The sequence below is a fragment of the Clarias gariepinus genome, chromosome 12 (assembly GCF_024256425.1).
Source record: "Clarias gariepinus isolate MV-2021 ecotype Netherlands chromosome 12, CGAR_prim_01v2, whole genome shotgun sequence".
Taxonomy (NCBI): domain Eukaryota; kingdom Metazoa; phylum Chordata; class Actinopteri; order Siluriformes; family Clariidae; genus Clarias; species Clarias gariepinus.
This window is the reverse complement of record NC_071111.1, coordinates 11,273,208-11,345,296: the sequence shown is the minus strand read 5'-3', so window position 1 is coordinate 11,345,296 and position 72,089 is coordinate 11,273,208. Positions and strand designations below refer to the sequence as shown.

Sequence of the window (72,089 nt, the reverse complement as noted above, 5' to 3'; positions counted from 1 at the left end):
TTCGCAGCAGACCACTTTTACTGTCACAGACATCTGCTTTAATAACATGCACTCAAAGAGAGGGAAAAAGAAACAGAAAGGCAAATAGACATAGAGGGTGAGAGAGAGAGAGAGAGAGAGAGAGTAGTATGTAGTTAGACAGACAGGGAAGAAAGGTGTCAGGGGGGAAAAAACTCTTACTGATTGACCCATAGCTCTTACTGAGATGGGAGGCAGAGCGAAACAAAACAAAAACAGAACTGGGAAAGTTTTGAAGGCAATGGAGAGGCCACAGATGTGTTGAGAGCTAGTGAAGCATTTCCTAATTAGCCAAAAGCAGTTGATGAGTACTCACATGACTTTCTTTCTTTCTAACAGACTTTTGAAAAATTACTGAAGTGGCAAAAATAGGTTGAGAAGACAGCAATGTAATATCATGTAATAAAACCTGGAAAATTTCAAGTCGCTCATGTCACTTGTACTGGTGAACATGAAGCAAATGCTTGTAGCTGAGTAGCAACCTGTACTGTTGTCACTTGTAGACATCTAGTGTCCTTATTTTTACTCCAAAAAGAACTTGCTAAATTGTTCAATTAGATTTAAATGTGTGACATAAGTGTTAGGTTCCATGCTAGCTTCTTAACATGCTAGCAACACAAACATTTCCATTTGTAGCATTTAGCAGAGCAGCTAGAAGGCGAGAATCACACTACTCATGGGATTTCTTTTTCTTGAAAACAAGTTAAGGCTAGTTCTGACTACTAGCTCAAAAAGCAAATTAAAGCCTAAGTTTTCTTCCTAATGTTTATACCCAAATTTAGTGAGGTTGAGTGATAACTTTGAGGGGTGTTCACGTCAAACTGGGTCTTTTGTTTGTGCAGAATAGTGATGGGAAGTTTGAATCATTTTAGTGACTCGGTTCTTTAAATCTCGTTTATTAAAATGAACGAATTTTTTTTCGTTCATAAATTAAAAAAAAAATTTAAAATAAAATGTTACATTTTAAATAAACAAACCCCCAACACATCTACATACACAAATTTTGGCAATAGTTCCAGTAATGAAAATATTACAATGCAGCTAAGGACATATTATGATAAACAGAATGAGTAGCTCACCTCTCATATCTTCTGGTCCGAGTCATTCGTTCTTTTGAATCTATTGCACCACATAGCATCTATGGAACTCACATGACAAAACAAACGAACAACTAGAAGTAGAAGAGTCATTAAGAAGAACCGTTCAATTCTGTTTCCTGTGTATTGCACGGCATAGCGTCTATAGGAGTACATGATAAAAGAAAGAACAATTCGGACCAAAAGGTTCAAAGGTAACTACTTATTTCTGTTTCCTGTACATAAACTACTGAGGTTTTTCGATGATTTGCGCATGCACATGAATGAAAATTAATGAATCACTCTCCGAGACTACTCGTTCTTTTGAGTCACTTTAAAGACTCGTTCAAAAAGAAAAAATCATTCATGAACGACCCATCACTAGTGCAGAATAACAGAACACAGTTACACTAATGCACTTATCCAAACTTATCCAAACAAACTAGTGCTTGGACACTATCAATATAGAAAGTTTTCTCATTTCACCGTGGCCATGATCGGACTGCGTGTTTTATATATGGAAATGGCTTGGAGCGAGGTCAATACTATATGGTGGCTGTGAAAATAACTTTGAGAAGAGTTCCTGTAATGTGCAAGTGTTGTGCATGAATGATTGTGTGTGAGTTTTGACAAAGAGATGCGTGTTTTACACAAGTTGTAGACTTGTTATCCGTTGAATTTCTAGGATCAGGCATTTCACAAATGTAGTGGCCTCCGGACAAATGTATAATTCTCAGATGTACAGCCTTCCTTAAAAATGTTTGCACCATTTAAATGTTTTGCTGTGGCTAAGAGTCTCATCACCATACTGTGCTTGAGGTCTTCTCCAAATGTCAATTGGTTTTACTGATTTTCTAGAAACACCTATCGTAATTAGCATAGGATTAAGAAACCCTTTCTATTGCTCACTATTGTGACAGAATTTAACACTTGCATTATTTTAAACAGACAATGTATTAATAATAGCATGCCTAATATTAAAACTTGTGCTTATAGAAACGGGTAAACCTGCAATAGAAGAGAATTTGTTTTAAGGTTTGTGATTGAGTCTGTGCATCATGCTGTGCGACTACAGGAATCAATAAAGACTGGTTGTTACCCCACATGGTTTAACAGGAAAAGGGGATTTATTTAAGCCCTGAATGTTTCTGTTGCCATTTCATAAAGGAAAGGTCAAAGACTCAATAACTTCACTCTGAAAGTGATAAAAAGCTCCGTGAGCTTTTACACCCTGGCAAACAGCAACGTCGGCAAACATGTCTCTGATAAACATTTTGATGCACGCAAATCATGGGGGAAATGTCCATTGATCAAGCTGCTGATGAATGTGAGATAAAGCTGTGACAGAGGGACCAATAATCATCTGTGTTTGGATCTGTCTGAATATCGATCAGCATGAGATTCAGTGTTAAAACATGACTCAATTGATCCTGCATCAGAAATGAGCCTTTTGGGAATGCATGACCAAATGTGAATGTCGGAGAAGGTCAGCTATGCATTTTTCTCACTCTGGGTGTGTACTTTTATGCGCCATTGTATGGACCATATGTGCATGTGTGTGGCTGTGAGAACAAAATTTCAGCCTCATTTGCCTCTCATTAGGTTTGGTGGTCTCATATTTTTGCCCCAGTCCCACAGTAAATAAACTCTGGATGGTAGATTCTTACCACATACGGCTTGGCTCTGACCTCAGGGAAATAGCTCGCTGAGATGTTCCATCAAATGTTCTATTCACTACCATTAAAATGGAAGCAAACACGGAGAACTAAAACCATCATCAAGTAATGTTACTCTCTCCATAAGAATATAAACTGTCAAAGATGTGGTGAACCTCACACATTCCAAATAAACATTCCTGACATCTCATCTGCAAGATGGTGAACTCTATAAGTCTTGGAACAATAATGAGAGCAGGCAGAGACACAAACAGTTCAGGACAAAAAAGAGAGAGACTGAGACTGAAGGACCAGTGAGATAAAAAATATCACTATAAGAAAAAAATTAACATGACATGAACAAAGAATATTTTAAATTCTATGTGAGGACAGAATAACTACCTATATTACATTATAGCCTTCTACAACCTTTTAAAAAGCAAAATTCTCCAGTCTATAATTGTAAAGATCTTGACTCCAATATACTTTAATTTCTATTTTCTAGAACCTGGTCAAATTGCATCCCATTCTGAACAGGCTCTGGATCCACCATGACTCTGAGCAGAATAAAATAACCATCAGTGAATGAATGAATCACTTTGTCTCTTTGGGGTTTGAGGCCTCCTGAAGATCCCTGAACTCCAGTTTCTAAACCTCTCTCTTTCTCACACACAAACACACACACACACACACACACACACACACACACACACACACACACACACTACATTATATTTACAATATAGAATCATTGGACAACCTAGACTTTTTTTTCTGTACCTGGGACTCTATAACTATATTAGAGGATGTTAATAATATAAGAAGAAGCTAGAATATTATTAAGTTTTTACAATGTGTGTTTAGTCATTTAGTGTGTGAAATAATTTCAAGAAAGAGTATCAGAAGAAAAAAAATAGCGACTTCCTTTTAAAAGATTGCACTTTTAAAATATTCATTTCTAAGATTGAATTATGAATTTTACGTGTACGTATTATTGCATTATACTGTATTGTTCTGTTTTAAAATTATGAAAATAATGGCAGCATGAATTCAGGAAATAAACAAAGGATAAGTCTTATTTCTTTCTTTAGTTTCGTTAGTTTAGGGGACTTGGTGCACTAGGCAGGGTACCATGGACAGGGTGCCAGTCTATCGCAGGGCACAAGCATACACACACTAACACATTAGAGGCTATTTGGAAATGTCAATAAGCCTACTCTACATGTTTTTGTGCTGGTTGGAGGAAGCCAAACAATATGCAAACTCCGAAGACAGGACTCATACCCTCAACCCTGGAGGTGCAAGGCCACAGTGCTAACGCCACGATAGTCGTGGAAAATAACGGAACATATTTGTTGTAATGTTTTACCCATACTGTTAATATTTATTTAAGTAATTCTCATATGAAATAGACGTACTAAACATAAACGTATTTACAGTAACAATGCTAGCACTTTTTTACTTTCATCTAAGTCCCGGGAAGTAGGACATTTCCCCATAGAGGTCTCAGGTCATGGCTAATAGAATAATCCCCTTAGAAATGTTATTATTGCAGTGTTAAAGCTGATCTTCTCATCATCCTCCCAGTCCACATGAGTAAGGAGCCGATAACCATCACATGTCACTGACATACGTAATTCCACATTAGGAGTGATGAACTGGGCCTGGTGACAAGCAGATAAATACAGCATGTTTAAATACTTAGAGGTGTCTTGTGATTCCTAAAATATTGTGACAGTTGTTAGAAATTTGCTGACTGTTGCCCTCATGGGGTTCAAAGAAAAATATGGACATCAATTGAATTAGCACGGCAGTTTTTAAAGTCTGGTGATGAAAAACCACAATGGGAGCAGTTGACTTGTGTTTTCTCCCCCGTGCGCCTGATCCATGGCAGAGTTCATGTTGTATTTAAGCCATATTAATGTCCGGAGGCCTGACCTTTTGCACCTGTGTGTGAAAAAATGGTTAGTGTCACATTTTCCCTCTCTTACACCCCTCTCGCTCTCTTCTCTCACTCTCACACCTGCAGTCCAGGGGAATGGTGGGCGTCATAGTGGATCATATGACTCCTCATCTGAGCGGCAGTAAAATAAAATGAGGTGCAATTTCCGGAGCTTCAATTAGCAGAAAATTGGTCCTGTCTGTTGTTAGCTGCTCCCCCAAGCCCTGCTAAAGGCTGTGTGTGAGTGCATGTGCATGCGAGCGTGTATACACACCACTGAGTACATGTCGGTAAAGCAGGCTGAAAAATATTAGCTCAAATGGAAATCAAGCCTATTTTTTTTTTTATCTGACACTAGAAGGCTGTTTAAATAATCTAGACTAGAAAGAATCATCCCTGGGTCTGAGCACTGGTGGTGCTGTTTATTGTGTGTTGTTCCACAATAAGCCAAGATATTGCTATTTATTAACATGAAATGTTCGTTGAAAGACTAGCTCATACCAACTAATCCTCACTTAAAGTAGGAAGAGACTTGATCAGAATCACTAACTGCAGCCTCAGGAAGTTTCGACAGTGAGATTGATGTCCATGCCAGCTACTGCATTGCTTTGTGGGTAATCTTCTGTACGTGCAATGTTCAATTTACTCAATCTGAAGTGGAACAAACGGACATCGATAGCATTGATGGGTCGGCTTCAGCAGACCTTAAAGCTCAGGTCAATGTTGGGTCTGCACAAATACCTATCAATAGTCACTGACGGACACATGGCAGTAATACTCTGGTACAGCAACATCTGTCAGCAAAATTACACAGCTTCATTGATTGAAAAAAATGAAGTGTTTAAGCCACAATAAAGAGATTGAACTTCGGACCCTGGAGCTGTGCCATAGGTCAAATTGTCTAATAAAATGTATTTGAAGATACTGGTGAACAAATGAAAAAAAGCAACTTGCACATACTACACATCTACTGTAGTAACTTAATAACCTTGGGCTAATTCCTGATCTGTGATCTTCATGTGATCTTAGCCATTACTTTAAGTTACTCCACTACATATAACTGAAAGAATTCATATGTATGTCTTAAAGATGTCTTTCTCACACCACCTGCTCTACATCACACAACAACAATTCAATAGGAATGAGGTCAAAACTTGGCCATTGAAACATGATGATTTTTTTTTTTTACGTCTTTACCTTGCTGTTGAGTTATTTCTGCATATTGAAACACTGACATGTTGCATGAGCAAACCTCTTTTAAGTCTGACGGACAAAGCTCATGATTTACAGCTACAGAATTTCGATACAACGCTGAAATAATTTCTCCCTCGATGACTGCAAGCCTTCCAGACGCGCAAGTAGCAAAGCTTTCCCATAACAGTATATGTCCACCACCAAGGTTCAACTTTGGAATAAAATTTTGATGTATGTAGTGTCTCCTTTTCCCTAAACTTGTACTGTAAATCTTTTTTGTCTTATATTCTCCACATGAGGGCTGTTACACAGCTCTGTTTGCACCAAACCAAACCAAACCCAAATGTAGAATATACAAAGCAAAGATGAAAGTCATGTGTTCCTCTGCAGTACAGATAGTAGATCGAAGAAGCAAAATATTGTATTCTACCAAAAATGGATTTAGTTATTTTTACTCATTTCTGTCAATAACATATTGACATTTGTTTCATATTTTCTTACATTTTCCAACCCCGGAACATCCTTGAAGAATTCATTCTCATTTCACTGGTCTTGTAATGATTTGACAATGAACCATATAAGGTTCTTAAAACTTGCCCCTTTTTCTGACACATCATCAAACTACTCCATTTTGCTTTTATGCTATAGTTCTGGTTCACCTTGTTCATGTCAAAGCATGTCTCTGTCAAAGGCACATACCCATAAACATATTCTCTACAGCTTGACTGTTGGTCCAAATATGTGTACATAAACCTTTGCAAAATCAATCAGGCCCTTAAATCTTATTTATGATTTCAGTGCATTTTATGTACCGGGAATGGTCTTTGAATCATGCTGCAGTTTGAAAAAGACACTTTTTAAAATTGTCTAAAAAGCCAGCTTACATCATTAGCAGAGGTGGGCAGAGTAGCCAGAAATTGTACTCAAGTAAGAGTAGCTATACTTCAAAATAATATTACTCTCGTAGAAGTAAAAAGTAGCCATTCAAAATATTGTGATCATTATGACTACATGTGGTTATTGTTATTGCGGCTGATTGGTCAAGGGGAGTCATGTGATTATTGTTACTACATCTGATTACTGGAACACAGTCATGTGGTACAGTAGATCCACCAGCTGCATTTTTCTGGCAAAAATTAAGAATATCTAATGTGTAGAATAAATAGTTAGAAAAGTAACGAGTCAAGTGTAGCCAAATGTAGCGAAGTAAGAGTAGCGTTTCTTCCTAACACATCTACTCAAGTAAAAGTGAAAAGTATGGTGCAGTAAAACTACTCATAGAAGTAATTTTTTTTTCAAAAGTTACTTAAGTAAATGTAACAGAGTAAATGTAACTTTTTACTACCCACATTTGATCATAAGTAATAACCTTTTCATTCAAAGCCATACAATTTTATTTAAACAGTTCTTTATTTAAAAATTCAATTTTTTATTAAAATATTTTTTTTTTAAACAATATACATACATATACAGAGTATTCCAAACTTCTTCATCCATGAGCATTTTTTTTATTATTATTTTACCCATTTTTTCCCCAAGATGGCTTTGAATCTAACAATAGAAAATTTACTAGATTTAGACTCCCTTGACTTTTTTATTTGTGGTTTTCTGAAGTCTGTAGTTTAAAATCTCACATAATAAAAGACTTGGTTAGTTACAAGTCAAATATAAAAGCAGAATGTTTAATGCTTCCCGACAACTGATTTGGGATTATTGCACTTTTACAACTAAAAATGTGAGCAGTGTGCTTGTCTAAGTTGGAGGTCCGCATAAGATTATGAGAAAGGCACAGAATGAATACAAACACCTTAGTGGCAACAGCTGGCATGGACAGAACATGCTGATGAAAAAAAATATTCCTATCACCTGAAGCTTACTTAGAATTATGTTTTTTTCATACAATACAATAAGTTGCAATCTTATGAGAATTTGCAGAAATGAACAGCCATACAGAAAGCTTAAAGAGAGCTTAAAGCCCTGGCTGTGAATGAGGCTGTAACCAGTTATGCCATCAGCAGACTGATTGATGGCCCTCAGTGATTGATAGAGGACACCAATCAGGACAGTCTGTCAGCACCTTATTGTCCTCGCTCCCTCCACACACACTGATAAGGACCAGCTTGCTCGCATTTCACCTCCATTTCTATCTCTTTTATTGTTAACTCTGTTTGTCTTTGTCTTGTTCCTTCTAGCTCACTCAGTGTCTCCGATCCATCTCTAGCAAATAATTCTACTTCTATCTTTCGTTCACTAATTTCTGTCTGTCTGTGGCATTACTTTTCTTTCAACCTGCTGTTATTTGTCCACCCACCCTCTCTCATTTTCTCTCTCTCATGTTGATATGAAGCAGCTTGTCCAAACGTAAGGTCTTTCAGCACCCTGTGTCTCCGCTATTGGTTTGCCATGTTTTGATAAGCCCCAGGCACAGCAAACATGACATTTTGACCCGCACTTTTTTGCCCAATGTCCATTAGTAGGCTTTGAGGTGAACCAGTGACCCCTGTTCAAATGCTGCTGTAGGATTCTTTCACGGGGTGACTTCTGCAGGGCTACCTTTCAGGCAAAAGCATCACTGACTGAAGTAGCAGGCACATGATGAGCTAATTACACTGAAACAAGAGAGGATGTGCTTTAAAAAAAAACAATAAGTATTTACCTGCAATTAGGTCCCATTTACTGTTTGACGCACAAAGATTAAAGAAGAATTTGACTGTGGTTTCATATCATCCTGTCATATTCGATTAAAACCTGTACAGCTCCATTATGAAGGAAATTGCAAAGACAGTTGGTTCTTCATGTGGGTCTCCAGTACATCACTAGTACAATTAGATTTGTGCAACAAAACTAGTACAAGGTCTAACATGCAAATCCAATCGGTCCATCTGTCTAGGAACCCGGAGGTGCAAGGTGACATGGCTAACCACTAAGCCACCGTGCCGCCAACATTAAAATTAAATAACCAATTTTTATACTTCATTATTTCATTTGTGTTCAACTGATTATCTGTAGGCTACAATTTGCTACAACCTCATTTAAAATGTTTGTGATCGGGTTTTGCAGTGAATCCATCATAATTACCGCGCTGTGCCATTTTGCTGCAATTTATTAAACGTTCATTATTATCATGGCTAATTCAAGCCTCTCTGTTAAAGTAAATAATGTACAGACAAATTATCACATATACTGTAATTCGATTTAAACCCATGTTTTAAATCACAGGCTCATATAGGTTTCCTCCGGGTAATCCAGCTTTTTCCTACCCCCCAAAACAAGGATAGGTGGATTGTCTACAATACCTTGGCCCTACACGTGCAAAGTAAAATAAAATCCTCTGCAGGGATAGACTGGTATAAAACTCTGCAAACTTATGCCCTGATCAAGATAAAGTGGTGACTGAAGATGGATAAAACAATGTTTTTTGAAAAATGTGATAACAATCAGATCCTACACCACATAAAATAAACCATAAACATGAATCTCTTGCACCATAATAAAGACTATTTAAAGGAATGTTTTAAGCCAACCCTCAGCATCCAGAGCTAGGCTTGGGTTTTTATAAAAAGAATAATAAATACAAAAAAATCCTAACTTGTACCCTTGTTTGTTTTATCAGATTTATAAGATTACTTTAACTCACTTTACCAACCACAGACAATAGGCCTCATTTATGAAATCTTGGTACAAATAGATCATAATTTTTTGCAAGAGAAAGCAATGTGGTATTCATGAGAATCCAGTTAGTCCACTAAAACTTTCTTATTGTGACATATTGTGAGAGATTTTTGTATACATTTGTATTTATAGAGACTCCGTAATGTAAACCTTAATGGATCATAGTGCATACTTAGCAGGGCAGCGTGGTGGTGTAGTGGCACTGTGGCCTCAAACCTCCAGGGTTGAGGGTTTTATTCCAACCTCAGATATGTGGATGTCGCACATTCTCCCTATGCTTGGTGGGTTTTCCTCCAGGTCTTCCAGTTTCCTCCCACAGAACAAATTCCCTATAGTGTGTATGTGTGTCCAGCAATGGACTGCATCCTATGCAGGGTGTACCCCTCCTAGTGCCCTGAATCCTCTGGAATAGGCTTCAGGCTTCCCACAAGCCTAAATTGTCTAGAGATTAGAAAGACTCTCTATTGGTAAAGAGAATAAGTGAGTGAGCATACTTAGCATGAGTTACTTCAGTTGTAGATTCTGTAGAAACCCACCTGTGTCTGTTGTAGCTGACCCACTGAATTGGCTGAGCTGCATTATGGGAAGATAATCCCATATTGTGTTATTTTTGTATATTGTATTTTTGTATATTGTACTCAGTTTCAGCTATAGTTATAGACTATAGAATGTTTGGCATTTATTAACAGACGCATAAATCTTTTAAACATCACATTTCTAACAGATTGATAAATGAGACCCACTGCTGTTGTTTTTTTAATCAGTTTATACTTTATGTTCCAAATGACCTATGTGCTGGAAGGTAATTTCACCACTCCTACTGTAGACCATTATTCAAACACAGCCTATCATTATTGACCTGAGGTTCAAACTTATAAAAAGGTGATTTTCTGAGAGTAGTATAATGTTCTGGCTGGCTGGAAGGGGGGGTGCACTGGATGACTGGAACCGTGCCCCCTGTGTGTGGCTCGGGATGATGTATGGCTCACCGTCTGCATGGCTGCAACCACATCAAAGAACAATGAAGTGTTTATATGAGCTGATTTGGGCTTTGTTAATGTTCAGGCCCTCCACAGTCACAGAATAACCACATGGGACTTCTCTGGAAGCTACCTCACACACATATGCATAGCACTCATTTGATGCAAATATTCACAATCAGACTTCTCAGACATACTAACTTAATATCTAATTCTAGAAATCCATGTGGCCATGTGTTGAAAGAGTTAAGTAAGTTATTTTTTTCTGATTCTGGAAGTAGTCTTGTTGATATAAAACAGAGCCCCATTACATACTAATGGTGTAATTGGTGACAAGGGACATTTTTGTGCATTTAGAAGCCTGGATTCCACATTAGCCTTCAAGTGGATATGAAGTGTTGCAGAATGCACTCTGCTGAGATAAAATCAGTATTCATGCACGACTCCATGTTTGGTTTGTGGAGCATAAAAATCATATCTCACAATGCAAAGTCCTTAAGACTGTATTAATGCTTCTGTGGGATATCATTATGTGGAGTTATTGCTGGAAAATGGAGTTCGATTTCAAACTCAGGTTCATCCTAATCTAAGAATTAGTGCCAGTAATAATTATGAGCTACTTCTTTGTGGGTGATCTCCGTGGCTGCTATGAGCTTGGACCTCTGGAGGTTAACAGCTACACGCCATTAGTTGCAGCACTCTGGAACATGGCCATCTCAGCTACGGATCATTGTGTTTCTATCCCAGCCACAAAAACAGGCAGACTGGTGGGAGGAGGGGGTAAACATGTGTGTGTAAGTGTGTGTGTGTGTTTGTGTTTTCTAGCCAAGGTGAGGAAAAAAGGGTTGACCAAGGTGCATAAAGTTCAAGAACAGAGAGCACCTATTTAACCTTGTCTTAAGTAAATGTGGTTGGTCATTAACTGTATGTCCATCGTAAGGCTTATTTCTAGTAAAAGTTGGTAGTTTTATTTACTTTTAGGAAAATGGCCAGAATATCTAAAGTAAAGTAGAATGATTATTAGAAAGAAAACTAGCCAGAAAGAATAGAATGCGAGGGGTAAAGAAGTAGAAATATTTATGGGTTACCTAAAAGATATGTACTGTAAAGCATGATATAGTGACTAGACTGGAATAAATTCATTGCATCACTTTTTTTTTCTTTGAGTTTACTTTGAAGTGGTTTGTCAGAATTTTTTCCTTGGCCAGAATTAGCAATAAAACTACCTGGCTAGTGGTATGGTGGCTTAGTGGTTAGCGTGGTTGCCTTGCACCTTTGGGGTTGTGGGTTTTAATCTCGCCCTTGTCTTTGTGCATGGAGTTTACATGATCTCCACATGCTTGGTGGGTTTCCTTCAGGTACTCTGGTTTCTTCATGCAGTTCAGTGAGCTGATTGGTGTTTCCAAATTGTCCGTTGTGCTTGTTTTTGTGCACTGCGATAAGTTGGCACCCCATCTCGCCATCTCGCCATCTCGCTTTGCCCTGAGTTCCCATTACACTGTATACAGTAAGTAGTACAAAAATGGATGCATATGGATGGAGGGAATTATCCGATTTGTTTGCTTGTGATTTCACATTTTTTTGCATGAAGTAGATAAGTAAAACTAAACAAAAAAAAATTATTTCCTTGTTTTATTTGTGTTGATTTGAACCTCACTGAGGGCAGTGAATAGCGAACAAGTTAAGATGCTGGACTACTGATCGGTTCAAACTCTATTAGCACCAAGCCACTGTTGGGCCCTTGAATAAGGCTATTAACCCGCAACTGCTTATATGTTTAATGCGATAAAATGTCACTTTGGATAAGAGTGCGTGTTAAATGGTGTAAAATGTACACAAAGCAAATTCCATAAAGACATGGACGTTTTTGGGTGGAAGAACTTGACTCTGGCCTCAACCCGGTAGAACACCTTTGGGATGAATTACAGTAGAGCGGAGACTGAGCCAGGAAAATTTGATGACCCACTTGAAAAGTCTTGGTGCAGTCAGCCATGGGGTTACAGGGACAGGTTACACATTACACCAACATTCAGCTTCCCTTTATGAATGATTGCACATCTGCTTATCAGTGACTGTAGATTAACACTACAGTATTTCACACTTTCTTTTAGTCGAAAGAAGAATGTTATTAGATTCCAGTGCATTAAAGCGGGACGATATTGGCATATTGAAACACTTTACAGTGATTGAGTGGCGTTAGACTGTATGGCAGTTCTTTATACATTACAGTGAGGGGGACAAGTCAAACACATTATGCTGATTGAGCACTGGGGAGTGCACATGACATTTCTAAACACATTATGGTGGAAAGGAGATGGCAGGCTTAAACACTCTATGTTAATGGAGAGGAAAACGGGGCAAGACAGACTCTGCTTTACCTCAGCGCCAGTCATCCAGTTAGCAGTGCCTTCCTAAAACTCTTATATACTAGCTGAATTTTTGTCATGGGCTCGCCTTGCACAAACAAACAAGTTCATGCACAGTTGAACATGTGTCTTTTGCCTGTTTTTATTAACTGTCAGGAGGAAGGAAAAGCTTTTTATTGAGCTGTGAATGTGTGAGCAACTCATTTAATATAGAATTTAATTTAGACTACTGAATGATTTATTCCACGGTACGTATTCTACTCCTTTATAAAGAATAATGAACACTCTTTGTATTCACCATGAACCTATTCAGCCTGGGGGTTTAACTATAACAAATTTTAATAATGCAATTCTTCATTGATATCTATGATCACTACTGTACGTACCCCAAAACCTTTTAACTCAGAATTTAGCCCTAAGCTTTTGCAGTAAAACTAATATGAAGCGTAGATTTTTTTTTTACCAGAACAAAAACCATACGTTTGTGCCTGCCAACAGTTCCTGGGAGTTTAAAACAGGTTAAAACAACATGAGCTAAGAAGAACTGGCAATAGGCTTTGTTAAGCATGCCCGCTCTTATGGTTGCACTTGAGAAAATCTTTTCTTTTCAATTAGCCAGGTTGACTTTGCATGGTTAATTAACTCCTCAGCCTGACAGGTTGTCGGACTTCTCCAAGCCTCTTATGAAGGGCTTAGGGGCTGTGGGCCAGGCCGAGGCGGATTGGGTGCAGCTGGGGTTGGATTAGTTGGAGGGCTCAGGGCCTGGAGCTGGTTTTTTGGTGGGGCTTCCAGAGTGTTTGGCCTGGGCAGCCTGAGCTAATCCTTCACCCTCTGACCCACCTCCCAGTGAGACCAGAGAGCTTCAGACCTCCGACAAGGCAAGGCTGAGCTTACAAGTGGCTGAGGAGATATAATATGCGGCTCTTCCTGTGTGTGTGTGTTCTTTCTCTAACCAATAATTTTACAGCAGCAGTTTTCATTTCTTTTCTTCTTCCTCCTTCACTTTTGTTCTATGGTATTTGTGATCCTCCCTGACTCGTCTCATCTTTGACAGTCACCATAGAGAGGAGATGTTGACTCAGGGCGGTTCCATATATACACTATATTAGACAAGCAGGTGTGCTGAAGAGTCCTAAAGCTAGCACTGTATTAACATATAACATGTTTTATTAGATGTGGTGAATACTGTATAGAGAAAGGGCAGGCCTGGTGCTTGGATTGTGACTGGTGGGACATTTTTTCTTGACAGATGTTGTTTTAATGTAATCCTGCCATGTACAAATCTGAAGCTGTGCTAATCCGAACGGAATTACCTGAAGTAGGAAAACTTGTCCTCAACGCAACAAGAGTTTACAATGAACAGCTTGTTTTGGGTTCCTAAAGCCTATTTAAGGAATTACGAGAGAACACAGAATTCCACCACCATGTTTTTTCCAAAACAGACTTTTCAAGTTGAAACTTGATCATCTCGTGTCAACTTATGAAAAGAGGTTCTAGAGGGGGGAACAAGTTCTAAATCTTTTTTAAAGGACTTTTTGGTATTGTGGCTTTTGTTTTAACTAATGAGTTATCAATAACTATTAATAATTCAATTCTATTATATATATATCAATAATATTATATACTTATTATGCTAATAATATATTTTATATTTTTATGAAATATATTTTATGAAATATTGCATATAGTAGAAAAAAAAAGACCACAGAAAAGGTTGACTTTAAAATCCCCAATAACAGCACTGAGAACTGCATTACTCCACCCCAAAACATAATGAAATCACAAAGTAATCTAATCTAAAACAAAAGTGATCAAATCCAAAGCCAAACAAGAGAACTGTAGTATCTGGGGTAATTTATCATACTACCAACACTGGTGCACAGAGACAAACATGGAGGGGCACGTCCTTTTGTCAGCGGTATCTCTAATGAGGACATGCTGGTTGAGTGTGTCGCCCTAGGTTGCTGCTGTCATCAGAGACACAGTTATACATGACATACCTCCTGCTCTCTCTCTCTCTTTCTGTCTCTTTCTCAAAAAAATAACAAACAAACAAAAAAAGGTACCCCGGATGCTGCTTTGTGAACAAACTAGATGAGCTGATGAGGTGAAGCGGATGTCAAAAGCATATGTGTTTTTGTAATATTCAGGCAAAGGAGACAAGAGAAGTGTGGAATGCACTTTGTTGGTTGTGGTTAAGGTTCGTCTGTCTCAGGGTTCACTCGCGCAGGTGATTGATGTGGCTTTCTTGCCCCGAGCACCTCCATTGCAGCATCTTATTTTACAATCAGCAAGGACTCACATCAAAGTGGTGTCCCTCATGCAAAATGCCAGCTGAAGACAATTTATCTATGAGAATGTTAACTATAAAGCACTAAAGGCTCCATGTTATTGTATACATTCGAGTACATTGAGTATTGTAGTTTCTTAGTATTTTTTGTGCATTTAATGTATGTATACTGTATAAACATATTTATGCTTAACAGTATAATTTCCCATTGCATTACTTTATCCATTCTATAGCTACTGCACACATTTACTGCATTGTCCTGTTACATATTAATAATAAAATACAGACGTTTCTCTAAGAAACCTGAGAAAGGAATTAATTCATTGACTTATTTATTTGTTTTATTTTATTCTTACCAGGAAGTCCCATTGAAATCAAGCATCTCTTTCACAAGCATGTACAAAATGAAAACATTATACATGTTTTTAATTTATTTATGAAAATGCATAGTGCAGTGTTTATTATGCATCATGAATTATTAATATTATGCATTATGTATTACAAAGTCAGTATCTATGGTTGTTAGTACCTGCAGTATATTTGACTTGATCACTTAATGCCTTTATAAGAGCTCATAATTGCAATTTTTAAATTATACATTTTATAATCTGTTTCTATAACAGTTTTAATTATATAAATGTTATTCATTCTGTTACGTTTTATGCTTGCAAATGTATTCCACAAGATATTTTTATGCCTTGAAGTTTTATTGTGTTTTTTGTGTTGAATTCTTTAAAAGATTATTGAAAACAATCTTTAGTGTTACAAAGGTGGTATATAAATAACTCATTTAAATAACATCATTTATATTGCATTATATTAACCTAAATGCCTAAAATTAAAAGTGCATAAAGTTGAATTAACATAAATTTGCCCTTAAATATTATTTAAAGTTTAGTATCTTAAACCAATTCTCACTGGAAAAAAAGTCACAGCTATGAAATATGTCATGTTAGTGCGTACAGAAATGTCAAAGTCAAGCCAAAAACCAATGCCTACTTTGTGAGTAAAATACTGCAATTATCATGTGTGCTCTTGCCAGTTGTTGAATGGAGCCCTTCTGTGTTTGGCTAACACAACCACATAATGGCTCCAAGAGGTCCCAGATGGATGGTACACCACTGAGGAATGAATAAAATATAATTTTTTTAACACGTCAGCAAACCCACTGTCACACATACCAGCTATAGAGCACTTCTCCTTTCAATTACCTCCCACGGTTAATGACAGGATGGCACAATGTAAATCAAAGTCACTTCACTCTGGTCATATGGCTCCTTCTCTTGTACAATACAGTGCATTAATTCATTAAATCACCACTGGGATAAAAATTTTTTCTAATAAACTCTAATTAGTGATGTAAGAGCTTAAATTAAATTAGTCAGTGAGCAAGGATGACTTACACCTTTACTACCTGATTTAAGTGTTAACTGAAAGTTTTATTTACTGTCAGGCAATGATTTGTATAAAACCCTTATTCATTATTCAACAATTTATAATCCTAAAATTTGTATAATACAAATAAAATTCTTATTATAATATAATTGAACATTTGGTAGTTTGTAGCTTGCAGCTTATAAATATTCCTTATATGCCTTATAATATTATTAATTATTAGTAACCAGATACGAGATAATATCTTTTTAAAAAACTGTTCTTAAATGGAATGTATTATCTTTAGTACATTTCATTATTCTACAGTGTGAACCACATGTCAGGTAAGATAGTATCATCTTTTATCAATGCATTCAAACTAAAACAAAATCCATGGCATTTTGTAGATCGAATGATCTAATGTGGAGACCCCAAGAAAAGGAAAAACCTTTAAAAAAAATGTATTACAATGAGTGCATTGTACAGTAGGCAGCACTGTAGTGTAGCGGTTAGCACCGTCTCCTTGCACCTCCAGGGTCTGGGTTCGATTCCCGGCCAGGCTTGATTCCCGTCTCTGTGTGCATGGAGTTTGCACGTCTGACCAATCATAAAATAAGCATATTCTCTTTGTTAACACTGTATAATTAAATATAATTAAAAATAGATGAAAATATCATAACACTGTTTTTTTCCCTCCATGGCAGCCACTTTAAAGAAGCTTGTGTAGAGAAGACAATTGGCCTTGCAGAATAATCAAATGAACTAGTTAAGCTGAGTTTGTTTTATTGAGCGATTGTGCATTCTATCACTCAAACCTGTCTACCTGATTTGCAACGTAGCTGCACATTTAATGGGTTGTGTTAAGAGATAATGTTTTGGATTGTGGCTAAGTGGTTGACTGGGAAGCATGGGCAGTAATGTGAATTAATGCATGCAGATATTTAATTTGCATGCAAAAATAAAGAAAAAAAGAAATAAAAAGAAAAACCCTCTATAACCTTAAAGAGAAGCACATGATAATTTTTTCCACTGCATAATTTTTTTCAGTGAGTGCCTCACAGTGTTTGCCATTGTTCACATGTGTGGGTTTCACATGTCCTGGATTGGAGATTAACCTCGAAATAATTGGAGCAGATTTTTCCAGTTCCACAATCCCAGAATTTTCCATTGGTGTAATGTGCAGGTGGGAGGCAGCGCAGAGGGCTGTCACATCAGCGAAAGCACATTGGGAATTTTATAAAGTGTTCTTTTTTTATGCAGACAGACAGATTCAGAGGTTACATCATGACTGTCTGGGCACCAGGTGGTTTCACTAGATACTATGATACAGAGGGTATAACACAGAAGCATGACCCCTGTCTTTAATCCCAAAGTCTACATCTATAGCCTAACCCTCTAAGTCCTTGGTGTAGGATTGTGTACACAGAAAGAGATGAGAACTGATAATATTTCACCTACATGCAAGGAAATAGGTTAGGATAACAAATCAGGTTACATATTTATGCTTTTTCCAGTAGATCTGGTTTAAATATTGAGATATCTCTTTCTATATAGTCAGTGAGTTCAAATGAAAAAAGATAACCTATACAGTGTCCTTAAAGCGGTTAAAAATGCAGATAATTCCCAGATACGTCCTCACATGTAAGTGAACGTGCCATCCTGTGGTTACAGCTGCATCTCTTCACCGAGGCAAATTAGCTAGTGAGTCACCACAGTGCCACTGCACATTAATGGCTTTCTCGCAGGAAATATTCAATGTGTGCAAATGGCACCGGCAATCATGGCTTGATATTTTCCACAGTGATGTATTTTTTATCGGCATTTTAAAAAGTGCATTATACAATGAAAGTTCGCAGTTTGTTCCAGACTTGGTCTTACAAGCTCACAGTCAAAGGCACTGTTTAAAATGTATAAAGACTACATGTTTACATTCAATTAGGAGTTAAAGTAACGTAGTATTTATACTTTTGTAATTGCAATTGAGCTTCGGTTCGCTCTAATAGTCGTTACAATATAAAATAACTGATTACAATATTTAACTTCTGATACTACATATTTATTTTTGTAAAGTAAATAATAATAATATTAATAATAATAATAATAATAATAATAATAATAATAATAATGCATTTATTCAGTCTGCTAATCAAACTTTGCAAATTCTAAATAAATACACTTTAGTTGCTAAATATTTAGCCATGCGCAATAATTTGTGAACCAGAGACAGATTAGCATCCCCAGTCAGTTTATAAAATATCTAGGGGTATCAATATTAACATGTTAACGCATTTGGTTAATCTAGAAATTTTAACACGTTACTATTTTTTTTACAAAAATGTTTTATATGACCAAGTTTGACCCCAATGGCTTCCCATAATCGCATCGCGGTTGTGTGTAATAATGGCACATTTAACGTGGATAATAAGATGACTGAGGAAACATCACTAGGTGTACTAAAAGGAAAGTTTTATTATAAAAAGCTTTTAAATTGACGTTTGGATAAAACCAAAGTTGTGCGCTCAAGCTCCTTTTAAGAGGAACTATTTTTACAAGAGTACATAAAATTTAAGAAATGAGGGGGTTGGCAGGATCTACTTTTATTGGCCCTACTGGAAACCACTGGACATCAGAAAGTAACCATAACTACATCAGTGTAACAGCACACGTAATCGATGACAAATGGCAACTGCACTCATTCACTCTTGGTGTGTTAAAAACAGAAGAAAGATATTTGGCTGAATCATGTGCTAGCCAGTTGTGCTAATGTGATAATGGACACAGTCACCACTATAGTAACAGACGGAGTTTACCAATCAAAAGATTTACATTTGGAATTTGTTGAATGTTAATGTTTAAGATATTATAAAACTGCATAATGTTTCCTCTAACTAGTTTGTCATTCATTTCTTTATTCCAACATTGTATATTAATTTTTACAAGTCAGTCTGACTATTTTAAATTATTCTATTTGATTAACTAGAATATTATTCCTATTATTTTTTTAAACTACTTACAGCATTAAAAATATCTTCAGCGTTATCCTTTCCAAAAACATGATCTGCAAATTTTTTACAATTAAAGAGCATTATAATTATAGCATTTTTTTTTGGCTCAGGATAGTGTCTGAAACTTTGCTTTGAAAACTATGTAACTAGAAAAAATAAGACATTAACATGACATTTGTAGCTAGCTAAAGGATCTTACTTACCATATTACTTATTTTATATGTAAACATGCATTATGGCTATGAAACCATTGTTATTTTGCTATATATTGTAATTGTTAGATTGGGAAATTACGGAACTACAAATGTTTATGATGTACCTAAGACGAGTAAATAATAAAAAAAGACAAGAAATGTAGATCTGCTTACACATTTCATGTGATTTCATGTTTTTTTTTTACTGGTTGCATTTTTTTCCTTTGATTAGGTCAAAATAGCACAGTCAATAACCCCCTATTTATAATTTGCTTCAATGCTTAAACTCTAGTAACTGTTAAATAGCAAGGTCACTTAGAGTTTAGTCTCAGGTGATTTAGAGGATACATATCAATGTGCCTGAGAGAAACTCTTGTGCATATATAGTATTCAAGCTACTGAAACCCTAGTAAACATTACCTTATTACTATGCTGTTGATATTCAAGGTTAATGTTCTCTTCAGCAGAGCTCGACGTTCAGTTAGTTAACATAATTGTCCAAAAATCTATTGATTATACAGTACAGTATGTTTCAACTATAAAGAATGAATCTGTACATAATAAATATAACATAATTTAAATTCATAACAATAATAAAACATAATTTCATTAGAAGACCTAATTCCCTCATTCCCTTATTTTGTAAATTATTATTAAAGTTGTTAATATTATTTATTATTAAAATTATTATTTTGTAAATGAAAAATTAAAATAACAGTCCTTGTGTCAGTGTTACTCAAGTCAGTGTGTTTTGTAGTCTTTTCATTACTGCACATAATCCATGAAAAGTGAACAGGTATCTATAAATGAAAAGCAGATTTAGTACTGCACTTATACACTGAGTAGAGGCAGTAAAAGGATTTAACTACAGATACTCAAGTTTAAAAAAAAAAAAATTGCAACCGCAAAAGTGAGTTAAAACTCTCTCTTTCTCTCTCTCTCTCTCTCTCTCTCTCTCTGGATATTATTTCAGCAGCTAGTTGTAACCTTACTGCTATAGCGGACAGTTTTTAAAACATTTCAAAAGTCTGTAAATTTTTAATGGTGGTCCACGATGGACTCCAGCATCAGTGTGTCAGTTTTCTGAGCTCTGAAGTGCTCGGTGCTTTATAACACTGATATACAAACCCCCAAACCTGCAAAGTAAACTCACAGCAGTTTTCTAAGAGTTTCTCAAGATAATAAATTTACCCCGGGCTAGAGTTCGGTTTCTCCACTTTATTGTTCGCATTAAGGGATACAGAGAGGGAACAAGAGCACGTAGTTGGGAATAAATCTGGAGAATGTCTTCTGACAATAAAGGCTCAAAATGGTTGATGAACCATTAATTCAAATTTACGCACATTCTGAACTTCCTTTTCAGAGGTGTAAGATGCAATATAATATCTGTTCATACAGTATAATAAGTTGGATACTATATATAAAATCAGAAAATCTGAATAAGAAAATGTGTCACCACTTTTATGTGTAATTTGTATGTTCTAAAGAATGACAATATTTTTAATATCCACATAAATATCCACATCCAGGTAAATTCAGGAAAATTGAAGAACACTCATTATCAATTATACACCAGTAAACCGATTACAGGATCATAGGCTCTTAAGGCTCATTTATGCCTGTAGGGACCAAAGGCTAGCCCATCCAGTCCAATCACACAGAAAAGCTAATCATGGAAAGGTATCAGAACAGAATCCCAGCCTGTTGCATATGGGGTTTAGCAGGCAAAGAGTTCAAGGTTGTTGAGCCCAAATCATCACTCCTCCACCAGAATTCTTTACAGTAACAATAAGGTTTTTCTGCTAAAATGCTGTTTAGCTTTTGCCAAACATGGTGGTGGGCATTAAGGCCACACAACTCTACTCTGTCCATAGGACATTGTTCCAGAAGCCTTCTGGTTTGTTCAGATGCAGTTTTGTGAACCCCAGTCATGCTTTAATGTTCTTTTTAGACAGAAGAGGCTTTCTCCTGGCAACTCATCCAAAAAAAACATACTTGTTCAGACATCTTCTAATTGTGCTGTCATGGACTTTAACATTTAACATGCTCCGTGAGTCCTGTAGAGTCTGAGATGTAGCTCTTGGGTTTCTTTTTTTTTTTTGGTATTTCTCTGAGGATTGCACAGTCTGACCTTGGGTTGAATGTGCTGGGACGTCCACTTCTGGGAAGATTGGCAAATACCTTGAATGCTTCTCACTTGTGAGTAATCTTTCTCACTGTAGAATGTTGAACTCCAAATTGTTTGGAAATGGTTTTATAACTTTTTGAAACCAAGACCATTGCTTATGTCTTTCTTTATTGGCATTCAGGGCACCTGAATGTCCCTGATCAACAAACTGCGAAAACTTCTGATCAATTAATCAAAGGCTGATGATTAGCAGCATTAAAACGCTGAATGCTATAAATAGGCAGGCTGACCGCTAGTCTAGTCAAAGCTCAGGCAATGGAGTATTTTTCTTACATCACCCATAAATTGTGGAATAATGATGGGAGAGAACATTTGGAATGCTATGAACGTGTTCAATTCAATGATCGTTTTTTTAAAACGCCCTGGTAATTTTTTTCGGTTAATGTTTTTATGATTCATATTATAGTACTTAGGATTTGTACATAGACATACTTTATTTGTAAATTAGATGATTGTTTAATACACTTTATACCATAAATGCCATGTTTTCATCATCTGATCTTTGAGATTTTTAGTCAAAATAAAAAGCAATTTTGAATAAAGATGATGATGATGATGATGATGAGGATGAGGTGGAGGAGGAGGTTATTTTTGTTGTTGTTATTGTTGCATGTCACCTGCTACTGATCACATAACACCTGAATTATTTAAGTTCTAGTCTGGCATTATTGTTGTCTTTGATCGTTATCACTTCAGCTCATGTTCATAGTCAGTGTTCAGTAGCCATAATCACTGTTGTTGTTCTTTTGTTTTGAGGGTTTGTTTCACAGCCTGTAATAAAGAACAGTCTCACTTGCATCCGCCTGCGCCTTTAGTGCCTGATATTCTCTAAAACTATTATTAATACCAATAACTGATTTGTATACTAACTCTTTGATCTTAACACTTTGATATCAAGTGAAAACATCTCGATACATCCAAATAGATTGGGTATGTGCATTTTTAAAAAATGGCTAGAATTACACTGATGATAAAATTATTCCTGCACAACAAGGTAAGGTGAAGAGGTGGTTTCTGGGTTACAAAGAAAAAGATGTGTAAATCGAGTCCTAAATAAATGTATCTTTGTCCTAACTTTTATTGACTCCTGGACTATGTAAAGGGCCTTGGCATTTGCATTGTCTTTCTAAGCGTCCCTGAAAGAACCCTTCTTTTTTTTTTCTTTAGCAGGAGCCTTTCTTAATCTCAAAACAAGACCATAATGCCTTGAATGCCATCATTACCCCCTCCTCCCCAGGGAAACACAGCACTTGATTTGATTAAGTTACATTTTAATTACACCGGCTAAGTGAGGAAGGTAAATCTCTTTGCCTGTCCCTCTGAGCTCCCATTCACCTTGATAGGGAAGGGGGGAAGGCAGATTTTCTGCTGCCTAAGCTTCCTGATTGGGTTACAGAGAGAGAATAATGAGCGCTTTTCTGTTGTCTCAGACGATCTCGAGTTAAGCTCTTCAGCGCGGGCATTCACTGACGACGTTCCGCATTTACATATACATAAGATTTAAAAGAGGACCTTTTGGCACTTGGATTAGTTCAGCCTCCTCAGATAGCCAGGCTACCTTTCCACATCACTAACGCTTCATAGGGAGCTTGATCCGCCAATAAACTCTGTGGCCTTTGATCAGGAGTTTAGAGTCAAAACGTCCATTGTAGTGTTAAGTGCTGAATTTTCCTTTGTTGTTGGAGAGAAATCTGTCCTTCTAGAACGCTTTTTTTTTTTTTTTAATTCAAGATTGTCGGATGAGATGATACAGAATGCGCATGTTTATACATTTATTTCACACAGCATTTACAAGTCATTTGGGTCCATTATGGATGCAGTTCGCAGCTGTTGTATGTGTTTATTTGGCTAACTAGCAACCTAAAATGTCAGAATCAAGTAGAAGCAGGTGTGCAGTTGGACATTCAGTCACACGCATGCTGTGCAAAGTGCCTAAAAAATATCTGATCTCCAGAGAACTTATCCTTTACGCATCTCCTACTTCTCCATTTACAGTATGTCACATCACCTGCTAGGCAAGTCCTGTCAAGATACGTACTGTCACGTTTACAGAATTACACAGAAGGGTTTTTTTTTTCTTTCTTTCTTTGCCCTCAAAGTGACTCTCTCCTGAAACTAAAATAAAGCGCTGACTCACTGTCAGAGTAGAGGCATCTGCAGAAAAGACTCCGAGGGAATATGATAGATGGAAACAAATTGCAGACAGACAAATTAATCTGCTCTCGAGGCAATCCATCCTCAGCTGCTGTTTACACTAAAACAGCGTTCTTGTCCCAAAGCTGGAACTGTTTATTCGGTTGATTGCATGTTTATTGCTATGTGAAGTTTTTTTTTGTCCTGATTCATTGTGTAAATATGCCTGGAAGGGGACTTAAGGACTCGGGTGGTGGGTGGATGGGGGGATTATCAAATCTTCATTATGCACAAGGCGAGGGCTTGACCCTCTTTATAAAACAGACATTGACCTCTGACCTATGTGCCACTGATGAAATGAGAGATCTAGGACACCAGTTTACCTTTGTGCCAAAGGGCAAGTGGAGCGAAGTGAATCTAACATGCCATAAAATTCTCAGAGACCAGAGAGAGACAAGTGTCAGACATTCAGCTTCCAGTAGAGCTTATAAAGCATGTTTTGCAAACGGGTTTGTGTGTTACTGATATTATGATATTATGTTTACAAAAATTATGTGAAGGAGACAAAAAATTTTTAAACAAACATCATGCACCAACTTAGATAAGTGCATACTTTAGATATCCAATATGGCTTTAAATATTTAGAAGGTTTTTTTTGTACAGTATTACTTAAAAATACAAAACCTTACCTTAAAATACAATCATTAATATACAATAGTGGCTAAGTAATTACACATGGAGAGTCAACGTTTTAATGACATTTCCAATTTTTTTTCAATAATTAATATAATAATAATAATAAGAATAATAATAATAATAATAATAATAATTTGTTATTGTATTGTAATACAACAATCAAGATTTACGTTTTTCTTTTCTTCTTTAAAACCAGCTTTATCTGGTTGGGCATAAACTCAGAAAGACACTCTGGTGACACTCGCTCAATCCATGCCTGTTTGATTGCTTCCTGAGGATTATTTACAGAAATTTACTTACAACAGAAGTTTGCAATTCACTTGAGAATTCCCTAGCTTTAGGCATTTTTGTGCAGAGGTGGACACCCCGGCTTCAACACATTTGTTCCATCCATTAACTAAAGCAGCTGAATCAAATTAGCACATCTCTGCAGCCAAATACTGTAGGCTTGAACTAATTAGTGACATCACCTGTTTTGTGCACAGGGAGAACCTTAATATGTGGCATATGGTTGTCTTAATACTTTTGTCCACCACTGAATCCATTTAGCACCTTATGCTTGAAAACATTTTTTTTTTTCCCCAAAAGTCATTTATTATAGGCTTAGGGAAATATACATTAAAGTCCTGCAACATTAAACACATTTAAAATATTTACAGTTTCCCACAAGTCATGTTTAGCATGAAATTGCATCTTCTTAGTTTGATGAAATTAATGTCAGTTTATTACAAAAAAAAATAATGTTAGTTTATTAATTTTCCTTTAATTTAAGCGAGATTTTATAAATAATTATTGAGTAATGAGAATACTTTAAAAGTATGCAAAAAAGTTCTCATGCAGGTACTAGTTACAACATTTGCTTATTCTATAGACTAATAATTCAGGAGTACAATGTAATCTTCACCAGGAAAAAAAACGTTTTTGTAAAAATGTTACGGTTTGTAATTATGAACATAAATGTTTTATTAGACACTATGTTAAAAATTTATGAAATACTAAAACCTTAGGATTTACAAGCATTAAAGGACACTCTAATCATGGAAAAAAAAAAAAAAAACCCACATAACACATATAATAAAATGTGGTTAATAGTAAATGACCTGGAGGCTGAGTGAGTCACTTCTCTAGACAGTTAAAGGGATCTCTGTTAAAACTATCTGAGCTCATAGTATGAGCGATAGTGATGTTCTAGCTCTCGGGATGCTGCTTCATCAGTCTCACAACACATCCCGGGCTCATTCTCAGCGTCTTCTCCTGTGATTAATATGCCTAGAGTCCAGCTGACGACAGTAGACACAAGTGCACACTGAACCCTACTACTGATTTGTCTTACAGGCAGCTATGAACACATCACACATGGCAGTAGTTTAGGTCGGTGAATGTAATGCTGTGTGACTCGCGAACACAAAGGCTCTGGATACGTTTCTGATATGTTACAAATAAGAGATGTCTAGCTGATTGTGTTTGTGATCTGTGACCTGTTTAGGTATTAATCAGCGTTAATGTATAGGCTTTGAGTCATTTTAAACATCCATGGTTTACCATCCCAGGCAGTGCTATTCATCTCATGAAGGATTTTGTCATTTCCATAGTTATAAGAAGTAGCCTTTTAACTAAAACTTATTGCCAAATTAAAATACTAAACGTATGTTTAGCACCCGACAAACCTCACACATCGGTTCTGGGTAGACATCCCATTCCATGCTATAATAACTCCTGGGAAGGCTTTCCACTAGATTAGGGATTTGTGTTCATTCATCCACAAGAGCATTAGTGAGGTCAGGTGCTGAGGCCTGGGGTGCTGTCAGCATTCCAATACTTCCCAAAGGTGTTCAGTGGGGTTGAGGTCAGGGCTCTGTGCAGGACACTTAAGTTTTTCCACTCCCTCTTTAACACATCATGTCTAGATGCACTTGAGCACTGTCATGCTGGAACAAGTTTGGGCCTCTTAGTTCCAGTAAGGGGAAACTCTAATGCTTCAGCAGACAAAAAAAAAATTCATATGCGACTAATAATATTCTATATCTCACTTATGTACTTTAAACGTTGTGGCAAAATATTGGGAACGACCCAAATATGGGTGTAAAGTGGTGGCAAAAAAGTTTGAGACAAAAGTAAAATTTTATTGTTGTACTAACTCAATAATTAAAAATACTTTGTTTTTTTAATGCATTGAAATTGCTCAAAAACAATCAATATTTAGTATGAAGTCAATCATTTGTCAGAACTTGCTCAATCCAGCAATGCATAGAGTCAAAAAGACGTCTGCAGTACTCTAGTGGCACTTGGTTGCTTGGCCTGCTTGATTGCTCCCTGAATATCATGTACAGAAACGCCCCGGCTTCAGAAAGTAAAATTCCTGAGACACATTGGTTCCATCCATTAACTAAACCAACTGATTCTAATTAGTACAACTCATCAGCTAGATAGGCTTAAACTAATTAGTGACATTACCTATTTTGTGCACAGAGAGAACTACAGTATAATACAGGCCATATGCTCTCTTAATACTTTTGTAAATCCAGGGTGTGTGAAAATAACTATGCATTAAAAATGGATAATAAAGTCCATATTTCTAATACAAATTTATTGAAACAAATTGTACATATACTTTATTGCATAGAAAAATGAAAGCAAATCTTTTCAACATCTTTCAACAAAGGCACCAGTGGTGTCAACTAATTTCTTCTGCAGGTAGTCGTTTGTGATGTTGCTAAGAACCTCCTGAATTCGTGCCTCCAAGTCCTCCAGTGTGCGAGGCTTTGTCCTGTAAACCTCCTCCATCGTGTAGCCCCACGGGAAAAAAAAAAACACATGGAGTGAGATCATTCATGGGGTCTGCGTCGTCCCAGCCAACGTTCTGGAAAATGCCAGTGTAACCACGCACACACAGTAACAGCAAAATAGGGTGGTGCTCCATCCTGCATGAAAATAAGGTCGCCAATTCTACAAGTTCTAGAGCTATTAAATTTTATTATAAATATATATATAAATATAATATTATAAAACATATAATATAGTGAAAAGTTATAAACTAAATAAATATAATTACGTGTACAACGAGTGTCCATATACTTTTGGCCGTAGTGTGTATGTCTTGTTATTGAGGGATTGACACCTTTTATTATTATTTTTTGTGATACATATCGTAGCTTCCTTTTCATTGAACTATAGTATGTCAGAAGTTAAATTTGCAATATTTTGATAAACGTTTCTGGCATGCAACTTACAGATTACTTTAACTGAGGCATAAATTATTTGAGTTTATTGTACAGTATTATAAATGAAAAAGGAACAAGGGTGAGTTTGCTTGAAACTAATTGTTCACTTCTGTATCTACGGTACCTAATTTATTATATTTCTCATTCTTTGATTAATTTTTCTTCTCATTCTCTCTTAATCATTTTAAACCAGAAACACACAAGGTGTCAGTGTAATGTAGTGAGGTCACCACTGTTTACCACTAATGTACTTTTTGTTCATACATGATCCTTCCCCATGCTATCCTGGGAAAATTTACTAGGTATCGTTCTGGTTGATTTTCATGTCAGTTTCCACACAATTCACCCAGTTCGTAACTATAAATTATTACAAATTTCCAAAGTATATCAGGAGTTGATTTCTTGAAACTGCTCTTCTACATAACAGAAATCCAGAAACATTTAAATGAATAATTTAACTAGTCTGTAAACTTTAAAGGTGATTTCATAGGGAGAAGAGTCTCCGTGTTCTTCCTGCTCTCTAACACTCTCACACTTATTAAGCTGGAGTATTTGTCGAGTGAGAAGGCTGTAACGGCAGAGCTCTCATCGCTGCGTAAAGAGGATGTGAGCAGAGGCGAGTGTGTAGTCTGGTGCCAACCGAATATAACACATCTCTCTTCTCCCTCTTGTCTTTTTTTCCACTTGTCTTTCCTCTCCTTGTTTTTTCCCATTACACAGCCCTTATCCCAGTGTGTGTGTGTGTGTGTTGATACTTGCTGAATCAGTGAGCAGGGTGGATTGACCTGTGGGGGCGATTAGATATTAGGATGACGTCCTACCCGGACAGGAATTGCGCCCCCCACCAAACAGGAAATGGCCCAAGGCGGTCCTGATGAGATAATGATGTGAATGGGACATCACTCACACGCTAACAACCCACCTTCAGCTGACACACACACAAACATATACATGTACACACACACGCACGTATCATGATATACAGTATGGAGTGTATCAGAGTGTGAGGATGTGACGAAGAACTAAGAGAATGTGCAGTTTTTGAAGCCCTCATGAGAAGAGCGGAAGGTGAGATGTGTGTGTGTGTGTGTGTGTGTGGCAGATGGTCTTATACTATGGCCGCAAACACACACACAGCTCTAGTGACACAGTTCTGAGTGACAGACATCTCCACAGTGACAGCTCCTGTGTGAATCTTTGTGTGTTTCGGCGCTATTTTTGATGCCCGGCTGCTGAAAGGCCCCCAGATACGACGTTTCGGTATCCTCTCTCCCTTTATACCCATGCTGCCACGTCATTATTTATTAAGACGTCATTCATTACACAAAGCACCAATACTGGACCAGCCTCCGCAAACAGAGAGACAGGAACACACATCTCGCTCACAGCCGAAAGCCTCGGCTTTGCTTGATCGATGCAGTTCATGCTGCTCTTAACCTCGCTAATGTTCCAGGATGTTTGGCAGGGGAAGAGATCGCTGTGGGTTTCTGGAGGTGTTGATGTATACGGCCTGTCTCTCATCTCTCCCGACACTTCGTTTGGATTTGGTGTAAACAACTAAAGAGAGTGTTTGTGGCCAGCGTGATCAGATGTTTGTGGACAAGCTCACGCAAGCAGGAGGCGTGCATATGTGGGTCCGTGAAAAGGATCTACTCGGTCACAAGCCAGCAAGCAAGAAAGCAGCAAGCAAAAAAGAAAGAAAGAAAAAAAGAGACCTAGTCAAAAAAGGCAAAGTCAAGACAGAAATAACAATTACATAAAAAAATTATTTAAGGATATAAAGAAAGTAAAACTGAAATTTAAGAATGGAAAAGAAAAAAGAGAGTCAAGAAGTCATAAAAGGAATTTAATAATTCAGTTAGGAATTAAAGAAGGAAAAAAAATACCAAGTCAGGATAGAAAGAAGAACTTTAAAACGTTAACAAAGACGCTCCTTATTCTGATTGATCGCACAGTGTTTCTGCAATTCGTTAATAAATAATAAGAAGCTTTATGGTTTAACAGTAACTCTGCTTCACGTAGGGCTTCATCACACCATTCCATCACATTCCATCCCTAATCTACTGTAAAATTAACACTTTACAGTAACACGGTCTTCAGTGTGTGTGTGTGTGTGTGTGTCTAAGAGAAAGAGACAGAGAGACTTTTGCTTTTAAAAGAAAGAATAAAAGCTGGAAGAGATAGAATGATAAACTTAATTTAAAAAAGTAATTGTCAAAATGTTGAGAAAGAAAGAAAGAAAGAAAGAAAGAAAGAAAGAAAGAAAGAAAGAAAGAAAGAAAAAATCAAACCACAGAAACACTAGATATTCAATTAATCAAGAAGAAAGGGAGAAATAAAAAAGGACTAAATAAGCCAAAAAGTAAAGAAAGAAAGAAAGAAAGAAAGAAAGAAAGAAAAAATCAAACCACAGAAACATTACTGTAGATATTCAATTAATCAAGAAGAAAGGGAGGAATAAAAAAGGAGTAAATAGGCCAAAAAGTAAAGAAAGAAAGAAAGAAAGAAAGAAAGAAAGAAAGAAAGAAAGAAAGAAAGAAAAAAATCAAACCACAGAAACACTAGATATTCAATTAATCAAGAAGAAAGGAAGGAATAAAAAAGGAGTAAATAAGCCAAAAAGTGAAGAAAGAAAGAAAGAAAGAAAGAAAGAAAGAAAGAAAGAAAGAAAGAAAGAAAGAAAGAATAAAACCACAGAAACACTAGATATTCAATTAATCAAGAAGAAAGGGAGGAATAAAAAAGGAGTAAATAAGCCAAAAAGTGAAGAAAGAAAGAAAGAAAGAAAGAAAGAAAGAAAGAAAGAAAGAAAGAAAGAAAGAAAGAAAGAATAAAACCACAGAAACACTAGATATTCAATTAATCAAGAAGAAAGGGAGGAATAAAAAAGGAGTAAATAAGCCAAAAAGTGAAGAAAGAAAGAAAGAAAGAAAGAAAGAAAGAAAGAAAGAAAGAAAAAATCAAACCACAGAAACACTAGATATTCAATTAATTAAGAAGAAAGGGAGGAATAAAAAAGGAGTAAATAAGCCAAAAAGTAAAGAAAGAAAGAAAGAAAGAAAGAAAGAAAGAAAGAAAGAAAGAAAGTTTAACCTAGGTAATCAAGAAGTCAAAAAGGAAAGACACAATGAAAATAATCCAGAAGGTTATGTTAAGAAAGAAGAGTGTTAATAATTCATTAATAATTTCATAAAGTAAATAATTCAAGCATGAAAGAAAACCAGAAATGTAACAATTCACAAATAAGACATAAAAGTAAAAAAGAAATACATTTTGAAAAGTAAACGGTAAAATGTTGTAAAACAACGCTTAACGCTTTTTAAAAATTAAAATAGTAATTCTATCAAAAATGAATAATAAATAATCATAAATGGACTTAAAAATACAGAACACTTGAGTATACAAAGGCACACTCAGAGTCGGAGTAAGCGAGTAGGAGCCCGAGACAGCGCTAGACCTGTTCAGAAGGGTGTCTTTTCTTCACTCGCTCACCCCCCTCCTCCACCTTCAGCTGCGCTCCCTCGCTCCCTCCCTTCTCTCCTCCCCTCCCCTCCCCTCCACTCTCGTAGATGGTGTAGTGCTCTGTCGTTCCCTCTCAGTCTGCCCGTGCAGTGGACAGGACCAGAAGTGTGTATGCGAGTGTGTGTGTGTGTGAGTGACTGTGAAGTGTGGGTGTTACGGGATCCATGAGTCTCCAGTCCCTGGTCACAGATTCACACTCAGCGCCTTCTAGAGCCAAAGAGGAGTACACCTTCAACCCCAACACACCTCATCCCCCCCTACATTCCCAGCCACATGGAGCCATGTGAGCTCCTGCCTGCCTCACCGGGAATCTGACTCGGATTGCCTCCTGTAGAGACGCTCACAGATCTGGATCTGCCGCGGAGCGCAGAGAGAGGAGAGGAGCGATTGCAGAGATCTTCACCCAGGAGGGAAGTACCGTTCCCTGGGCGCTGTGGGCCGGGAGCCCCCCGTGGGCTGGAGACCGGCGCTCCAGCACCATGGATTACCTGCTAGGGATTGTAGTCCTGCTGGGCATGGCGGCTCTGCCCGGGAGAGTGGCCCTGCAGAACCCCAAGAGAACCGTTCCACGGCTCCGGCTGTCCTATAAGGGTGAGTTTTATGCTGAATTGAATGTGCTTCTATTAGAACTTACAAATGACCATTTATCTATCTATCTATCTATCTATCTATCTAACCATCATAGATCTGTATACATCCTTCCCTCTGTCTGTACAACTCAACCCTTCTTTATATTTTTACCTCTCTGATTTAACCAGCTCCACTCTGTCTCTCTACTCTTTCATTTCTGTCTATTTTCTCTCCGTCTCCCTCTCCCTCTCTTTCGCTGCCCTACGATCGTCTATTCTCATTTCGCTCTGACAGATTGTTTCCATATGTTCCGGGAGGTCTCAGGGAAACTTAGCCGTATGTGTTGGCCCGTCTTGAGATCTCTCTTCAGGTTTGAACTCTGTGCCCGGTCCCCTGTTTTATAGCTGCCACGCATAACCAAGAGCTGTCTCCTGGGGTAACGATCCCGAATGGACGCTCAGCGATCCTGTGCTGTTGAGTTTAATGGCTCTATGCTCAGGCTTTAAAAGGGAACGAAAAAAATAACAATAAAAAGTCACATGGATTTAAGTGCACACATGCATATATAGCCAGTGTGGAAGTGCCCTCATGCCCTCATAAACCATCATTACTGCATTACTGTTAATGCGCTGTAGTGTGAGAAAACAGACGTGAATGGTAGCGGTGGTAGGAAACATTATTCTTGGGACAGAGTGCTATTTTACATGGAGACTGTGGAGAACCAAAAACTAGCACAACGTCTTTTTTGCGAGCCAGCCTCTTTCATCTCAAATGAAAATAGGCACCAGCATTTTTGCCATATTTTTGGCCGTTTCTCTTTTATTGTCAGCTAGGCAAGCCGCTGCGGTTCTTTGTCCAGACACACGGCTAAAAGTATATGACTTGATATGGGGTGGCAATCTCTCTCTCTCACCCTCTCTCTCTCTCTCTCTCTCTCTCTCTCTCTCTCTCACACACAGTCATTTTTTTTAAAGCTTACATTGGTGTGTATATACGTCTTCCAGCATTGGTGTTGATTGTAAGGTTAGTCCAAAGCATAGCTTTCCACCAGCACGAGCCATTAAAACACCCTCTCATTACTTTTATAGATGGCGCAAGTTATTTTGATCGCCTAGCCTGTCATCTGAAGTGCCCCAAAAATGTGATGGTGTGAGAAATCACACACATGCGCACAATGATTTGGTTAAAATTCGCCGAAAGTCAGTAAATATACATAAAACCTTAAGTGTACCAGGCTGGAATGTGGTCGGGATCCGCGCTCCAGCATGGGTTTTTCCAGAGAAGGGAAAAAAAAAAAAAAAACAGGCTGCAGGCTTTAATATGAAAAAGGTGCATGTCCACCTGTAGCCAATCAAATGCCTTTTTGAGCTAATACCTAAAGGATGGCCTAAAAGATTGTGGGAAATGTGTTCTGACATCAAAGCAGCTGCTTTCTAATGAACAAAAGAGGAGAAACAAATAAGCCTTGTCTGGTACTTTAGTTGCCATTCATCTTTGATATTGCACAGAGGGAGTGGTGAAGTATAAGGTAAGTGGCGGATAACTTCACACATCCAAAAGGGCTAAATGGATTGACAAATTGAACACAGGCACACACACACACACACACTTTGGTGCCATGTTTGGTACAACCATACACAGTTTTTCTTTGGAGAATGAATTCGAGAAAGGATGGAGATCAGGATGTGTTTCTGGTGATAGAGATGTGAGGATACAGGATAATTAGACACCTGGCCATGGTGATAGAGTTATGTGTGTGTGTTTTATTGAGTGGACCACAGGTGTTTGATGGCTCTTTTGATGCCTCGCGGAGTGACAGATCGGCGTTCACACCCACACACTGTCTAAGAGCCAGTGCGAGAGAGAGAGAGAGACGGATGGAGGGATGGAGAGGGAAAGAGAGAGTGGCTTAATGAAAGGAGCCGGCAGACAGTAGTTGGCCAGACAAGGCTGGTCGTTAAGTGAAGTGTCATTCATTCGCACACCCCCCCATGAATACAGCATAGTAATTAAGCCAAATAAATGTGCCGAGCCACTCTCAAGGGACGCGCTCTTAAACAAGCGTGAGGAGAACACACTCTCCAGGGAAGGCTGGTCTCTTTTTTTCTTCGCAGACGCATACAAACTACGCAGATTTATCATGGCTTGTATCCTGTGTGACAGCCAGTAACGGCAGCGTTCCCTAGAGGAAGGCCTGTCAAACCGTCCCTAAAAGTGCGGCTGTTGAGCGATGGCCAGGTGATGGATACTCTCGTCTGTCTGCTGGCCCTGTAATTATTCCACCAGCCTTTTCTTTTTTCACCCTGCTCTTCCTGTTGGCAGGGGCTGAAAATTGCTCCTGTCAAAATTGTCGTTGCATTGTTTCACACGTTATACATGGCACACCAATACACTCCTAAATCAACCTCAATACTCCACACAGGTACAAGGCTCCCCCCCCAGCCACCCTGTAATGCCTTCACATAAGTAGAGCAACCCCTCTCGTATTGCTCTTCTCTCAATGTCTGGCTCCCTCTTAGTGGAAATGAAAACAGTGCCCCCTGCAGGCAGCATCATGCGCGCACAGCCCACAGAGACGTCGATTTATTTAACAGGGCAACCCCATCGCCGAGTCCTAGCCAACCAGCATGCGCGGAGGAGTTTAAAGAGCTTGTGAAACAACCTGATAATTACTCACTGCAGAGTAATTATGCAGGGCCTCCCAACTCATTACCCCGGCCAGCGCCATCCTGGGATTGATTGGGATGGCGCTGGAACTGGGAGCCACTCTGAGTCATCAGAATTCAGCCTAAATCTTCTGAAATAGACATTGGGTGCAGTCTGGACGAGGGCTGTAATAGCGACTGCTCGCTTGTTGACAAAGGAAGTGCCGGATGGCACCAGCCCAGGCTTCAGGGATGGAAGCTATTATACAAGGAGGCATTTGTGCTGTTCTCTATTTCTCCTATTTCACTCTCTCTCTCTCCCACACTCTTTCTGAACTGTTCAGTCTGTCCTGGCCTTCACCAACAAGCCACGGAGGTTTACATTATCAGATCAGTCTGTCTTCCTTTTTGACTCTCTTTTATTTTACTTGTGTCAGTGTATTTGTTTGTTCCGCATTGTTGGGCTCGCAACAGAAAGAGAGATCACTAGATCTTACACCACATTCCACTTTCCATGAATGGGATGTTTCTACCTCACAGATCTGGGGTCTGCATTTGGTTTGCAGTCTGTGTGGAGATTCTCTGTCTGTGTGGTTTTCCTCGTAATTGCCATAAACATATGGGAGGAGGATTCAGTGCCTACCGACTCCACCATGACCCTGATCAGTATAAAGCTGTTGCTCAAAATGAATTATCAGGACACAGTGCAACTATTCCACAGTTAAACTGTTATCTACAGTACACTGCTTATTTTGTGTAGGGCCGCAGGAGACTGGGACTTTTTTCCCCAGGGAACTAAAGGCATGAGGCAGGATACACTCACACACACACAATCGTACATTTCTTTATGCACCTATTTGGAAATACAGATCAATCTACGCTGCATGTCTTTGTATGGTTGGAAGAAACGTAAAAACTCCACACCCAGAGAACACACCTCCATCCATGGAGGTGCAACAAGACAATGCTAATCATTAAGCCACCATGCCACAATTCTCCCTACTCCAGGGTTCTTCAATGGGTTCTTTCATTATACTATATAAAGGAAGTATGACAAGTATGACATTCTATTTTTTTGAATAAATACAATAAATTAATAAGTACAAATGCAATTTGAATGGAGGCATGGTGGTGAGCACTATCTCATTCCCAGGGCTGTGAGTTCAAGCCCCACCTCGTGTCTGTGGGTGTGCATGTTCTCCCCATGCTTGGTGCAGTCCAAAGTCATGCAGATTAGCCTAATTGGCGTTTCCAATTTGATTTGTGTTTCGAGTTTGTGCGCTGTGTTGGATTGGCATCCCCTCCAGGGTGTACCCTGCTTATTGCCCCGAGTGCTCTGGGATAGGCTCCAGGCCTCCCGTCACCCTGTAGAAGATAAGTGGTATACAGAGAGAGAGTCATTTAAATGATAGTGATTGTAATTGGAAAATCTGTATATTTAAGTAGTTTCTGAATATAAATAATGAGGTTAAAAAAAATTTGTTGGTCCCCAAGGATGCTACTCCCAAAACAACGTACTAAGGATTAATGATATCAATAATATCAATGATATTTAGGGTTTTTACAGACCCAAGGCTGAAATCGAACCCCGACCTATTCTGTGCAAGGCCACTTTGCTAATCATTAAGCCACCGTGCCGCCATAGTATGCATTAAAAAGCATTTTTAGAACTGTTATTGTTGTCTTTGTCACAACTATAAAATTGTGATTTTCAATATTAATTTTAAGTGGCTATTGCTAATATTTTAAATTATTTGGCCTTTGAATTAGCTCCACCTTCAACAAGTTTGTTTTTTAAACTTCTTTTTTTTCCTACACATACAACAGCAGGATCTGGTGAAGGGGAACATATATGCCAGTACAGTGGTGTATTGTTGAGTACAGTGGCCTCGAACAACCAGGGTCAAGGGTTTGATTTGAGTTTGCATGTTCTCCCTGTGCTTGGTGGGTTTGCTCTGGGTGCTCCGATTTCCTTCCACAGTCCAAAGAAAGACATACAGATTGGTGTATTTAATTGGTGTTCCTAAATTGTCCATTGTGTGCCCTGTGATGGATTGGCACTCTGTCCAGGGTGTACACCGCCCCGTGCCCTCAGTCTCCTGGGATATACTCCAGGCCACCTGCTTCCCTGTAGACAGGATAAAGCAGTATAGAAAATGAAGGACTCTACATAAATAGAAAAAAAGTTTTGTTTAATATAAGACCTTGCTCTTTTAATGATATCATTATGTTTCATACGTTGGAGGACCCAAAATCAGTCTCTTGCTGTCTGTATGACTGTATGTCTGTCTTTATGCCTGTCCAGTCGATTTTGTCACAGCATCCCGCAAAACTGGCTCGAAATAATTTAATGGAACTTTGCAGTCCTTCCGTATTTGCCTGAAGTTATACCTGCGCCATAAATGAAATCAAAATGTTGACTAAAAGGTATTTTTTGATAAATACAGCGCTCAATAGAGCCAGTCAACGCGATAGTTTAACGTAAATACACAGAGTATGCAGAAGACAGAACTAACCGTAATGTCCCTACAAAGTTTTCAAATACTTAAATACTCGGATCATTGTATGGTAATTCTTCCTGCGTGAAGTTAAAATCACATATGTTCTCATATGTTCAGAAATCGTGTCGCTAATTGAAGCAGTGATGTAAAGCGCCGCTATGACATAAAACACGGGTCGGTAGAACTAACATATCCACAGCAGTGGCTCGAATCAAAATTTTAAGTAAAAGTGATGTTATGAACAATTATAACCTTCTTTAAATAGGGGGTGTATTCGTCTGACGCCTGGTGTAAACAAGGCCTTAGATACTCAACCTTACCAAATGTTATTTCTTTGTATTAATAAGTTAGGCAGAGAGTTAAGACAGGCAGACATGTATGTATGTATGTATGTATGTATGCATGTATGTATATATGTCCCATATAACATTCTACTTACTGAGTGAATGGAATACAGTACTTAATCATAAAACGGTTATCTTTATTGTAATAAAAGAATATGAAATAAATTAACAGAAAATGTTGTATATTGGTAAAGGGTTTGTTAAATGTATTTTCTCTTTTTTTTCTTCCAATGTCATATTTCTTACTCTTCTATTCTAAGGATAGTTATCTTGGATTAAAAAGTAGACTGAAGTTAAGCGCGTGTGTGTGTGTGTGTGTGTGTGTGTGTGTTCTCTGCATCTGGACAGAAAATTTGCTTTCTTTGCTGAAAGACCTAATCATCAGGCCTGACCTTTTCACTGAACTCTGTTCCGTTCAATTAAATCTTATCAGCCCTTATTTGGTTTAACTATATCATTTCTTCTATGAGGCAGATGTAAAGATGATATAGACGGTAGTGTGCGTTAGTATGTACACCTGTGTCTCGTGTTGTGGATCTGATTACGGACTGGACACTGGGTGCTGTGTGACAGGAAACAGTGCACCTGTCTTGGAATATCAATATCTATAGAAAAGCACTTTGGGAGTATTGAATGTCACATGGCTTGTGTGTCCGTGTGTGTTTGTGCGAATATGTCCCAACTAAGAAACTTTTAGTTCTGCTATGAGAAAACCTAAGGCCGCTCCCCCAGTCCTCTCCAACCACAGACGTTCTTGCTGTAGCGCCCAGTCCATTAGTGATATTAATGATATCCTGCGCTCTCTCTCCCTCTCTCTCTCTCCTTCTCTCTCTCCCTCTCTTTGTGTGTCAGTGTGTAATCTAGGACACTAGGGAGGAGAGGTAAGCTCTGTCTCAGCAGTGTCTGGCTGCATGCTCTGTGGCCAGAGGCATGCTTCGAGCACTCTCTGCGGTTTGCCTGGCATGTCCAGGGCACATTCAGAAGTAATTAAACACTTCCACACACTCTCCAAGCAGGACCGCCTTGGGATATCATGCCAGCACTTTTTCACAGCCTGAAAAAAGAGGAATTCAGCAAAGAATCGGGAATTTTTAGACACACTAACGAATATGTATACAAAAAGAAAAATGTACAGTATATACATTAAGTTCTGAACAGCTTTTGGATTTTCTGGTGATTTTGCCAGATTTTGGGTTGTTGTCGTTTTTCAGGATGCAGCCAGGTTTTATGTTTAGCTTTGTAGAATAAATAAAATGATATAATATAGCTACATTTCTATCTCTTGGATAAATTCACGTTATATATTTTGCATGTGAGAATGTGATGAAGACCATGCAATAACGTGAAAAACATGCACCCATGGTGTGCCGTGAAATTTTACAGCTCAAGTAAACATGCCAAAAGGTTATTATGCAAAACGTTGATAAAACTTCATAAATAAAACACTCAAAAATAATAAAATGACTTACAAATTATATATTTATTTTGACAAGTCAAATGCAAATGGAACACATGGAAAAAAAACCTATGAAAAATATTTTGTTAAAAAATGACAAGGAAATATATATATTTAACAAAGTCAAAATGCATTATTATAAACATGTGGAGTTCATGTGACCAGAATCCTTGGGGGATGTAAACCTCTGCACTCAGCTGTATTTATCTCCAGGTAAATAGATGCTAGGCGTTAGCTCACTGATTGCACTGTTGCCTCGAGTAATGCTTCTAAGCCATAAATCACTCCAACTCATACATACTGTCTTTTGGGGGCTATCTGCTACACTGATTATGTTTCCTATTGGTGTCTTTGGGAGTCGAATGACTCTGCGGGTGTCTGCTTCCGCTCAACCGCCTGTCCTGAGCTGTCAATCAAAACGCCCTCATAGCCTGGCGCACAGCTTCGTAACCGAGGATACAGACACAAACCTGCAGCCGGAGCGTGATATATGAAGAGAGGTTTAGGCAAAAGAGAGGTTGCGCCAAGCATAGTGAAGCAAAACTAGAGTCTCAGAGCGACACTGAAACCAGCATGTTAAGCGAACGTCCAAGTTTCCAAAAGCTTAGTGAACTCTGGCACTGAACAAACACTGAACAAAACCGCACCACACACTTTGCCTGCTAAGCACTGGAGAGGATGTGAGTGAGCTGTCTGGCAGTAAGGTTGGGGCCAAAACCGGGTCAGGGGCTGGCGTGTGGTTTGAAGTGCGCCATTGTTCTGACTTAAATAAATAGGTAGCGCCCATAACCATCTAAAATACTGCTATGTTCTTTATTCATCTCTCTCTCTCTCTCCTTCTGTCACTCTCTCTCTCTCTCTCTCTCTCTCTCTCATCACTAAATGGCCAGTCTGCACAGACACAGAGGAGCCCTAAAACACACAGAACACACAACTGCAAATGGGCTGTTTTGACTGATTGAAAATGTCCTACAATAATCCTCTGTGTAATAGCGCTTGTCTGTTTTGCATTTTCAAATGTAGCCAAGAATATAAGCATCCCACTGATCGGCTTTAGCAAAACATTCCAGCTGAAGGAACTTTCTGGCATTCATGAAGCATTCTGCAATGTCTTACTTGAGTGTTTTACTAAGTGTTATGGTTTTCATGCAAACCTCACTCAAAAAGAGTGTAAGCCTCGACTTACTTTTTATACTTTTTATTAAAATGTGTTAATAAAAATTCTAAAGTTTCTAATACATAAGACATAATAATATTGATCATATTCAAATAATGAGAATAGTTTGAATTATGGTCATACAATAAATTGTGCCCCATCACATCAAACCAGGTATTGTGTGGTTTAGAATCTAATAACAAGTATTAATACCAAGTTACCAAGTCACTGTACTGTACCATGGCCGGTTTATGAGATATGGCAGTTTGATTTGGATTTGGTGTTCATTTTGACACCCGGCTTTCCCTGCTACCCCAAAAAATAACTTCACCAGCAAGCAACACAGGAAATAGCAAAAAAAATGCATGCTTTTCTGTTACAAATGGATTAACCAGCTTGGGTAGTGTTTAATAAAGTGCCTTAAAACAATGTTTAGGGTTAAATATTTCTCAGTTCTGCTGAAATTTGAAGAAGTTTGAATTGACTTCAATAAACAAAAAGATGATTTAGATGAAGTAGATGATTTTTGAATGTTACAAAACATTATTTTTAACATTTTAGCCGAACAATCTCAGAACCTGTTGAATGCTTGCTCAGTGGTCTCTGATACAGTAGATGTGTGAAAGCAGGAAATAGAGAAGGATTAAGTGTTTCGCATTCTCTCATCTTAAGCGCAGCTCTACATTTAGTCATTCATCCAAAATGGGTTTTTTTTTTAAGCTGTTGCTTTATTCATTTTTGCCAGGAAACTAAAACATTCTTTAATCACCCAAAAACCTTTTAGAAGCATTACTAAAAACAAAGCTTCTGACGAATTGACCAGCTTTCCTCAGTTATACTTTACTGACCATTGTGAAACATCAACCTTTTAGCAGCTACATAGTTATAGTATAATTATTGACAAAATTTCATGTTTCAACTTACGCTTGAAGCAGTTAGTGGTGAGTTAAAATGCTTCTTAGATGCATTTAATGGAAAAACATGCAGGTTTTATAGCTATCAGGCACCAGATGTTTCTTAGGTAATCAAATTCATTTGTTAGAAGATGAACTTTTTTGGGGGGCTGAACAATTCCTTTAAAATCATGTCATACAAATAAAGCTGTTGACCCATTTATGGTGTGTAAGCATGGTGACATTGTTAAAGTATGTGTGTAAGACTGTGTTTAATCACAACCCAATTGCAGGTTACCTTTTGTGATGACCTTTAAGAAAAAATGCCTTCCTCCTAAAGTTCAAGCAGCAGTCACACTCGTGATGTTTGGAGACAGTAGAAACTTGACATGTTACAATACAAGCAAAATACAACATGTTAGGGGAATGAATAGGAATGAAAATGGCTCAGGTCATGAAACAAAGAGTAAAGAGTCTCTGGGCGAATAACTTTTTATTTGTTTGCATTTGCAAAAATTCTGTAAATCTGGCCGAGGTAAATTTTAGCAAATGACTTCTCTGGCTACCAGCTCTGTTTTCTCTACTGAACAAAAATGTCTGGATTTAGATTGGAACAAGAATTAAGTACAGTTTAAACCAGAAGTTTTGTGATGTTGTTGTTATTGCTGCTGAAATTTCTGGTAAAACTGCGAAATTGTGAAGCTGGCCAAGTAGGGAACTACAGTATACTTACCTTTCCCAGTTTAGGGAACTTCCAGATACTATAACTATTTTTTCATATTAAGTTTATTTTTTTTGGTTTTGTTGCTTTAAAGAAAGATCAGAAAAGTTTACTGGACTTACTATTAGATTTTACTCTCTAGATGGGATGCAATGCTGCTGCTAATCAAACGGTGGTCCTTTAACTGACATTACATTAAAAACGCCTTTTGGATTTTACTACAAGATTGTGAGAAAATGTCAAAAAAGTATGCACAAATGTACAAATTAATAGCTTCAATTTAAAGACTATTAAAAAGAAATAATGCTTTGCTCAGCATCTCGTCTATATGCATTATATAAAGTGAAGGCTCTACCAATAAATGGTATTTCTATGAATTTTGGGTACAATTTAGAAATATGGATGAAATGTGAATGTGAGTAGTTATAATATAAAATTAACCCTGTGGCGGTCAGGCTGTCAGAAAAGCCAATGTAGAACAAATTGCTGAAAAACAATAGAAAGGTATCAGAACACTCAGTGCACCACAGCTTGCTGTGTATGGGGCTTAGCAAGCAAAACCAGACAAATTCCCTAGATCTTAATCTGATCAAGCATCCATGGGACATGCTGGACAAAAATGTCTCTTCCGTGGAGGTCCCACCTGGTATTTACAGTACAGCACTTAAAGGATCTGCTGATAATGTCATGGTGCCAGAGACACAGCACACCCCGGAGGTCTTGTAAAGTCATGACTTGAGGGGGCAGAGCTGTTTTGGTGGCCTAAGGAGAACCTACATAATACTGGGCATACAGTAAAGGTTTTAATTTACATTACATTTAGGCATTTGGCAGACGCTCTTATCCAGAGCGACTTACAATGGTATGGCTAATTGGTATAGCTACAGTACTAGTTCTGCAGGAGAAGTCTAAGAATTTACCTTAGTAGTTCCGAAAAGGACATAAGTGGTAATGAAGAATTACTAGTTTATTTCTTTATTCTGAATAGGTGGCATGGTGGTGTAGTGGTTAGCACTGTTGCCTTGCAACTCCAGGGTCAAGAGATTGATTTCAGCCTCAAATCTGTGTGCAAGTTCTTCCTGTGCTTGGTAGGTTTCCTCCGGATCCTTCAGGTTTCTCCCACAGTCCAAAGAGATGAAGATTAGGTCAATTGGCATTCCCAAATTTTTTGTGTGCCCTGTGATGGATTGGCACTATGTCCAGGGTTTACCCAATCTTATCCCCAAAAGTCTCCTGTGACCCTGTAACAGAATAAGTGTAACAGGATACTGACAATTAATGAATAAAAGGATATATTCTGAATAAACATGATAAATATTGTTGCAGCATTTTTTTGGATGAACACTGAATCGACTGAAATCGATTATAAGTGGGCCTTTATTTTTACCATTGTCAGACCGTCCCTTTACTTTGCAGAGCAATTTATTGCATATAAAATGGTAGGAAAAATACTTTCTACTTTTCTGTAAATCTGACCTCTTCTTTTAGCTAGGCATGTACAAAGTGATGAATCCCAGTGAGAAATTCAGACCTGTTGGGATTTTTTTTTTCTCTTTAAATCATTCTCTTAAACCACTTCAACACTTTTCACTCTGGAACAATTTAGAGCGATTGTGCTCATGTTCTTGATTACGGTTAATGAAAAATGTTTGGTTTGATTTTAATTTCCTGCAAAGTTTTTAATCCCTACGTACCACACCAGTTGAGTTTCATTTAGGAGACCATTATGGTTTCTATTTACTTCAGAACATTTAAACAAAATGTTTGTTCACTATGCGATGGATCATTTGGGGCCTTTACAAATCCATTCCAGCTCTCTGTAACTGCACGAGATCCATTTGGGATGTTTTTGTACTGCATGTGCTACGCGCTTATTGGCTGCTGCCACATACACAGGCTGGACAAAAAGCTGCTCCTTATTCCAGCCCTTCTCCTGTGATGTATGTACAATTGTCCTGTAGTCCCTATGGGGGCATTTACTTAACCGGTGATAGATGAGCTCTCTTTCTCTCTCTCTCTCTCTCTCTCTCTCTCTCTAATTTCTCTCTCAATCAGATCTCTTCCTCTCTCTCCTTTTCTCCAAGCTCACAGATGTCCAGAATCAAATGCAGATGGCTACTACAGCAGCACGTCGATATGAGCTCTGGAGACTTACTGCAGTCTCTACGTGTCACTGATCATTATGATTCATAGACAGTCTGTCCTGAGCGCTGTCCAAGCATTGCAGAAATGTTCGCTTCTCCTGCGGAATAGGCAAAGGTGCCGGGAACGGACTGAGTGGGGATTTTTCACAGTCTGGCAATGATTACAGAGAGCCTGGCTTTCTTTACGTTCACCTCATTTACCTCTCCTGCACTTCATCTCCACCTCCTCTTCTCTGCCTTACTTGTCTTTACACTTTGGTAACCTTACTGCTGGTACGGGGAGTTTAATATAGTGTAGTTTCACTAATTGAGCCAGTTCTCATTATAACTATCACAGAGATGTGGTTGGACTTAATTTGGCTTCATCAAACAATATATTTGCCTCTAACCAAAGCTGGAAAATACATTAGCATGTGCTAAAACAGTAATATTACTGTTGCAGCTTGGAACAACCTACACATGGGAGAATCTTTTACATTTTCTACTATATATAGTTCTGAGAACTACAGAATGGAGAAATGTGTTTTTTGTGCATGTATCTACAATGCAAGCAAGCGTACAGTATTTTTAAGCTGATTTCATTGCAACTACTGTGCAGAAGCATCACAGACATTTTAATAGCCAGTATCTGATGATAGAGGTTTTCGACATCTTTAGACAGACTGGCTGGTTTTAAAGACTACATTTGTCAAAATTTAACTAGAACTTTGCAAAACGATATCCTAGGTAAGGTTTAAAAGATCTTTGCTCATACTCTGCTATAAAACACTGCTATGGATTATGCAGATGATTTGTTTCATCAGAAAAAAAAATCTGCCACAAATTTCTTCTAATAAACTTCAATATTGCATTAAACACATCGATAGATTGTTTTTGAAAATGCGTTACACTTTTCACGAATTATGCATTATACATTGAATGAATTCTTCATGCATATTAAGTGGTATTCGTTGTACATTATGCCACGAATACTAAAAAACCCAAGTACACTTTTGAAGACTGCATCATGAAAATTTATGTCTGTTTGTTTACCTTTAACATATGAATTACACCATAGAGATTATCGGAAATCGTACTTTATTTTTTTTTATTTATACTTTCCTTGTTACTGGAAAAGCAAAGCACTAAACACTTTAAAAATCAATTTGGTGACTTATTAACATGATGACTTAATGTTTAGCATGGTTGTGTCGCTCCTGCATGGTGGGAGGTTTGAATCTCACCTCGGGTCTGTGTGCATGAAGTTTGCATGATTTCCATGTGCTCGGTGGGTTTCCCTTTTGTTACTAAACAATCACATTTCTGTATTTCTGCATAATAACCTTTTTATTCTAAAACATAATAATAAAAATGACTATACATATAATTTTTAAAATTACATAAAAATAAATATATTACATATTAATTATATAACTATTTATTTATCATTTTTATAAATATACAAGGAAAACAATGTTTCACCTTAAGTTTCAGTATATATTAAATATAAAAGTTAAAAAGTATTTGCATCTAATCACATTTACTTAAATACTTAAAAGCATTTGCAAACACTTTTTAACTTTTATTTAAATAATAGTTAACATTTCTTAATATCAGTAGTTTCACTTCAACATTATTTTTCTACCCCAAATTATAACCTTAGCTTTTACTTCTTTTTTACAATATTGTGTTTTTTTCAGGTGTTTAAAAGTAAAACAATATGTGAATAATAGTACTGTAATATGTTTCGTTTTATGTATACAGGTAATTTAAGAATGGTTTGAACAAATTAAGGGTCGTTAGTAAATGCAAATACATTTAGGTTTAAATACAAAGTTATCAAGATAAAAATGTTCATGTAAAGAATTTTCCCCTTTTGCAAAGGGAGGACATTGTGAGAAAGTAACTAAAAGATTTTCTTCAGACAAGTTCTTGTGCAACATGATTGTTCAAAGTCCACGCATTCATTCATGTCTCAAGTTTACAATAATGGTTGAAAGATTCAGCCAATGACACACATGGACATGTTTAGAATACTGCCGTTTTTCCACAATGTCTAATCATTACTAATGATAGTTTAATATTTCAGAAACTGATCTAATCAGTGACTTAAATGTTTTAAAATTGTGTTTGCACTGATAAAATCAGAAATGGCAAACATAATAAAAATAATAATATATGGATGTGAAATTGTAGTCAGGCATCTCGATGTCTTATCAAGCCGTCAATAATACTGTTCATAGACTTAATTGTCTTTCCCTCTTTTCTTTTTTTCTCTCTGTCTTAGAAATGGTGGAATCCAGTAATTTAGTGACTTTCACTGGAATAACAAACAGTTCAGGTTACGACACGTTTCTAATGGATGAGGAACGAGGGAGGTTACTAGTAGGAGCAGAGGACCATATCTTCTCTTTAGACCTCGTCAACATTAACAGAGATATCAAACAGGTAATAAGAACACACACACACACACTTTGTCTTATCACTGATAACCTAATAGTATTGGCATTTGTGTTTAGTTTTATTTCCAGTGGACTGTATTTCATTCAAGCATTTGGTATTCCAAAGTCCCAGTAAAAAAGTTTAGAAACATATAACCTGTGGAAATATGTTCATGCAAAAGCTGTGTATGCAACCTCGTGTTTCTATAGTTGCATATGATATGCAAAAAGATTTGCACCACACCACAAAACTGGCATGGGTCCACCACTTTGTAGAGAGCAGTATAGCATTTCACATGCAAGTCTGTCATTTCATTGTTAGCAAATCATATAAGTGGCGTTTGTAAAACCCAAAACAAGGCAAAAAGAGTTCAGAGGAGCTGATTAAAGGGGGGAAGTTAAATTAACACAGTTTGAACTTTATGCCACATGTAGTCAATCATCCAAGACATGATTGAGGTCTGAGGTCCAGAAGGTTTGTGCTAAGGCTTTAAGGATAATGCGATGTATAATAGTTTAGCATTATATAAATAAATCATAAAATGCTTGGAATTTAGATATCTATCTATCTAGATAACTCTTTTATGTATGTATATGTAGAGTTAAGTGTAAAAGTTAGTGGCCCACTTTCAATTCTATGCTTCTCTGTGTAAAACGTATAATAAAAATTATCTTAATGATTGCTAATATTAGTACAAATACAACCCCAGTCAAACAACAACTTAACTTTTATTCACTGTGCCAATTTAAAAAAAAAAAAAAAAAAAGCCAAAATAAAAACATAATGGTGGCAATACGAAGTACCGCCCCTCAAAAGCTTGTAGATCCACCTTAAACGGCATTACCTTGAAGTCATCGTTCAACGTATGACTTTATCAGTCTCTCACATCATTCTTCTTCACATCATTGCTTCAGTTCATTAAGGTTTTTGGGCATTCGCTTATGCACAGCTCTCTTAAGAGCTTTGACGGGACCTCTTAAGGTCCCGCCACAGCATTTCTGTTGGGTTAAGGTCTGACCTGTGATTAGGCCATACCAAAAACAAATTAATTCTTATGTTTTGGAGCCATCCTAATATAGATTTACTGGTGTACTGTAATCTAAGTTAATCCAATTTAAATGGGTTTAGTTGACAGGCAGATGGCCTCACCTTTCCATCTTGGCATTGTGTTAACAAACACCTGAATGCTCCAGACCAGCAAAATGCCAAAACATCGGCTTTTATCAAGGTCTGCAAACCTGCTGATGATCAATTAATCAAGTCCTGATGATTAGCAGCACCTGGCCGCAATTTACCTTCTTAAATCCTGAGGGAGCATTAAGGAAGTGCTTAAAATTACTTGTATGTTTTTTATTTCTTTTTGCCTTAATTTGTAATAAAATAATAATGGCACAGTAAAAATAGCTACATGTTGTAGTTTTTTTGTCTCTGGTAGTATTTGTCTAATACTAAGGCATGCTATGACCAGATGATTTTTATTATGTTTTACACTAAATGTTTTTTTTTAAGTTAGAGAGCGCACTAACTTTCACATATGACTGTATATGAGGGGAGTTCAAGTAAACCTTGTAAAGAAATTTCTTATGAATGGAGGCATAAAACTAGTTGACATACTGAAGACTTTAAGCACAGTACGGTGATGAAACATCTTTGAATAGCGATCCTTGTCAAGGTGGCTCGGAGCCCACAGCAGTTACAGTATTTCTGGAAACATTTAGAGAGTGGAACGCCTGATCCCTGAAAACTTTACAGAAGAGACGCATCTCTCTGTGGGAACTGAACACACATGAACACCACTTGCACATTACAAGACCTCTGCTGGGAGTTGTTGCCACATGCCCCATACAGTCCTGACCTCGCTCCAAGCCAATTCCACATAAGTTCTTGGAAGGCCTGAAAGTGAAACATTCAGCATGAGCATTCAGCATTCACTCATGGCTCCAGCGTGCTAAGAAAACTTTCTACCCTGATGGTGTCCAAGTACAAGTGAAACTCTGGGATAAGTGCATTAGTGTATTAATTATATAGAGAAATGAAGTTATTTAACTCTTATATCAGTAGAAGGATGCTGAGGTTTGAACTGCCAGGCAGGAGGTCCAGAGGGGGACCAAAATGGAGATTTATGGATGCAGTGAGAGAGGACATGAAGTTAGTGTGAAAGAAGAGGATGCGGAGGATAGGGTGGGATGGAAGCAGATGATTCGCTGTGGCGACCCCTGAAAGGGAACACACCCAAAAGACAAAGAAGCTATTTTTACTCTCCTTCAGTAAATGTGTTCTATTATTCTGCACAATCAAAATTCCTGGCTTGACCTGACACACCCAATATATACAGTAAACGGGTGATTTGAAATACAGCAAGCACTTCTGAAAATTCTGACCAATCAGAGGCAAGAATTCAACAGCATTGTAGAATAAGTATATAATGTACAATTCTGGCCAAATTCCAGTGCTGAATGAGCTCAGACTTAAAGACATCTGGCAAGTGACTCCTTCTTCTACTGTTTACCTATGATGCATTTTAAATCAAACAGTGACAAAAAGGTAAATAATTAAATATGTTTAATATACTGAAGAGCACAGCTCCACTCAACGTGAGTGGGTGATTATGTAGACATTTTCCATATAGTTCTTTGGCTGAAGAAGCAAACATCAGACACCAAACAAGTCTTGAGAATATGTGTACAGGAAATGCTATGAAAAAACATTTATAGTTAAAAAAAAAAAAAAAAAACTATTGGGTTTGTTTTAGTCAACAATACAACGATTCTGAAGCAAAAACCAGTTGAGGTCAAAAGTCCATGTAATGAGTTTAAACCCAGGATTAACACAGTAGTCCAGCTCTTTTTTTTTTCCTTTTCACTTTTTGTTATATGTTCCATGATTTATTTCAGCCTTTCTTCTGTTCATTGTTACTTTAAAGTTTTTATATTAAGTTTTGTCTCTTACTTAATGTCTTCCCAAGTCTTTAAAGGCTGTTAGTCGTAAGTTTAACCACTAAAGTCTAGTCTGTATTGTACAGGTTATCATGGACAAGACACTGTTTGGCTTCTAGCTGATTAGGACTTACATAATCAAAACTTAAGAGCATTTAATTGCATAATTACAGCAGTGATTAACCAGCTTGGTCCAGCTGCCCAACAATAATTTTAACCCCACATTTTTTTTAAGGAGGACATTGTATTCAATCATCACATCATTTATTTTCACAGACCCAAACAGCTATTAAGTGATGTTTTTGTCTTTGAGCTTGAATAGGGGCTTTAACGCTGTTGTGCAGTGCTATTTATATAATGACTTGTTCATTTAGTAAAGGAAATAAAAACCTGTCATCCACGCTGTTCACCGAGTTCTGTAATGTGAATATCGTCAATAAAATTAGAAAATATGTAACAGTGTAGCCTGCTGGAGGAATTTTTTTCTTTACATTTTTATTAGAATTATAGTTAGATTATTAACAGTAGATTAGTATTGTAAATTTGCTAATTAATTCTGCTCAAGAAAAAAAATTCTTGTTAAAATGACAAAGTGATCAGCTATCTCAGCTCTGCAGGTTGTGTGTGTGTGTGTGTTACAGTGACTCCTGAGATTTGTTCAGTGGTAGGTCCCTTAGGATCTTTCGTTTATTTAGCCACAGATGGTGACAGCAGAAGGATGGCAGATACTAATCTTTAATTATTTTACAGCCTGCATCATTTAGTAATCAGTCATTTGCAGTTCTTTGTGTTGCAGGCTTCATACACTAACGCACTCTGTCTTGCAGATCGCCTGGCCGGCCACACCTTCGAAACGAGACGAGTGCAAGTGGGCAGGAAAAGACCTCGGAGTAAGTAGCTCCTCTTTCGGGTATACTGTTTGGTGTATACGAAGTAAAAACCGCAGGCGGGCGTGTGTGGAGCCTGTGATTTACAATCACAACAATGACATCACTGTGCATTAATGCGGTGTTTATGGTATGTGTGTGTATGTGCTGCGTGCATGGTGTATATGTTACACTGCGTGTAAAGAGGGCACGGTAATGGGAACTCGTGTTGTCTTCACTGTGTGTGTGTGTGTGTGTCTGATCTGTTGTTCCTGCTGGACGTTTATTTACCCAGAGTGCCGAGCTTGGCAGCTGAGCCAGAACTCTTGGGGCCTAGCCTTGATCACAGACAGTTTATTTACTCAACCAGCAAATCGAGCATTCTCTTGCTTTCTGTCTATGTGTGTATCCATTTGTGTGTGTGTGTGTGTGTGTGTGTACATGTGTAGTGTGTAGCATCTAATGCCAATTTCATGCATGAGTTCTTTTGTAGTGAAATGAGGGGCACCAGGGGGGCATTATTATCAGAGATAACACATACCACCTGCTCTACACACACACACACACACACACACACACACACACTCTCTTACCCACAAGCACATTCACAAGTTAATCATGCACCTAATGAGAAAATGTTCCTACATGCTTCTTTCAGATATGCATACAGTAAATACACACTGTAGAACAAATTTCCAGCCAGGCCGCGTTAAGGCTAACGCATACAGTGAAAATACTCTGAAAAGTTTTTTTTTTTTTTTGTTGAGAGTGAGTGAGAATGTTTTATTAGAGCATTACTAAACCAGTAAGTCAGGAGTCTCTTGATTCTATTTCTGGCTTAAGGCTAGAGAAGGCTGGTCCTTCTGTACTTCTTTCTCTCTGTTGTTAAACGGTGGTTGGAATCCAGTAGGTTACATGACCGCCAACTGTAGGTCTCATTCTTCCCGGCCTTTCAGAACTTTCCTTAAATATGTCTTACGCATCACTTCCCTGATTTTGCCTTGTCTTGTTCTGTGTCTTGAACTCTTCAGCTTATCTTTACTTAATCTTGTTTAAAACACCAGAGTTAAATATACTACATGTAAGAAGGACAACTGCGCAAATTGTACATTCTATACAAATGCAGTTTCAGTCATTCCTAAACACCCCCCAGACTGATTTATGCTACGCAGAGTCTTATGGCCCATGGGGTTGTCAGCATGTATACGTGTGCATTTGTGTGGCTCGGCAATTACACCACCAAACCGTTAGTTTTGACGGTGGGGTTTCTATGCCACTATGCTGAGTCTCTTTGTCCTGCTCTGGATTCCCTCTGGGAGTCTTTGTAGTGTGGTGAAGACGAGTCGTAGAATTGTACATATTTACAAACTTGGATACAATTAATTTACAAATCTTTAGAAGAAGCTGCAAATGCGTTGGACCAATCACAGTTGATGCAGTCTGCAGGGTTGATGCATTTCAGGGGAGGCGCACGTCAGGCTATGCCATAGGGTACGCAGCTACCCGAGACCTACAGCATAAATCAGCCTTTATTGTGAATACTCTACCTCACGCTGTATTTGGCACAAATGAAATCCTAGACATTCTGTTCTTACCAAAGTGGATGAAACAATTTAAGCTTTTGTACATCTATTTTATAAACATTCAGCTACAGAATTATTGGCACCGTTTATAAAATGAACAACAAAAATGATTTGATGTTCGCAACCTTAATGTTTAGTTTAAAAACCAAGATTGATTCTGGACAACCAACAAGTTGGAGAGATGGCATGCTTTGCTTTGCTCTCTCTTTCCCGTGTCAATCAGAGGGAAAATAACCAGTCATGGATGTCTCGTGAGCTCATGTATGTGGAAGAGGCCTGATAGCACTTTACTCCAAATGTGGTACAATGTTCTGTGGTTGCAGCGTGGCTTTTCATGTTTTGGAGAAAACACATGTTTGCCTTCATCCCCTGTGGTTTGTAGTGGTTGACTGATAGGAAAGAGCTTGCTAGTATATTTAAAAAAAAAAAAAAAAGTTGTGCTATATTAAGAGCGTATTTTTTTGCTTTTTTTTTGTTGTTGCCGCTTTGCAGGAACCTTTTATATTTCTGTATAAGATATTTGTTTCAAGTAGAGGTTTCAAGTAGAACCTTCTTAGGGCACTTAGATCTCATCACTATAAGAGCAATGCATTGAATAAACATTTCTCCAAGAGTGGAAGCTTATTGACAGTAAGAAGTTCCTTAAATTCTGGTCAAATGAGAGAGAGAAAAGCTAATCTAAACCGATCAGATTTGAAAATTCAGCACTTCTCAGGTATAATAATTTTATTTTCAGTGCCATGTTTCCAGCCATTAATGCAGCAGGCGTATTGTGTATGTGTAATCATACAGTAATTAGTAATTAGTTAAAAGCCCTACTAGGTGGTCCCCAGTGTGTGTTGGAGGTTTTGTGTGTTTGGAGAGCAGCAGGGAGCTCCAGCAGAACAGCTCACTGAGCCCGAGTCCCACCCCCGAGTGCTGTCTGGCAAGCGCACGTAGGCCGAGCCTTTCACACAATAACAGCTACAGGAAATTTCAAACATGTCAGTCAACACTGAGAGAAGTCTTGTTTTGTAACTTGTCCAAAATGAATTTGTTAGGAATGTGCACGCACATTTGTGCTGTTTACTGAAACAAAGCTAGGAAGATACAGGTGCTTTATAATGCTTTGTTGTCTTTGCCAAATTGATGAAGCAAAATCAGGAGGATTAGAGGTAATTATACTCTGTGTGTGGCTATAGATGATCCAAACAGCACACTAAGAAGCACTGTTAATACCTAGTTTAGTTAAATACAGTTGTCAAAGAGGTTAAAGTCATGGTTAAGATGCACAAATAAATGTCTGACAGTCAGCGGTACGTCTGGCTTCATACGAATGGTACTTTTTTAGGGTGTGTTTCTACTATTTATAGTCAAACCGTATAGGTGAGATAGGGGTGTAACAGCAGGAATAACAGAATGCAGAAAATGACCACTTCTTTGTGATTCCTCATGCATTTTGTTTATGTCAAGACCTTTATAATTATTCTACCATCATCACTCAGCGAAGTTTGGCCCATAATCTGTTAACTACTAATACCCCTATCTCACCTATGCGGGTTCGTGCGGTGGCCGTAAAAACAGTTCATCCTGATTCACCGTGAGTTTTGGTGCTGTGATTAGGTTTCCATCTTTCTGCGCGTATAGTCAAACCGTATAGGTGAGATAGGGGTATAACAGCAGGAATAACAGAGGGGGGCAGGTTATCGGGGACGGGACTTATAGGACGACTTTCACACACACACACACAATAACGGGTTGGGAGTGACTGCTGTCTGCCTCATGGATTACATACAGTAAATGGGGTGCATAACGGATTACATTTTTTTTTTTTTAAACTACGGATTTAAATGGCGGACCTAACATTTAAAAAAGTATTCTAAGTACTTTAACACGTGGATAGTTCTAATAAGCTCTCTTTGTTAAAAAGTGTTGGTCATAGGCATGGCATAAATGCAGATGTTGACATTTAATAACAAAACAGAAACGAAACCATTACAAACCAGAAATAAATCGACAGGTACAGAATATCGACAAGAATCCAAACGGTAAACCAAACAGAACACAACAAGGCCAGAACTAGGTGTGAGCACAGCGCTGGAACTGGAGCTTGGCACAGGCACAGGGCCAGGAGTTGAGATGTCACCTTATGTTCTTTTGGGAATAACTTGGTGCCAGTATGACCCCCTCAAAGCCAGGACGCTGTGTCAACATACCATCCCTGAAGCCCTTCAATGGCACCAACACAAAATCGTCAAATCTGGGGAACATTGCAGGTGTGACATCCTCAAATCCTGCCAGGGGTGCCAGCATGGTGCTCTCAAAGCCAGGATGCAATGCAGGAATGATGTCCTGGAAAACTGGCAGTAGGTGTAAGCATGGTGCTCTCGAAACTAGGCTGAGCTGCAGGTATGATGTATGAAGCCAGATGGTGGAAAATGCAGTACTCCTCGACAGAGGGTACTGCTAGGCTAGGCTGAGCTTGTGCAGTGCCTGGATGAGATGATGTAGGGCAAGGCTTAGGTGAGGCAGGGCAAGGCTTAAGCAATCCAGATCTTATCTTGAACAAAGCAGGGCATACTGTATATCAGACAGGACATGGATGTGAGGTGTTTTGGTCCGTGGACATGCCATCCTGCACATCGGGCGACAGATACTTCCCACCCTGTTGTTTCTTAAGGGGTTGTGTTGTCAGCTCAATGCCCGATTGTCATTCACACACTCCTGGCAAATTAGGAATGCCAGGTAGTCTATCATGAATGTCTTTGGACTGTGGGAGGACACCGGAGTAAAAAAAACCTGAGGTAGGAGTCGAACCCTGACTCTGGAGGTGTAAGGTGCTAACCACTAAGCCACCCTGCTGCTGGATATATTTGGCTGACATCTGAGTTCTCATGGCATGATTCAGGCAGACAAGAACAGGACTCAGTCAAAGCAAAACAGGGCTTAGGTAACAAGGAGCTGACAGGAATTATGTTCATGCCAACAAAAAGCATCTCTAGGGTAACAGGACAGACATCTCAGGAGAACAATTAGTTTAGGTTAGCCAGGTTAACAAAGGCTAACCTGGCTAACAGGAAGCATTGTCAGGCTAATGGGGCTATCAAGAAGTATGTCTAAGCTAACAGGAGCTTAGCATCTCCAGGCTAATATCACTAACAGGAATCATTTCTTGGCTTATAAGACTCAACGTGAACTAACATGAACATGACTAACAGGACAAAGGGCAGAGCTAACAAGGTGAATAGGACAGAGTTCTGGGCTAAAAAGACAAGCAAAAATGGGATTGAACCCTTTTTCGAGACTTGGCATTGGAGGTCACCCTGTGGACCTCCATCTGGAGTTGGGCCAGTTGAGGGGCGGACGTAGCAGAGCCTCTTGCTCCTAAAGCTCCAGCAGCCATTCCACCGTCTGGTGTGCCACAATAATCAGCTGCTAATCCTTCTACTGATAAAAAGGAATAAACATGTTGTGTACTTACAGTTGAGTACAAAAATAAAAAGAGTTTAGTGTTCATTAAACACTGCTTTCCTTTTTTTTTTTAAAGAATGCTGTTACAAGCTGCAGTTACTACCAAGCTCAAATGTTTGCATTCCTATCTGGTATATTCTAGTCATTGTTTAAATATGCTTTTTTAATTGTCTGCTGATTCAAAACGTTCAGCGTGTTTGCTTATTTAAGACTTGAGTAGTGTATACAGGCTCAAAATCTCAAGAAGTCTGCATTGAAGCAGTCAAGTTAAGCACTACTGGAAATGAGCAAAACAACCTTTACGGAACCTAAAACAGAAAGGGATCAAATAATACCAAGGGCTTTAGGGAGATTGTTACTACAGTAAGAGTGATAACCTTCATTCGAAAGAGACCAGAAGGTGGACGCAGACATGCATGCGTACTGTACTGTACAGTACATACAGTACCCTACAAAACTAACACAAGCTGTTTCAGAGCTTCAAAGATAACTGAATCTAACAGGAGGCGACCTGACAAAAGCCTTTTTTATTTTAAACATGTGTCATTTTGTACTTGTGAAAATGAAAGCAAATGTGTGAAATCTGACTCAAATTAAACGTCTTCTCAGATCCATGGTTTTGGAAGAAGGGTGTGCAAACTTTTGCAGTACCGTACTTTAGAGCTGCGTAGTAACCAGTAGCATTGATGTGTGTGACGTTTACGGTATTATAATCACTTTTATTTTTCCTGATGTCCTTTGGGAGCGACGTCATGAAACATTAGGTTTGTGTGTTTGTGTGTTTGTGTGTTTGGTGAGTGGAAACCGTTCCGATTGCCAGAGAATCTATTGACATTGTTAGTGTGTGAGTGAACTCCGTGATTACACCAGTTTATATTTTACAGATTTTTTTTCCCTACTTTTTCACACTGCTTTGTTGGTGTGCTGTTTTAACTTCTGATATAATTTTGCCCATATTGTCTTTTTTTGGTGTCCATACTTTTTCTCATCATGTTTGAATCAGAGAAAGAGAAAATAAAACGAGACAGATGGCAACATCACTAAATGACATTTCTGTCAGACAGCCTAAACCACCAGACTGAATTATCACTGTTTAAACAGATGGGTTGTTCTTCTTTATTTAACAAGAAGGGTGTGTGTGTGTGTGTGTGTGTGTGTGTGTGTGTGTGTGTACATGGAAGTATGTGTCCTTGAGCATGCACACAAAAGAATCTATACCTCTGTGCTTATGCCTGTGTATGGACATGTGTGTTAAGCACACATCATTACATGCATAATCATCTGGTTTGAGTGTTTCCTGTGTTAAATGAATGTTTGCACGATGTAATGTGTGTTTATTATTGTGGGATCCATCCTTCACATGTCTCTTAATTAAATGAACCTTGAAGTCTTTCATGGACTAAGCAATCACACGCACACATCGGTTTCCTCTCTGACTCGTGTGTACCGCAATGGGATTATCCACATGTGCTGTCCATTTAAGTCTCATCAAATCCAGATACACACTAATGCTAGTGAGCTGTGAGACTAAGATGGATAGGACGGGTTGAACTGTAATCAGTCCTTCTGTGGGAATTCACCGGGTTTTTAATGACACTTCATGCTGAAATGTTACGTTTAAAAGGCAGTTGTATGTATATGTTACAGTATGTTTACATGTTCTCATAATGTATATATACATAAAGTCAAACTGGGACTTGTCAATGAAGGCATGAAAACGATTGACATTTTTTTGAGACTCTTAGCCGCCGTCTCTGAAATATGTGTAACACGTGATATTTGAAAATCGACTGACAACTTGATGAGCTGTACAATCATTCGCAAACACCGCATGCACATTACAGGAACTCGGCTGGGAGTTATTACCACATCCCCTGTACAGTCCTGACCTCTCTCCAAGCCATTTCCACATGTTTGGGCCATTAAAGGAGTTCCTGGGGGGCCAGTGTTTTAGATGTGATGCATGCAGTCTGATAGTGGCTTTGATGTAATGAGAAAAATTTCTACCTTGATGGTATTCGAGCACAAGTGAAATGCTGAGATAAGTGCATTAGTGTATATATTATTTTCTATTATAGTAGAGTATAAAAGATGGAAGGCTTTTTTTTATCTAATAGAAAGGTCAAATAAAAAGACATGTCCTTCCAACAGACAACAATCCAAAACATAATGCAAGATCGTGTGAAATTAAATGGCAAATGATTTTCAATCATATAGAGAAGACGCATGGTTGGTTTACAAGCTGTGTTGTATGTCCTTTTCAGAAAGAGTGCTCCAACTTTGTGCGGGTGCTGCAGTCCTTCAACCAAACACACCTATATGTGTGTGGCACAGGAGCTTTTCACCCCATATGTGCCTACCTGGAGATAGGCAAAAGAGCAGAGGTATGCACACACACACACACACACATAAAACCTGCAAAGCTGCAATACTATATCACTTATCATTTGAACAAGATATTTTATCTGCCTCTCATGTAACACATTTTTCAGAAAGATTCACACACTGCCTCTATAAGCATAGCGAGATTAATTATTCAGAGGATATAATCTCAGGTTAACACTTCCGCTGACGCCTTGTGAATGATTTCAGCAGAAAAGTGCAACATGAGAGAAAGGGAGAGAAGCACATTTGTTGAGAAATGGTGATTCATATCAGGGAAGTGAGCTTGGTCTTTTTGGTCTAGTGGAAAATAGCTATGCTTCTGCCCTGGTATTTTGTATTTCTGCTTAATTTTAGGGGTGGGACTTATTTTGTTCATGATTATGGTCAATATAGAACGTTGCACAGCTGGATATTTGAACTGCTGTATATAGAGAATATACTATACTGTAACATACAGAATATTTTGTATATAAATTTCATTTGGCAAGACTACAGGATCTCTTGAACTTTAGCATTAATCGAAATAACGCTGCCAGATTGGACTCAAAACAATGCTGAAGGCATCCAAAATCTGCACTATACAGAATCTGCACTATACACCATCCAGTTCTTGCAAGACCTATTCCAGAACAGCTGACCTTCGGGTCTTAAAATAATAACTGACTGTTGTTGTTGTTGTTGTAGTTACTTACCTAACTAATGCCATTTGTGCTAGTTCAAGTTTTGAAAAAATCCAGTATTGTTCTAGAATGTAGAAATTAAATCCAAACTCGTGTCCAGACTTTTAACTGGTATTATATATCTGTCAAATTTTAACTGAAATAACCAATGTTAATTCTATCCATGGCAAAAAAAAAAAACTTATTAGGAAAGTTAAACACAGTGTGGCTTGGTGTTATAGAAAAATAATCAATGATGGCACAGTGTGACACAAAGCAGAATGAAATGAACGTCCTGTAAAGAAATGCTTCTCTATGTAGTCAGGAGCAAGTAGTTTTTTATTCTACTCATAGGATAGCCTAGTATAATTTAGAAAGTTCAAACCACAGGTAATGTCATGTTACCAATTTTAACTAGTATTTTTATTTCTAAAATGTTCGGCTCCTCTTTTCCAGGATAATATTTTCAGACTGGACACATCCCACTTTGAGAATGGCCGTGGGAAAAGTCCCTACGACCCGAAAATGCTGTCATCCTCTCTGCTCATTGGTGGGTTTCTGCAAAAGGCTTGTGATTCTCCTGCTAACTCATAGATTGTCTTTGATACCCAGTGCTCCTTTTTCCCTAATTGATAGATGGGGAGTTATATTCTGGAACTTCAGCAGACTTCATGGGACGAGACTTTGCTATTTTCCGAACCCTCGGAGCTCATCATCCGATCCGGACAGAGCAGCACGATTCCAGATGGCTAAACGGTAAGGCAGACAGCCGATGATTGAGAGGAGAAAAGCAAGTAGGTGAGAGTGTGTCTATGCGAAACATTTCTGCAAAGGAGATTAACTCCCGCTGAATGTTTCCTCTGACAGATTGTCTGAATTAGTTGGGACTTACAAGAGACAAAAGGTCAATTTCGTCTTTAAGAGGCCGCATCGTATTTTCCCAGGATGCTAATCCCCCTCTCATCTGTCCCTGTTATCGGTTCTTATTTCAGCCATCAAACGCCCAGACCCTGGGTCACCATCACTGCCATAAACACTGCCATATTGTCATGAGAAAAGATGCTTTTGTAAAGGTATTCTTCACACCTTAATCCCTGTCATCTGTTGCCACGGATACATCAGATCTCACCTTCATTGTGCCTCTCTGAATGCTGTCTCTCCATCACAAAAGAGCCAGTGCCGTTCACAGGATTAGTCCGATGGCCATTCTATCAAGCCCTTATCAACAGACACATGGTCTCTTAACAAAACTTATGCGCTGTATTCAGGACTGTTTGCATCAAAGAAGCTTTTTGTCTACTCGTTTTCATTTTCTTTTTAGATAAGATAAAATAATAATAATAATAAAGATACGCTCCTCACCATGCATTTCTACCTTGTTTAAATAAATTAAAAGTTTCTATTTTATAGTTTATTTTATAACATTTGCTAATGTGAGGTTTGCCCAACCTCAAATATTCATTAAAACAATAAGAAGAAGAAAGAAATGATGCTACTTAAGTTGCAAAGGCTGGGTAGATCTACACTTCATTTAAATGCTGGAATGGTGTTAAACGGCACCAACAGTCCATGAGCATGATTTCCATCAGAGAACAGGATCACTTAAATTACACTGCACTTCAGTTCAAATGTGTTGTCATGATGTTTTCCAAGCATCTCTTAATAGTTAAGGTGAAAAACAGTAACAGAAATCATGAATTATAACCAATATTTCTGTGGTGTATGTCTGCCAGATCCCAGGTTTGTCGGCATCCACCTCATCCCTGAGAGCGATAACCCAGAGGACGACAAAATCTTCCTGTTCTTCAAAGAGAATGCCATGGACGGAGAACACACAGGCAAAGCCACCATCTCCAGAATAGCACAACTGTGTAAGGTAACAATACACATATCTCCACACCTTGATACAAGCAGAACCTCTTGACAAATTTATGAACTCTTGGCTCCCAAGTGGTCCAAGAACACTTTGATTTAACCGCAGAATGATGGTACAGACATCTATGGTTGGGAATCAAAATTTTCCAGGGTGGAAAGGATGCTGTCAATCAGTCAAAATGTCAAATTGGCTTGGAGGAAGCATGTGTTCGTCTTTACCCTGCCAATTATTGTAGTAGTTGTTGCAACGCGATTTAGCTACTGGATTGAAATTAGCAAGACCAAATTGGGGAAAATATGGAAAAACTTTGAACCCTTAACTATTCATTATATCTGTACATGATGTGTGTGTGTTTGTGTTATCTTCTTATCCAGAATGATGAGGGTGGACATAGGAGTTTGGTAAACAAATGGACTACATTTTTGAAAGCGAAACTGACCTGTTCCGTCCCTGGGCTCAACGGCATTGACACACACTTCGATGAGCTCCGTAAGTGGGTGTTCATTTTTACACTCGAAAGAGCTACACTATATAAAACTACTTAACATCCAAGAGTAATGAACTTTGATGTGTTTTGTCCTTTCAGAGGACGTGTTTATAATGAGTGCCAAAGATCCAAAGAACCCAGTGATCTATGCGGTCTTCACTACCTCCAGGTAAAAGCAATCTTCTGTCTTTTTTTTTTTTGTTTTACCTTATCACAAGTACACACATGTCAGATACACACCATGATGCAGCTCAGCTCTTTAGAAATGTCTCCTTCCTGTCCTCTTTTTTTCTCCTATTCGAACTCCTATTTACAGTACCTACTGCCTGATCAGTAGCATCTCAGCCCAGTCTGGAGGAAATGAGATTAAAATGGGAAGCCAAGTGGAACAAAAGCAGACAAACTAGTTACATGAAAGGGCCAGACTTTGAGGATAATGGATGAGCAGGCAGTTCTTTCACACATATTGCCTGTGCGCGCGCGCGTGTGTGTGTGTGTGTGTGTGTGTGTGTGTGTTTATGCAAGTGAGATATGAGGAAGAGAGCAAGCACATCATGATTAATTACTGTCAAGCACCAAAAAAAGCAGTGCGGTCAGCCAGAGCGAACTCAGCACTCCCGCCTCGCCGTATATCTAATATATGCAAAGAACACAACCCTCAAAAATTCAATTACCAGCTTTGAGGAATTAGCCTGCTTTAATTGGCTTTCTAAGTGCTCTGTTCGAGAGATGAATAGAAGTGCATTCTGAGGAATGGCATTTAATATTACCGCTTAATGAACCTACAGGCTACAGCACTGGATCAATGTTTTATCTCAGTGTGTGTGGGTGTACGTGTCTATATGGGTTTATGACCTTGACTGCATAGGAAGTGAATCAGTATGATCATTTTCCTTGTGCTAAATTGATTTTTTTTAACTAACTAACATTGTTTGAATGCATTTAAGTTCCAAACACACATAATTTTTCTTTATTTCTTTTGTTAAACTAAATTTTTTTTAAATTATTTTTGGTTCTCCTGGACAGTAATATATTTCGTGGGTCAGCGATCTGCATGTACAGCATGGCGGATATCAGAAGGGTGTTTCTGGGCCCCTATGCCCACAGGGATGGTCCAAATTACCAGTGGGTGCCCTTCCAAGGCAGGGTCCCATACCCCCGCCCTGGCACAGTGAGTTTCTTCCTCTGAATAACTAATTTTGTATTTAAGTATAAAATGATATCACACTCTTGTGTATTTAACCTCCTTGTATACACACCTACTGTACTCTGGCTATATAAATTTTACCACAGTGCTATTGAACAGTATTGAACTGGAACATGTGACAAAAATCTTCAAGACAGAAAACTTTGCACTTTCCATTTTTCTGATTAATATGACAAGCTGATTTCTTTTTGTCTTATTAACTTCAAAAGTGAGACAAAAAAAAAAACAGGCTGCTAAGGGGAATTAACCTCATGTCATGTTGCATTTTATTCCTTACCTATGGCTAGACCAGAGCATCCACAGCTGAATTCACTTCATCTTCTTCTCCACCTTCCACAGTGCCCCAGTAAAACATTCGGTGGTTTTGACACCACAAAAGACCTGCCAGATGATGTTATCACGTTCGCCCGTCTGCACCCTGCTATGTATAACCCAGTGCAGCCGATTGGTGGACGACCCATCGTGGTGCGCACAGATGCAGAGTACCAGTTCAGTCAGCTGGTGGTGGACCGCGTGGAGGCTGAGGACGGGCAATATGATGTCATGTTCATCGGCACAGGCTAGTCACTATTCATCATAATACTGGGGAATTAGACATGGCTTTGGAGCAGACATTATGTTAAACAGACATTTTAAGTATAGTAACATCAACACAGTAATGCCATGATGCTTGTACAGGTGTATCAGCTGGAGTACTACTGTGTACTGTAGCTTACATACTCTACCAGTCAAAAGTTTGGACACAACTTCTAATTCCATGATCTATTCCTGATTTTTATCAACAATTATTAATAATCTCCTTTAAACAGTTGATATGAAGATGTATCTGCTACTTATGTAATGTAAAGCCTTTATAACGGCTCTAATCTGAGGTTTGTTAATTGGTGATTTCTGAGGCTGGTAACTCTAAATGAACTCTGTAGCAGAGGTAAGTTTTGGTCTTGCTTTCCTGGGATGGGCTTAATGAGAGCCAGTTTCATCATGGAGCTTGATGGGTTTTGCAAATGCACTTGAGAAAAACTGTTTTTCCAAGAACTGTTCCAGAACAGAAGACCTTCATGTCTTAAAATAATGTTATTTGAATAATGTAAATTAACGTTCTTACTTAATTATATAATACCATAGGTGTTATTTCGTAGTTTTGAAAAAAAAAAAAAAAACACTATTGCTCCAGAATGTAGAAACTTGTGTGCAAATTTTTGGCTCGTATTTTAAGTGTTCACCTTTCTTAACCTTTTTTCACATTTTGCATTGTTACGCTCTGAAACTGAATTACACCTACTGTAATTGGACGATTTTAGTGTCAAATTATGCTTTTAATAGAAAGCTCCAGATTTTGTTAGAGAACATGCCTGTTAAAAAAAAAATCATGAAGAAGCTACTTAATCAATTCTGGTACAACGTCTCTGGAAATGTATCAGTCATGGTGTATAAACCAAAAAAGACGCACTAGAATTCACTGATTAGTTGGAGAATGGGAGTAGTCGTAAAATGCAACCAAGTGTCCAAGGATAATTCTGGACATAACGCTTCGACCACCATGAGTGGATGGTATTTTCAGTTGGTTTAGAATGTTTTAAGGTTGCTACATCATTAAAGTGGCCAATTTGTTCTCTCTCTCTCTATATATATATATATGTATGTATGTATGTATGTACAGATATGGGGACAGTTCTGAAGGTGGTCACCATCCCTAGAGAGAGCTGGCACGACCTAGAAGAGGTGGTGCTGGAGGAGATGACGGTGTTTAGGGTAACAGCACACTTGTAGTTCCCTGATCTATACTATACAAGATAGAAATTTAAGTATATATGTGGTATATAAATGACCCTTATTTGTTTATCCCTTTCTAGGAACCCACTCCTATAACGGCTATGGAACTCTCCACTAAGCAAGTAAGTCTACAGTGTAAGTCTAGTTTGGCTTATGCAATTGAATATTGGTCCAAACTCACCAGCTTGTGCTTCCTTCCAACAGCAACAGCTGTACCTGGGATCAGCTGTGGGAATATCGCAGATGCCACTCCATCGCTGTGAGGTGTATGGCAAAGCGTGTGCTGAATGCTGTTTGGCCAGAGATCCGTACTGCGCCTGGGACGGCACGGAGTGCTCCAGATACTTCCCCACCGCTAAGAGGTCAGGACTTGCATTTAGTGCAAAGCGTTGCATACCTGTAGGGGAAACCGAATAAGACAAAAGTGTTTTGTAATCAGAATATTTTTTCATTTGTCATCCAAAATGCATACAAGATTGTAAATTGTGCCCTTAATTTATTTCATACAGGCAATCAGCCTGTCTGGAAATAAACCAGCGTTTAAAGCATTCATTCAACTTTCCGCAGTCTGACCGCCACACATCACTCCGCAAGAACTTACTTGTGCCAAGCAGTACAAACTCTACCCCAAAATATACATATTATGCCCCTGTTATACTATACATACACCATGCACCACCCCCAGAGTCCATTTCTGCAGTTTTTAAATATAATCTACCACCTACATCGCTTATACCACAGGATAGGAGTTCCACCTGTTTCAGCATCAGCTATATAAGACACACAGAGCTCTCTGAGCTCTTCACCATAAGCACATATCTTCACTACTGTAAAGTATACACCTCTTTCCATTCTTTAGTGCGGATACCATTTGCAGCCTTTTTTGGGAAATGTGGGCACGACGACACCCACCTCATCAAATACCTAAGAAATATTTAATTGCACCAGCTTAGTAATGAAAAACAGACTTTTCATGCTTTACACTCGTCCTGTAAGTCAGGGGTGTGTGTGTGTGTGTGTGTGTGTGTGAATGGATGGAATTACAGGGCGTGACACATCAAGACAGAGTAAGATGCCATGTAAGATTTAAATAGTGATATATTCAGGTTATGCAAAGTAAATCTGATCCAGAGGTCTAGCTGGTGGGATTTCAGGTTTGGACCATCGTTAATGTTTTTTTTTTTTACACCTCAAAATAACTTTTGCAGTAAAACTTCAAGGTTACTAACACCTTAACATTGTAACATTGTAGATAAAATATAGATTATCAATTGTAAGATTATTAATAATAATAATAATAATAATAAGTAATTATTAGTAGTAGTAGCAGTAGTAGTGTAGCCAGGGACCTCTGTATCTCTGAAGAAAATCCTACAAAACCTTTTATCAAAGTTTCATTTTATGAACTTTTCAAATATTAATCTCACTGATTTGTTAAGTTATTGAGACTTGGATTAAGCCCATTTAATTCAAGGCATCAGTCAAACAGTTTAATAACTATGAGAATACATTTAATAATTAATTCGACTTTGATAATAGCGGGTTGTGCTTTCCACTGTTTAACAATATTAAAAAAATCACCTACCCCCTGGCTATGCTTCACAGACCCCACTCTGAGAACTACTGCCTTAAATAATTAAAATGCGGAATAATGAATACCATCACCAAACTGCAGGAGCCTGTCGCCCATTTCAGTGTAATTGTACAGATCATGCTGTGATTTTTATTCAGCATATTTCCCCATCCCCCAAATTTAATTCTTGGCTATGCCATTGGTCTAATCTCTGCATTTTTCCCGAAAACGGCCGTTAAAGAACCACAGCATGATCCAGTGCAGGAAATCCTTGTAATTATTTTTACGCATTTCTAAACTAAAGGGACATGAGACTGTGCCTCCGTCTCCAAAGTGTGGCAGCACAAAGATAGCATATTACTGCAATAAAAGGCCTAACTTCAGCCTGGACCAGGCTCAAGACTGAAAGAGGTTTCCAAGACTGCAGACTCCCATTTTAACTGGACATCAGTGGGGACTGCAGTGTGGAGGCCCATAATGAATCAATGGAAAGTCTCCCAGCCATGAATCATTTTGCTTTGTGCACCAACTGGCCTTCCAGCATTTGGTGCGTTTGCCAGCGCATTTTCTTTCCTCGGCTAAGAAGTAATGAGCGCTTCTGAAGTTGATTTCCTAGATTGGAGCAACAGTGCACTCTGGTGGTGTCGTTTAGTCCGTTTCTCACAACTGGGAAAAATGTGAGCCAGGAACGTGCATTAACCAAGTGTGTGATGCTGATTGCTATTCAAACAGCAACTTCCACAGAAATTCAAGCTGTAATCTTTATAATAATATACTTGTTTTAATCAAATATACAAGGGGCATTCGAGTCAAACCGGGACTTTTTCCACCACTTCTCTATATAATCCCCTGCTACATTAATGCACTTATCCCAGCATTTCACTTAGTGCTTGGATACCTTTAAGGTAGAAAGTTTTTTATGTATACCGGAGCCATGATCACATCTAAAACACTGGCCTCCCAGGAACTCCTTTAATGGAAATGGCTTGGAGCGAGGTCAGGACTGTACAGGAATGTGGCAATAACTCGGCTCGGAGTTCCCGAAATGTGCGAGTGGCGTTTGTGAATGATTGTGGTTACAGTTCCCACAGATAGAGACATCTCATCCGTAAGTTGCCACCATGTTTTCCAATGATTTTCTAGGATCAGGCGTTCGACTCGCTGAATGTTCGCTGAAACATCTGCAGCAGGCTCCGAGCCACCTCGTCTGGGATCGTCATTCACAGATGTACAGTCTTCTTTAAAACTTTGCACCATTCACGTTTTACTGCAGTTAAGAGAGTCATCACTGTACTGTGCTTGAAGCCTTCTGTAAATGTAACATTTTTATGCCTTCATTTACGAGAAATTTCCTCACAGGTCTCAGCTTGACTTGAACGCCCCTTATATACTTTTAAGCAGTTTTGGAAGGAGTCTCAGCATGAATGCTTTGTAATCTCCAAAGGTCCAGCTGTAACTTTTCCAACACTGGAAAGTGGATTACAGTTTCCTCAGTTACATGACAAGTTGGGTTTTATCTTCAAAAAGAATAAAAATAGAGGTTGATGCGGAAATTACTGCTTATAACTGCTATAATGTCAATAAGGACAGGAACTAACTAGTTTTGTGGACATTTTACAAAAGTTGTGACTATAAATGGATAAAACCAAAAATAATTCAGTACTGTTGGCAAATTGCTTTACGGTAAGAGGAACAAAGCATGCTTTGTTTCAGGTTACATTACACAACCCCAACATTGATTATTTTCCTATGCATGCTCCACTGAATGCCAACATACTATTTGTTTATTTAGTAACTATTATAAATTATTCAGTAGTACAGTGAAACTAACAGAAAGAGTAAGCTTCATCTTTTGTCTTGAATTACATGAATAACTTTCTCCAACAGGAGAACAAGGCGTCAGGATATCAGAAACGGAGATCCTCTGTCCCAATGCTCCGATCTGCAACACAATGGTAATCATTCACACATACAGCATGAAGTGCACACACAAAAAGATCAATCAAAAGAAAATGTATTACTGGTGACTGAACGCATATGTATGTCTGGTGTGTTTGTTTCAGATGATCTGGAGGGTTACAGCAGTGTTGAAGAGAGGAATGTCTACGGGGTGGAGAACAGCAGCATGTTCCTGGAGTGCAGCTCAAAATCTCAGAGAGCTCTCATCTACTGGCAGCTCCAGAAGCCCGGTGATGAACGAAAGCTTGAGGTAACACACATTTGGTCCAATTATAACAATAAGTCTTTTCATTTGAAGGTTTTTATGATTAGTCTGAGTAATTCGGGAACTGCAGATCTCTTGAGAGTTTAACGCACTACAGTATACTGTAGTCTATAGTGTTTGCATAGAATGATGCAAGAATGGAATAAAAATGTTACATTTACTTAAATAACCACTCATTAAAAATGTTGTGAACAGAAAAGCATCTTCTAAATATATCTGCATGACTGTATGCATTGCACTTCCTCCACATGAATGGCTAATTGGTCAATGCATGAATAAGCAGCTCTGTTCTGGTGAGCGTGTATTATAGGTGATTTGATGCATTCGAATGGAACTTTTTAATTATTTTGCTTGACATATAATGGTTAAAACATGATACACTGGCCCATAAATTATCAAATTTTACAACACTTAAAAGTTATAATTACATTTAAATAATGTAGAAAAGAAAACAGGCTGGCACGCTTAGTGGTTGTCACTGTTGTCTTGCACCTCCAGGACCTGGGTTCGATTCCCACCTCGGGTCTGTGTGCATGGATGTTCTCTCCGTGCTTGGTGAGTTTCCTCCAGCTGTTATTCTGACTTTCGGGGGGAAAAAAATGCTATGAGTTAGGGCCTTAGCCAGATCTCTTGTTCATTACTTCTGTTATAAAGGAGATCCTATTGTGAGCCATCTCTGTTTTGTGCTTTTTCTGTTGCTTTTTCTAAATATTTCGTTAGTACTGTACATGTGATCTCACCTCTAGTCCTGTATGTTCTCCCTATGCTTGGTAGGATTCCCATAGTTTAATGGCTTGCTGTCTAGGTTAATTGGCGTTTTTTAAATTGCCTTGGGTGCTCATGCCCTACAGTAGGTTGTGACCCCATCCAGGGCTGTGCACCACATTTTAACCTAAATTGCCTGGGATAGGCTCCACCCCGCCATGACCCTACAGAGAGTAAGTGGTATACTGTAGACAATGGATGGATGAATATAAACAATTTAAGGGCAAATTAACATTGAGCAAATAAAAAAATCTCACACACACACCCCCTCCCACACACACACACACACACAGCTGTATTGCTTTTAAAGATAGTAATCTTAAACAGTACTAAAGTGACCCTAAAAATAGTAATGATGATAATTTAATAACTCTCCATTTAAATCCTTCCCACTGTTGAAGAAGGCTTTCTTACTTAACTTTCAACCATACTTTCAGCTCACAGATGACCCTAAACCCCCAGAAACCAGCAGGCGGAAACAGTTAGAGTTATTAGTTCATAATAATTATCAATGGAATTCTACAATACAAAAGAAATGCAGTAAACAACAGGGTTTCATATTTGTACATTTCAACTGTCTGTTTCAGATTAAGTTGGATGAGAGGATGAGTCACACCGAGCGTGGCTTGTTGATCCGCAGCCTGACGCAAGCCGACACCGGAGTGTATCACTGCCATGCTGTGGAGCACGGCTTCATCCAGCCGCTCCTGCGCCTCACTCTGCAGGTCATCCCATCTCAACGCGTGGGGGAGCTGCTCCTGCGGACCGGTGCTGCCGATCGCGACTCACCTGCCAAACAGAAGATTTGGTACCGAGACTTCCTTAGTCTGCTGGAGCACCCAGACCTCAACAGTGTCGATGAGTTCTGCGAGCACGTTTGGAAAAAAGAGCGCAAACAACGTGGCAAGAAAGGTCCAAAAGCAGGGCTCGGGCACTCTCAAGCTCAGGCACAGAAGAGTAGCCAGAATTTACAGACTTCAGCTCAGATTCAGAGCGATGGCCCAAAAGCAACAAATGTTCCAAATCTGCCCAAAATGCAGAGAAGCCAAGTCCCGCAGGGGACCACAAGCACGGACAACCAGGGCCCAAAGCCGAGTCCAAGCACGACCTTGAAACTCCCAAATGCTCAAGCAACCCAGACCCATAGTCAAGGAAAGAGGGGCAACTCACCAGCCCGAAGAACACCAGCCAGCACAGCCAAGTGGAAACAGCTCCAGGAGAACAAGAGGGGGCGCAACCGGCGTACACATGAGCAACAGAGACCACCCCGCAGTGTGTGAGACAAGATACAATACACACACACACACGCAAACACATCAGACCCATGTATTTACACAAACCGACATCATTTCAGCAGCCCTCATACATGTGAATGTTGAAAACGTTGAAACAAAAGCACAAAAATACTAGTCATACTAGTGGAAGTGGAAGTTTGTCACTGCTTAACCAGAGGAAGCACAATTATGGTGACAGAACGGTAAAAACATTTATCGGTAACGTGTATAGTTGTGGACTGATACACCTTCCTGTACATAGAAATGTTTCTAGAGTGTATGAGTCCCCTAAGACTCTTTCCTCGAGAGGGGAATCACCATTTCCATGACTGCTTCCTCTGCTGAAACATCCATGGTCGAAAAAAATCTTACACGGAAAACCAAGATGATTTATTCAGGAATAAAAACTGAATGTTGACTATTTACTCAAATTCTTCCTGGAGGATTGTATCTGTTACTACGAGCTCTGGATCAGACAATGTGAACTGCCTTCCAGCTTGAAAGAAAATTAAATATATATATAAAAAAAATCGAAACTACGGGAACTGGAGTCCGATTTAAAATTACAGTGTTATAGGAGTAACCATAGCGGACACTGTATAGGAAAATAACTTCGTTTCCATGCATACAAGACATGGTTGGATAAAACATAGGCATGTGTTGCTACCAGCCCGTCAGCCTCTTGTAACCCTTTGACTTAAATGTTAGCCTAATTATTTGTTGTATATTCATAATAAATGACTCGCCCAAGAGGACGAAGAAGTCCTTGAAGGACCCGTGCAAATTATTTGCCCTAAGTATGTTGTGCATGATGTTTAATTGAAATTTTTTTTTTTTTACTAAATTAAATTGCATAGCAAAACACAGTTTCAAATTACAGGGGGTCTTAAGAATTTGAGTATTTTATTTCATTTAAAATGTCATAAAAAAAAAATAAATGTCTTGTGCCAACCATTGCATTGAAGGTGCTATATTTGGTTACCGCCACCTCATCTCTTTTCTTTTTTTTTCTCTCTTTTTTTGTGTCATACAAATGTGCTATGGCAGTCTATGTTGTAGCTTAGGCTGAAAGTGTAAATATATACAGTCAGACAACACATGACTATTTATTGCTGATTTTTAAAGGGTTACAGTTATTTTTGATATTGTAATGTTTTAAGCTCGAATTTAAACAAAAGTGAATGAAATATGATAAAGCACATGGATGGACCAATAATCTTTTGCTTTTTTTTTGTTTTTTTAAGTTGAACTTATTAACACATTACATCTAAGAACCGAGAAACATGCAACTCATTTTTTCATACCTTTAATTCCTGTCGCTGACCTCTTTGTCTCTCTTTACTCTTCATCTTATTTCTGTAATGCCCCCCAAAATGAATCTGTCTATATTTTCTGTATTTGTATGAATGACTCATTCATGAAATTGCAAAATATTATGGAGCTATGAACAATTTGTAAGAATGCCATTAGATGTGAGACTTCCTGTAGAAATGTGTAGGCTAAACGTCTGACTGACAGCCACTGAGTACGAACCGCATGTGCATTCGAACCCTAGTGTATCCCCTTTACTGTCAGTGTTTCGTGTGTGATAATGTCTTTTCCATGAATATAAAAGAAGCGAACATTTTTGTTTCGTTTGAACAAGACAATAAAAATACCCGCCCCCTTTTTGTGCATTAAAAAGCTGTAATCTTTTGTAAAAAAAAAAAAAAAAAAAAGGAAAGAAAAAACAAATACCCATTCCCCCCCCTGAACTGTATTATGTTTCAATGCAATACAGAGTGCTCTCAGTGTTTCTTCAGACATGTTTTGTCTGGTGGAGATGGGGAAACAAAGGGAGACAGGAGCTCTTATAACTGTCACTGGGTGTTTCTGGCATGTTTCGGTTGTCTAAATAAATATTTCCTCTATCATTATATGTTGCCATTTAATGTTTCTGTGTTCCCGCGTTTTCTTGCCGTACATCTAGGTGCTTAGGAAAGACTCACATCTACCAATTGTCTATCAGACAAGCTACTGTGTATCTTCCACGTGAAGCTTGATAGCCCACACTGGACTCAGGCCTGGACTGATCACTCTCTTTTCAGCAAAAGCATCGGTTAAGGTTTAACAACTTGCTGTAGAACCAGTACTTTTAATAAATGATGCAAATTACATTAAAGAACAAGCGTTTTACTGCGACAGGCTGCAATTAAAAATGTGGTTGTTTATGTAAGAACCTTAGCAGCAACCTCGTTTCCCCTCTCGTCTGTCCTAACCACTCCGCATTCAGCATCAGCAGTAAATCACTGGCCTGATTATCTGTCATCAACTGCGCCTGTTCCCCACAGGTTCATGCTTTAGGTTAGATGGCTTTTATGCTTGAATGATTCATACTCAATACCACAAAAAACATTTCTCTGAAACTGGTCTGTTTACAAGGACTGGACTGAAAATGAGAGCCCTAAACTTGCCAAAAAAATCTTATTTAAAATTAAGAAAGTCTGGTTCTTTGGAAGCAAAATACTTTTAGAAATAATTCAGATTTTTGTACAGTAGTGTACTTGCACACAGTCACTGCAAAGCACATCGATTAAGGTTTAATAACCTGCCATAGTACCAGTACCTTTGAAGTGTTTCTGCATGCGTATATGGATACATGGGTGCCGTACTGT

The 72,089-nt window shown here is 38.3% G+C and overlaps 1 protein-coding gene across 1 annotated transcript; it reads left to right on the top strand.

Moving 5' to 3' along the window:
- Positions 1–31,623: 31,623 nt before the first annotated feature.
- sema3aa (sema domain, immunoglobulin domain (Ig), short basic domain, secreted, (semaphorin) 3Aa) lies at positions 31,624–71,351 on the top strand. Its single transcript, XM_053508457.1, has 17 exons — positions 31,624–32,117; positions 46,223–46,383; positions 50,141–50,203; positions 57,477–57,596; positions 58,713–58,806; positions 58,893–59,012; positions 59,990–60,132; positions 60,507–60,621; positions 60,719–60,788; positions 61,646–61,790; positions 62,166–62,385; positions 63,487–63,578; positions 63,680–63,721; positions 63,804–63,961; positions 67,060–67,127; positions 67,236–67,381; positions 68,749–71,351. The coding sequence occupies exons 1-17, from the start codon at positions 32,006–32,008 to the stop codon at positions 69,439–69,441; spliced, it is 2,562 nt and encodes an 853-aa protein (XP_053364432.1). The 5' UTR covers positions 31,624–32,005; the 3' UTR covers positions 69,442–71,351.
- The last annotated feature ends 738 nt before the right edge of the window (positions 71,352–72,089 follow it).

Excerpts from the sequence above, each read along its gene's own strand:
- sema3aa (XM_053508457.1), top strand. The coding sequence starts at position 32,006 with ATGGATTACCTGCTAGGGATTGTAGTCCTGCTGGGCATGGCGGCTCTG. Across the intron at positions 59,013-59,989 it reads CGATTCCAGATGGCTAAACG|ATCCCAGGTTTGTCGGCATC; the intron begins GTAAGGCAGACA and ends TATGTCTGCCAG. Across the intron at positions 60,133-60,506 it reads GAATAGCACAACTGTGTAAG|AATGATGAGGGTGGACATAG; the intron begins GTAACAATACAC and ends CTTCTTATCCAG.